The sequence below is a fragment of the Lissotriton vulgaris genome, chromosome 7 (assembly GCF_964263255.1).
Source record: "Lissotriton vulgaris chromosome 7, aLisVul1.2, whole genome shotgun sequence".
NCBI lineage: Eukaryota > Metazoa > Chordata > Amphibia > Caudata > Salamandridae > Lissotriton > Lissotriton vulgaris.
The window spans coordinates 1,363,252,150-1,363,324,238 of record NC_141695.1 but is presented as its reverse complement, the minus strand read 5'-3'; the positions used below and the strand labels follow the sequence as shown (position 1 = coordinate 1,363,324,238).

The window sequence follows — 72,089 nt, the reverse complement described above, 5'->3', positions numbered from 1 at the left end:
GATCGCTTCGTTGCTGTAGCATTTTGGTGCTATTGGAGCTGGTATATGTTCTTTGAGTGGCCCTTCCTGTGGTAGCTGGGCTGTCTACTAGGCCAGCTTGTCCCCGACCTCTGGGGCATTCTTGCGGCTGCGGTGGAGGATGGATTTTGGGCTGAGGGGGTCCTCTTCCTCCTGTTAATGGTCCTGAGTTGGCTCTTTGATTTGGGGGTGGGGGAAGTCATATTGGGCCGTTTTAATTTTTTTATTGTAATGTTTGCTTCCCCCTCTGCTGGGCAGTTGTGGGGCGATGTATTATTCAATAGTGGCTTGCTTGTGGGGGCATTCCAGGGACGTGAGAGCCATTGTCCCAGCAACTGCCCAGCTTTGGCAGGGATTACTTTTCTGGCACCATGCTAGTTGCAGTTTGTGTTGGCCTCATTGCTCCTCGCATTGGGAGTGTTGTTTGTTACTGAGTCACTGGGGTCCTAGAGGTTCTGGTCAGTCATGAGTTGGATTCCTGGTGTTTTCCATGGTGGGCCTTCTTCTACGTCATGGGTGATGCGTTGGTTCTTCCCCCATTGGCTGGGATGCTATGGATCTTATCGGCCATTTGTGCAGGGCACGGTTTTGTCCTTGTTTATGTTTTCTGTTGTTTTGTTTATGTTTTAGCTGCCTGCTCTTGCAGTGGCTTTCTTTCTGCCATTTGTTGTCTTTTGTCTTTTGCTGCCCCCTCCGTTGGGCATTTGTGGGGCTGGCTCTGTGGCATGGTGGCTTGCTCTTAGGGAACTCCTGGTGCTGGTGTTCCCACTACTCTGCTTAGCTGGGGATCTGGGATACCGGTCCGCGCTTTGCTTCGGCTTTGGGGAGGTCACATTGTGTCTCTTGTGTGCAGGGTGTCATTGCCACTTCATTTTTGTCGTTCCTGCTTGACAGTGAGACACATGGTGGGAGTAGTGTGGTGTGGAATCTCTACATGATGAGATCAGCCACGGAACTTAGAATGTTGTAAGCTGAGGTTGGTTACGGGGAGTTGGAGAAAGCGGCAGTTTGACTCCCCAGGTCGTTGGATGAGTTGTTCATTAATAAACTACAGTTTACCTGCTTGATGGGATGCCGTTATTTCTTCATTGGGGTTTCCTAAAGGGGAGTGATTCTGTTAAGGACTGGGGAGGCTGGAATAAATATAAAGTCCCTGCAATTAAGTACCTCCCAGACCACAAATTACCATAGGTTGTACAGCCAGGATCTACAGAAGCATCCCTACTCAGGTTCTAGCTCTGAACTCTTTTTACTTTGGTGCAGTTTTTTACAAAATGTATAGATCCCTGTATCCGAATTTTTGAGTGCAACCCAACTTATTCAATAAATACTCTTACACTAGCTCTTTGTGTGATTTTTAGGTCTCGCCTGTCGATGCGCATGCGCATCGAGCAAGCGAGAGTATTGCGACTTATCCACTCTTTATCTACACTGCAAGGAATCGTGGCGATTCCTTGCAGTGCCCGTGACTTTTAAGGTCAATGCGCATGCGCATTGAGCTTATGCGCATGCGCATTGACCTTAAAAGCGCGTGCGCGTGCACGTCCGTCTTTGTTTACCCGCTCCGCCCCCTCCCGCCGTGTCGCATTTCTCCTCCCCCTCCCCTCTCTTCCTTCCGTCTAACGCCGTCTAACTTCCACGCTGACGCTGCATTCCTAAAATAAGTAAGTTATGCGATTTTATTTTTTACGAGCAGTACTTTAACTTCACGTTTCTCAAAATCGGCCCAACACACTAATGAGTCACTCCGTTTTTCAACAGTTTATGATCACATCAGCCCAATGACGTCCGTCTTTGTTTACCCGCTCCGCCCCCTCCCCTTCCCGCCGTGTCGCATACCGTGTTTTTATTGACCATGTGCCCCGTGTTTACTATCATTAGGAGCCGAATCCAACCAACCGTGAATAACAAAACGTCCCCCAAACACGCTGACGCTGCATTCCTAAAATAAGTAAGTTATGCGATTTTATTTTTTACGAGCAGTAGTTTAACTTCACGTTTCTTAAAATCGGCCCAACACACTAATGAGTCACTCCGTTTTTCAACCGCTCCGCCCCCTTCCCTTCCCGCCGTGTCGCATACCGTGTTTTTATTGACCATGTGCCCCGTGTTTACTATCATTAGGAGCCGAATCCAACCAACCGTGAATAACAAAACGTCCCCCAAACACGCTGACGCTGCATTCCTAAAATAAGTAAGTTATGCGATTTTATTTTTTACGAGCAGTAGTTTAACTTCACGTTTCTTAAAATCGGCCCAACACACTAATGAGTCACTCCGTTTTTCAACAGTTTATGATCACATCAGCCCAATGAGGCAATCCTCCCCAGTCCTCACAAATTGAATGGCATCCCACTGACTATCTATGTGCTACAAGTAAGATTCCATTGCCAATCACTTTAACTAAACGTAAAAACTTGGCCACAGTCTAAGTTTGTTGGTACTCAAATAATGTGGGCCTATGTTATTTCCACTAGGTTTGCATACCAAAAACTCACTGCATCACTTGTTTATCTTTCTTATTGTTTATAAGATATTAATGAGGCTGTTTCCTTGGCTTCTTTCTACATGGTGTCCGCTGGGGACTTTTGCAGTAATCTTTCCCTCTTTCTTGTGGGTTGGCTTTCTGCTGGCAGGTATTGCTTCACTCATGTCCATTAGGCTGCCTTCCTTCCGCCTGGGTGGATTTTCCTTCGGGGGCTTATCCTTGTTTTTTCTGGCTCCAGTTGGCATCGGGTGTGTCCACTCTGTTCTGGAATTCAGGGGAATCCTTCGGTTTCTCCCTCCTTTTATTTTTGGCTGGAGTCTATCCAGCGGATCTGCCTCTCTTCTGGTAGGTGGCTCCCTGTTCTCTGTTGTTTTCATGGCTGCTTGAGCTGTGACCCTGGGTGTTTCCTTGGTCCAGGGCATTCTTATTTGTTTTTTGCCAATTATTCTTCTCACTTGAATAGTTCCCTTGGTGGTGTGGGCCTGGTGGTACTTTATGGCGCCATTGTTTCCCGTGGTTTTTCCGACTGTTGGTGCGACCATGTTGTGTGGTGCTGCTTCCTCCATCCCCGCGATTTCTGACGCTTCTTTCTCTGTCCTTGCTTCTCTGGTTGAGGTTTACGTTCTGGCTCTTGTGTGGCTGACCATCAGAGTACATGGGTGTTCTTTGGCTGTTACAGCCCTGCTCCTGTGGTCCCATCGACCGTCAACCCTTGCGGCTTCTGGTCATCATTGGGGAACGTTTTCTGACTGGTGTCTGCTTCTTCTAGTGCTCCTGCAGCCGTGTTGGAGTCCACTCAGAGCAATTTTCAGCTGCCTTAGGCTGAGTCTGCCCCAGTACTAGGAGGCAGCTGTTTGGGCTTTTCGGGGGCAGGAGTCCTGTGTGGGCTCCTCTGGCAGGTCTCTGCCTGCGGCCTTGCTTTTTCCGGCGTCCATTTGTTCCATCCCCTGTGCCTGGTAGAGTTTTCTCTAGTTTGGCTCGGTTGGCAGCATGCTTCAATCGAGGTTTTTGGGTCGACTGCCTTCTAGTTTCCTTCTGTCACAGTTATGTTTCTGTTGGCTGTCTCTTTGAGGTGATGGGTGGGGGTGCTTAGGGCTTTGGTGGCCTCCCCTCCATTCTTTCAGTTAGTTTTCAGCCAAGGTGGTTTCCTCTTTTCCTTTGGCATCTGCGTGGTCTTGCCTGCCTTTAGTCTTCCTCGGGTGTCTATCGCTGAAGGGTGTTTCTGTTTCTGAGTGTCACTGGTGCTCTTTCCTTTTCTTTTCTACACCCTTATTTGTTTTGCAGGTCAGAGGCTTTGTTGGCCCTTCATGGTTTTGCAGCAGGGGGATCTCACCCTCTCTCTTTTTCCTTGGTCCCAATGGTTTGGGTTGTTTTTTCCTTTCCTTTTCTGTCACTGACTTCCCTGCTCCGGCATTTTTGCAGGGGAGGACGGGATGCTGGCCTGGAGTGCTGCTGCCTTCTGGGCTGCATTTCCGGGTGCTTCTTTTTGGGGCTTTTGCTTTGTTGTTGTTTGGGCTTTTCCTCACCCTTTCATCTCCCATGGCCATTTGCCATCGGGATGCTTTGGTTTTCTGCTTTTGGGTCTGCTGTTGAGGATTTTGTGGGTCCTCTGGAAGTGTTATGTGTTTGGGTCATTGCCTTGGTTCCGCTTGTTTTATTTCTCTTGTGCTGGGTTTGTCGAAATCAGTTGCTGGCTTGGGCACATACTCATATGTAAGGACCGTGAGAGGAAGAAAGATGAGGAGGTAATGCCCAGCTACTTATCGGTAATATTCATTACGCTGAGTCCATGTTTTCCTCATAAGAGTCCTCAGTTCTTTCTCTGATGTTCGACTGCTTTCTTTCTAGGCTTTTGTATTTCAGGACGTCCTTCCCAGGAAGAGATGTATTTATACCCTTTGGTATGGAGGCCATCTTGGATTGGGGAAAAAAAGTCAAGCTTGGTAATTAGGTTCTGCATGAATGGAGATACACTCATACGTTAGGACTGTGATGAGGAAGTCATGGACTTCGAGAAATGAATGTTACCAGTAGGTAACCGGCCGCAGTGCCAGTTCCAAGGTCTGTGCTCCGAAACCCAAGGCCGGTGCAATTGAATGTAGGCATACCGAAAACCAAGGATTCATAGTCCTAAATCCACCTCATGCCTCTTTTAGGATCAATTTTATTTTATTAGGTTTTTGGTGAAAACTAGGATACAAAAGGGAAAAGATCAAGATCTGTGGAATCCCGTACACTGGCCTGACCAGATGGGCGCCCTTCCTACTCCGGTGACCCACACTCGAAATTTGAGCTTCATTCTGGACAATTCCCTATCCATGAACCAACAGGCCAGTAAAGTAACTGGCCTATGCCTCACCATAGTTAAATGGTTGAGGAAGATCCTCTGGATGCTGCCTTTGTCCACGCAAAAGACCGTAGTCAATGCCCTCATTACATCAAGGCTTGACTACGGCAACATTCTGTACCTGGGCGCAAACAAATCTGTAGTCGGCCGACTACAGGTGGTGCAAAACGCAGCAGTTCGGCTACTATGCAATATTCCCAAGAACTCCGGAGTCTCGAACCATCGTCGGAAACTCCATTGGCTCAGGATTGTAGACAGAATCCGCTTTAAAGCCCTGAACTATATGTTCAGAATTAAAGCAGGTACAGCACCTAAATATCTTCAAACCCTCGCCTACCTCTACACTCCCAAGCGAAACCTTCGGTCGCAGACGGCAGCCTTTTTCTGCGTACCGAGATTCAAACGGGCGAGAACAGGTGGCAGATCCTTTGCCCATCTGGGACCCTCCCTTTGGAACACGCTCCCTCCCTTCATCCGGAAGGAAGAAAATTACATCAGGTTCAGAAAGCTTGTTAAGACCTGGCTATTTGAACAATAATACTCAACAGCCATTTCCCCCCTTTTTCTGTCCTCAAACTAGCTGTGTCTAGGCGCCGGGAAACCCTTTTTGGGTAGCTGTTGCGCCCTATAAATTGAAAAAATAAATAAATAAATAACATACTCTGCCCACATCCCAGAGGCCTGAGGGTTAGATTCCATGTGCTGAAGGGTGAGAGAATGCATGCATCTGTGGAACAGTTTCAACAATATTCAAAACGACCCCCCTTCCACACCTCCTTCTGTACCCGTGCAGCAGCCTTGCCCCCTCCTACAATGTCCAGCTTGAGACACCTACCCTCCCTGGCTGCCTCTCGATGGAAGCCCTTTTGCCAGGTAGGCTTCTTCCATCCCCATCCTCAAATAGCTCGGTTAGCCTAAGGACTCTGTTTAAAAAAAAAAAAAAATTTAATAGTGCATGATTACAGTTTACAATATGGAATTTCGGATTTCATTTGGTTTACAAAAGAAAAAAGAAGAAGATACAAACATTAGATCAGCAAATGCGAATTACACATACCAACTACTCTAATGCACTATTTGTTAAAAGAAAATAAGAAGGGAAAAAAATGAAGGGAAAATCCTATTAGATTTAGCGCTTTTCATCATGTACTATTTTGCCCCCTCCCACCCCACCCTCCCCGGGGTTGGATGTAGAATTACATATAGTTAACATTGGCGGGTCTGACCCGATAAATAACCTCTCGAGCCATCTAGCCAACTGTTCCCAGATCTTTAAGTCTTTCATGCAGGAACGGGCCTCTCTATTCCTATAGATAACTTTTTCAAAATGATAATTCGCTACTAATCGTGTTAACCATTGATGGTATCCTGGCGGGGATGGATCTAACTAAGCTGAGGCTAGGCAGAGCTGGTATATCGCCATGCAAATGAAGACCAATTGCTCTCTCGGTTTCCCTCGGATCTCCTTATCCACCCCGAGACAGATCAAGGAAGGTGAGAGATTGAAGTCCCTCCCTAGCAATTTTTTAATAAAGTTTGTGATGTCAAGTTTCAGGCTACTTAATTTGTACAAGAGGCAAACATGTGACTAAGATCTGCCTGGTATGAAGAGCATCGTGCGCAGAGGGTCCCCCTCCCTGTCCCACATTTCTCAATCTTTTTCAGGGTGTGTTAGACCTGGCACCATTGGCGTGGTTCCCCTTCCATTTTTTTGCTGTTGCCTCATGTGTTTTTGCTGGTGTTAGATGCTGTGGGCACTGTGCCACTGCTGTCCAGTGCCACAGTGCAAGTGCTCCTTATTGTGAATTGATGTATTAATCAGTGGTTCCATGTTTGGCTATTTTGGTTTACTTGTCAGACCCTAGTCTAGTCCCTGAGTGTGCCAGGGCGTGTAATCAAAATGCTGCTGGTGGACCTGCAGCACTGGTTGTGCCATCCACAGAAGCAGCCTTGTTAAATGTGTCTAAGGTCTGCCATTGCAGAGTCTGCTTGCAGTCTGGTACTGTCATGCTGACTGGGCAAGTGCACCCACTTGCCAGTCCTTAAACCTTCCCTTTTCTTCATATTAGTCACCCCTATGATAGGCCTACGGGCAGGGTGCATTGTAAGTATAAGGTAGGACAAGCCCTAGTGTGTGTGGCATGTCCTAATAGTGAATTACAGCCATTTTCCGTTTTCACTATTGCAAGGCTTCCTGTTCTCCATAGGCCAGAATGGCTGTAAGAATTGTTACATTTTATAATCCTAACAGGTTCAGAGAACATGGTAGAAATTCGAGTTTGTATGCCTGAACTCAGAATAATAAAATACATCTTTTAGTGAAGTTTATTTTAATATTCTGTGTTTGCAAATACCACTTTTAGAAAGTAGCTCTTTGCTTGTCTAACCATTCAAACCTGCCTCTGCTAGGTTGTGTATTCCTATGTCTGGTTTCTGTGAGTGACAGGGCTGGGGAATTCCAGGAGACAGACTGAGTCACCCAGTGGTGAATAGAGAGATCTGCATCTAGATGGGAGGGAGGAGTACACCTGAACTCTAAATAGGGCGGTGTCTGCCTTCCACAATGCTGGCTCCACCCCCTGGGGGGCGGCTGATGTCTCTGCCTTGCACACTGAAAGAAGAGAAGGAGTCCTGTCAACAAAGTGCTCCAGGACTGTACTTGCCTTCCACAATGCTGGCTCCAGCTTCTCTGGGGCGTCTGATGTTTCTGCCCTGCACTGTGAAAGAAAAGGAGAAGTCTGGTAAACAAAGTGCTCAGGAACTGGTTTGGACTAGGCACAGGCCCCTCTACCCTCAGAGAACAAAGGATTTTGGGGTATAAATATCGGGCCATGCTCCCATGAAATTAGATCACTTTGGACTACAAGAAAAAACCTTTACTGAGGAGAGGAACCTGAAGAAGGAGAGACTATTCCCAAGCTGAAGTGCTGCTTGGGGGTTTGGCCTGCACTGGTTGCCTTACTGCCAAAGGAAGGAGAAAGGAACTTTGTGTACTTTACTTTCAACTTGTGAAGGATCTCCAAGGGCTTGGAAAAGAGCTGGCCTCCTGCTGAAGTCTCAGGGACAACAGATTTCACCCCCCAGCTCCCCAGAGTTCTTGTGGAAGTGCCTGCTGCTGTTTTGGGCCTTCTGAGGAACTGCGTGTCGCAAGGAGCTGGAAGCGCGACTCAACGAGAAGAAGCGTGTCACCGTCGCTATGCCTGCTGTCGCAACTCCGGAGAAAGGCGGGTGTCGCCGCTGGACCTATCGCACTGCACCACATCGGAGAGAAGCGTGCCGCAACGAAGAGGAAGCGTGTCCCCGTCGCTGCTACTGCAGTCGCAACACCGAAGGAGGGTGTCGCCGCTGGAGCTGTCACACGGCACCGCATCAAGAGAAGAATCTCGCAACGAGGTCGGAGCGTGTCGCCGTGCCTGCCATCGCAACTTCGGAGAAAGGAGGGTGGCGCCGCTGGAACTGTCGCACTGCACCGCATTGATCAAGAGCACCTCGCATCCCCGAGAAGCATGCCGCCGTCGCATCTTGGATGTCGCCGCTGTAGTTGTCAAATCGAGCGGAAGCATCACGCATCATGGAGAAGAGCGTTGCCGCAGGAGCTGTTGTCGTCGCATCGTAAGGCTGCAGTCCAGGCATCGAACCAAGAGCTTCGCGCATCCCCGAGAAGCGTGCCGCATCTGGAAGATCTTCACGTCTTTATATCTTTGCACCTGAACTTTGCCACATTTCCATCGCTGCAACATTGCTTGTCGTGGAAGCGCAACGCAACTTAAGGTACATTGACGCAGAGTGTCGCATCTAAGAACTGAACTGAACTAAGCTTAAACCTACCATCTTAAAGTAATCCTAGTGTGTATTTTCGTTGTTTATGGTCTTGTGGTAACCCTATATAAAGTCTACTATTTTTGATATAAAACATGTGTGGTGTCCATTTGTAGTGTTGTCACAGAGTTACTGTATGTGGTCACAACTGCTTAACTTACAATGCCTCTGAAATAAGCCTTGACTGCTCGTGCCACGCAACCTAGAGGGTGAGCAGGGGTTATTTTAGGAGTGTAATCCCCCTTTCCCTGACTAGAGGATATGGTCCCTACTTGTCACTGTAGAGTCCTAGCTGCAATAATGGGACACCAACTCACGGATTCTTTCAGGTGCTTTATTCTTACGACTGTTCCCTTAGTGTCCCTACACTATTCTGCCGCTTTCTTCTCCCCGCTCCTCCCTTTCATGTCCCTCCCACGTCTCCACCCCTCGGCCACTAGTGTGCTAACTTGCAGTATTACATCTCCCCTCTTCTTGAACAAATGCAAAGGTCAATCATGCTGGTAACTGCCTGTTACCTCAATAACGGTGTGAACATATTTACAGTTCTTCAATTATCCGTACAGGTCTTCGGATGGTTCGTCGCGGTCTAAGATGAGCTTCTGGTTTCTCACTTTCAGACTCAACGTGAGTCTCGGGCCTTGGCAAAGCGCTGCTGGCGGCTTAATTCTCATTAGCCATGATTCTCGACGAATTGGTGAGAGCATCTTTGACCGCAGAAGGGCACTTCTGAAAGTGTGACTCATTTCTTATGATCCTCTTATTTTCCGACTCTGCAGTTATCATAGTTCCTTTTTGCTGGGTGACCATTAATGGCTCAGCTCGATAGCAACTGTCCGTTTTCTTCTGTTGCTCTTGTTTGACTAACACCCAGTCCCCTTCATGGATGGACGGAGTTCTGCCTTTCCTCCGAGCATCCGCATATGATTTCATTTTCTCTTTGTTCTTTCGATCAGTTTCAGCAATGTCGTCATGGTCAAGTTCATTTGTGCCGGACTGTAAAGCATCATCCAAATTGGGGATCCTGGTCCTTATGGATCGACCCAACATTAGAGTAGCAGGGCACTTGCCAGTAGTCGCATGTGGGGTTGTTCGATATGATCGCAAGACTTCATTTAAGGCAACTTGGGGATCCTTCTTGTCTTGAGACGCTTGTTGGAGTGTCCTTTTCAGAGTGGCCATAAACCTTTCGACCATTCCATTGGCCTGCGGCCACAGAGGGGCAATCTTGCGATGCTTGAAATTAAGGTGCTTGGCAAATTCCCCAAACTTCTGACCATTGAATGGTGGTCCATTATCTGTTTTGATTGTTTTTGGTATGCCCCACGCAGCAAAGACTTCATCAAGGACAGCGATGGTAATGGCAGCTTTTGTTGACGAGACAAACTGGGTGATGGGAAACCTTGAGTATTCATCCATGATGACTAGGATGTATTTCCCTGATTGAAGAGGACCAAAGAAGTCCAGGGCAACGTCTTGCCAGACACCATTGGGTAGTGTGGACATCTGAAGAGGAGCGGGAGGTTCTCCCTGGCTCACCAGTTGACAGTGAGCGCAGTCTTTGGGAGTCAGTTCTACCACCTGATCCAATAGCGGGAACCACACTCTCTCTTTGAGGGCTCTCTTGGTCGCCACCACTCCGCAATGTCCTTCACGGGCCATGTTGATGACGCCTTAGCGAAGTTGCATGGGGATGATTATTCTCTGGTCTCGGAGCACAAGTCCATCCACCACAAAGACAGTTCATCCTTCACATGTTTGAACGCATTCAGTTCTTGCCTTTCACTCGGATCCTTTAGTTCATCCTCATCTGAATGCCGCCAACTGTTTGTTTGGAGGTGACGTTTCACTTGTTGCAAAATAGCGTCTTGATCGGTGGCATCACGGATGGCTTCCAGTGGGACAGCAGGTGGCCTGGCCTGGTCAACCACGAAATGGATGTATTCCTCAGCTAGGGAGGGCCTTGATGTGATTGTGACCTTGGGATGCCTCGACATATAATCAGCAGGATTGGCCGCCTTCCCGGGCTTCTGTTTGATGGTATATGTGTACTCCTGAAAACAGAGGCCCCATCGTTCTATCCTGGGAGGCATTTTAGCTCGTGGATTGCCAAAGATGGTGACCAAGGCTTGGTGGTCCATGACCAACGTGAAATGTTTGCCATACACAAAAATATTAAAATGTTCGCATGCCCATACAACGGCTTGGCTCTCCCTTTCGGGCTGAGAATAAGCTCTTTCCGTGTCTGTAAGACTCCTGCTGGCACACGCAACGATGTGTCGTTGGTCAGTGTCATGATCAAACTGGGCTAGGATGGCTCCTAAGCCAACGGGGCTGGCATCAACCGTAATTTCTGTTTTGCTCTTAGGATTAAAGTATGCCAAGTTGTTGGCGGATTCAACTGCCTTTTTGATTTCCTGGAAGGTTTGTTCGCATTGTGTTGTCCATTTGAATGGCTGCCCTTGTTTGGTGAGATTGCGCAATGGATAGCTGATGGTGGCATAGTCTCTTATGTATCTAGCACAGTAGCTCGCATTCCTAGAAAGGATCTCACATCTCCTCCATCCTGAGAGCTCATTGTGTGGTTCAACGCTGCTACTTTTTCAGGGTCTGGCTTCATCCCTGCCCCTGAGAATATATGTTCAAAGAATTTCAACATGCACTTATGAAATTCACATTTTTCCTTATTCAAAGTGAGATTAGCGTCCAACAGGGCATGACAAACTCTATCTAGTGCTGTGTCATGCTCCTGCACTGTTGCACCGTAAACCAGGATGTCATCACTGTGATTTACGGCATTTGGAATGTGGTGGATTGTCTTTCTTATGGCTTCTTGAAATGTCTACGCTGCAGAGGGGACTCAAAAACTCAGCCTCTTATATCTGAAAAGTCCAAGGTGAGTAGTAGCAAATGTGGTGATGTACCGTGATTTCTCATGTAACTCAAGTTGATGGTATCCCTTATTAAGGTCCAGCTTGGAGAAGACTTGAGCTCCATTGAGGGACGCAATCATGTCGCTCAGATGCGGCCCGGGATGTCGCTCTCACTCAATGGCGGTATTGGGTACCCTCATGTCAACGCAGAGGCGTACTTTGTCTGGGGTACCCTTTTTTGGCACAATCACTACAGGCGAAACCCATGGAGTGGGTCTGTCTGTTCTCTCGATGATGTCAGCTTGTAGTAGCTCTTGTAATTCCTCTTCAACGGCCCTTTGGAGATGAAATGGGACCCTTCTGTGATGCTGAGCTATGGGAGTCACCTGCTCGTTGATGTGTAGGCGCACTTGAAAGCGAGCCATTTTCCTGAGCCTGGTGAACAGTTTGGGAAACTTGTGGATGATGTCCAGGTCGTCACTCACACGGTAGAGGATCTCTACCAGCCGGAGTCGTTCAGCGGTGGGAAGGCTGAGAAGGCAATCCGCTTCTGGTCCTTCGATCACGTGTATATGAGCAGGCACAGTGTGGTCCTTGTAGGTGAGAGTGGTTGCAAATTTTCCTAGTCAAGGAAGTGGTTTTTTAGACATCCACGTGTAGGTTGGGTTCATTCTACGATATTCTGTCACTGGAATGTAGTTCAGGGATGCGCCACTGTTGAGCACAAATTTGGTCGCATGATCACCTACACGCATATCGAGTTGGGGTATTTCTTGAGTTGTTCAGGGTCGGCCACCATGTATTCATCACTGTCCTGTGACGCAGGTGATGGTGACCTCGATTCTTGCAAATATGATTTGTGTGATGTCCCACTCGATTGTGAAGATCCGGTGGATGATCTTCGGTGATCTCGAACCGCTTTGGCGTGATGGCGCATGTTCGTTGGACGAGATGACCTACCATGGTCTCTCTGCTTGTCTCTTCAATATTCTCCGCAGACATTTTCAAAATGATTATCTCTCCCGCATTTCCGGCACTGTTGTCCAAGGGCGGGACACGCATCACTGTGAGGGAAATCATATCCACATCGGTAGCACTTGAATGGACGTTCCCGTCTCTTGTCCATTTTGCTTGAGTTGCGAGGTCTGCGACCTATGTGTTGATGATGAGTTTTTGGTCTAGACGTTCTTTGTCTATCACGAGAGGACCTGCGGGTGGTGCATGATTGAAGTTGGAAGGCTTGCTCACGCTTCTCCGTACGTCCTGCCTCCGTCTTCTTGGCGTGTTCCTCCGCATGGTCGTGAACTCTAGTCATCTCCTCAATTTCATCTACGGTGTAGCTTTTCTTCAGAAGTTGGCGTCTTAGGGACTCTGATTGACAACCCTCTATGATGCATAATCTGAGAGCATCTTCCGTGGAGAATGTGTCAAATTCCCAATATCGAGCCAACCGTCGAAGCAGTGTGATGAACGTGCTCACGGGCTCTTCCTTCTCCTGCAATGCTAGATTGAAAGTGTACCTTTCTTAGTCAACATTATTTTTGCGTAGAAACTTCCTATTTAGTGCGTCACGCACTTTGGTGTATGATCCGGCATCTCCAGTGGGCAGTTCTTTTATGAGTTGACCAACCTCCTTTCCTACGAGGTTACTTTCTGATCTTCTTCCGTCACATGAGACCCTTGCATGAAGTCTTCAAAGTCTTCAAGCCATTCTTGCGATCGAAGGCCCATTCCTCCTCCAGCCACGAGTGCGAGCGGTTCTGGTGGGCGTAGGAAGGAAACATCCATCATGCCTGGTCTGCCGGTGCCAGCTGAGGCTTGGGCTCTACGTGATGGTGATCCTGACATCCTTGTGACTAGTTTTGTCACGTGTTCGTATTTTCATACAGTCACTTTGCTGGTTTTGCGGAATGCTTGTTGAATGCCTGTCTTCTTTCTCTTTGTTATACTCCAACACTCTCTGCACAAGCTCGTGGAACTAAATTGTGGGTTTCAGGCTTGTATTTGCTTGTGCTTAGTGAGGAAACCACTGCTGCCTGACTTAAAGATGGTCACCGGCTATCCCTGATAGGTGTAGGGGCCTGACCTCAAGATGGCCGTCATCATCGAAATCTCGCTTCCCGCGAGATTTGGCTTTAATTCCACACACCCCGGGGCCTCAGCATACACGGATAGGCACTCACCAGACGGGCGATCACGGCGATGCACGGGGCACAGTACAGGAAACCAGGGTGGCCTCCCGGCATCAAGCAGCGAACTCCTGGGCAGCAGGTAAGACCGGAGTGGGCTCCCGGCATTGGCAGCTACTTTATGGGCAGCACACGTGGCTGGGGTGGACACCCGGCTTTCAGCGCACGTCCACGCTTGCAGACACCACTCCCCACAGCTTACAGGCTGGGAAGCTTGGGAAGAGTCAGGCGACACTGTCGGCTTCGGCTCTGCTGGGGGTGGGCACCCAGATGACCGCGCCCGTCGCGACGGCGACAACACACACACGGCGTCACGGGAACAGATCTATCAGTCTCAGGGAGCAACGCATTCAGGCCTTCCGATGCATCCCACCCTCATCGCCAGTTGTAGTGTCCTAGCTGCAATAATGGGACACGGACTCACGGACTCTTTCGGGTGCTTTATTCTTACGACTGTTTCCTTATTGTCCCTACTCTATTCTGCCGCTTTTCTCTCCCCGCTCCTCCCTTTCCTGTCCCTCCCACGTCTCCACCCCTCGGCCACTAGTGTGCTAACTTGCAGTATTACATCCAGAAGTACCTACCTGTGCCAACTAGGGACCCCCAAATCTAACAGGGTGCAATAAAGCAAAAACCAGGATTTATAATACTGGGCTTGAAGCCGCGCCGGGATTAACAAACTTTGTGCTAACTCGGTTGAGTGGAGAAATAGGTCTTCAGAAATATCAATTTCCTCTTCCCATTTCCTAGCCCACAATGCCAAATCATCCGGCAGTAATAAGTTGAGAGAATTCATACGAATCCAATAGTTAAATGTTTCTTTATCAAGTTATCAATTAAGGGATTACTTATAAATCCTGCTGGACCGCCGCATTTTTTCCTTAAAAAATTGCGTACTTGCAAGTACTTATAGAAATCTCTCCAATCCAATGTGTATCTTTCTTTGAGATTTTCAAATGAAGCTATCTCGGATTATTGCATTTCGATTTAGATTCCGTATGCATTTCCCGATTCATGAACTTATATAGATACAATTTGCATTGCCCTTATATAGGCATAGAAATCCAGTCCTTATTTAGGCATAGTCCATGCTACCCAAATACAGGCATGGCTACTTACATCCATTCATCTACGTCACAAGGAATTCTTGGAAAACCAGACTTAAGTCGTTGGAACATTTCCCCCTGCCTGAATATTGATTTCTCCAAGAACTCATTTATTATACATGAACATCTATTCCTTAGGGGTTCATTCATGACATTCATATGCCCGACTTTTACGTCAATACTGGCATTCCTAAACACCGTCAAAGTATAAATATACCTTCGCTTGCTATGGCAAGGCACAGTGCGGTTCGACTACCTACTTGCTAGCGGCTCGCCACAGCAAGTCCCGAAGGAAGTCATCTCCCCAACTGATGTACTGACCAGATGCTGTCATCCTCCTCGCAGAGAATCCAGCTCCAGTGTTTCTGACTCCCCTTGCGGGGTGTTAGAGAATCGAGTCTTGGGAAAGAGATACCAACCTCTCTCATTCTCTCCCCAACTGACGCACTGACCAGACGCTGTCATCCTCCTCACAGAGAATCCAGCTCAAGTGTTTCTGACTCCCCTTGCGGGCTGTTAGATAATCGAGTCCTGGGAAAGAGATACCAACCTCTCTCATTCTAAGGTACGGAGCTGATTAGAACCTAGAGAAACTTTTGGCAACTCTTGGCATAACTAAAACCAGACTAAGACAGCACCTACTTCTTAACTCATACTAGACTTAGGTTAGGTACACTGAGGTGGGATTATTTAAAAGCACAAGATGAGTATTTTAGCCTGTGCTATTTATGTATGTATTTTATGAACATATGTCATAGCTACAGAACATGCTATTACAGTATTATTTTATATTATTGCTAAGCTGTACATTGTATACTTCGCATTCTGTCTTACGATTGTAGCAGTTCATATCTCTTGCATGAGAAATAAGACTGTTCAATAAAGCCTTTTTATTGAGACGCCCGTTTCTCTATTTCTGTGCAAAACTCTGTAGAAACAAAGCATGCACAATTGTCTGAGTGAAATGGTCATATATTGTTTCCACGACGAAGATATTGTTCAGACTCTAAGGGAAACAAAGTTGTCATGCTTATGCAGTTGTCAGAGACTAATCCCTTCTTGTTTATTCGAGACGTTTCTGGTGACCTCTGAGTTAGCTGGCACACACAAGTAATTAAGTTTAATGTACTCGCTAGAGCCTTTCTTACCTCAGTCCTATGCCAAAACTATAGTATATATTATTCCGATGTGCAGAGCATATTAGGGATATAGGAACTACACTATAGGATAGGAAATAAAAATCACCAAGTTTTGTCAGGTCTTTATTTTGCCATTTTTTGATTATTAAATCTTTAAAAATTTCTGGCAGGTTAGGGTTGTCATAGAATCTGTATAATGATTCCAACGACCCAGTCCTAGCATTTTGTGTGCCGATTTCATGATTTTGAACCCAGCTATCAGCGTCTTGAAAAGGACCTTCTTATAATAGAAATCATTCAGAAATCTCCAGATCCATCCCCATGCATCTCTGCCCATTATGAGTTCTATTGGAGTAGGTATGTCTCCCATGGTGTTATCTGTAGGCTTATCGGAAAAAAGAGTATATTATACAGAGGAATGGCTGCCCAATAATAAAGTTTTATATTTGGAAGTGCCAGCCCCATAGTCTAAGGACTCTGAGATAACAGGGAAAAGTGAGTTCTCTGAACTCCGACATGAGGAAGTCTAGACAGCGTTGCTATAAATGTGCGTATTCCTCTCCTTTTTGGCAACAGTCACTGAGGTTTTCTCCATACCAAGCAGTTACCATATCTTATACAGCCATTGTGGTTGTCTGGGGCATGAACTCAGTATCACCGGCTTGGGCTGCACCCAGGAGCAATGTCATCTGTTAGCCTTTATTAAAGAGTAGAGAGTAAGTAATGCATTGTGATTCTGAAAAGGAAGAAGTTAAATCTCTAGGATTTAGATTAAATGCTGCTGGCTTCTTTGTGGATACTAATAATTTATCTGCCATTTTGAATTAACCATGTCTTGCAAGCTTTAAAGTTTCTGTGAATTCCTAATTGCTTATGTAAACAGTCTCTCAAAGACTTTGCAGAGTTTGTTGGTCATATTACTCAAGTCCTTAAAAAGGAGAGCTTGAAAAGGGGTTTTGTTTAGATGAGTGACTGACAGCACTGTCACTGAATTTCTTTTTTTTGTTTTTTGTTTTTGGAATAGAAATATTTTAACACAATTATAAACTCTTTAACAAATGGTGGTCGGGCACACAGCTTCCCATAGGGCATCTGTGGTAGAGATGGAGGCCTTTCTAGGGCAAGGATTTATAACGTGATTTCACGGAAGGCTCGCTTCTCCACATATTTCACCTTATGTTTCCGCTTGAACTTGGCGCGCTCCCTGGGTACAATCAGGTTTCTCTTCTTCAGGCTCTTGAATCGGTCCTTCAGGATGCTGCCCTCGGGCTTAAGCGCCCTGAGGGATCCAGCCAGTTCTTCATTCAACTGCACGTCTGTGTCCGGGTCATCGTACTTAAGTCTTCCGAGCCTCCTCGGTTGCGTGGTCTCCGCTTTGTGCTTGGCGGCCCGCTTCTTTTTGCGCTTGGCGAGCATGTCCTCTTGCGGCTTCATCTCGGAGCGAATCGAGCGTAACTTGAAGACCTCCTGCTTCTTCAGCCGCAAGGCTTTCTCCGCCTGCCTCCTGGCAACCAAAACGTTCTCTTGTTTTTCTCGTTTCCTCTGCCTTTCAGTTTTTTTCTTTCCAATGGCAGCTTTTGATGTTGGATTGCCTTTATTCACATCGTCATCTTCTTGGTCCTCATTGTCCTCCATGGCCTTGACAGGGTTGGCTTTCGATTCTTCATCATCTGAATCTTCCAACAAACCTTGACATAGTTCTCGTAATACGGTTACACTGGTCGGGGCTTGGTCGATAGTGGGATAGCTCAGCTGCCTCTTCAGCTTCACATCCACCCATTTCAGCTCTACCTCATGAGCATGCAAAATCAATGCCTGATGAGACTCGAAGGTTGGGTTGTATGATCCCCCCAGAATAGATCTCTTCAACAGCGGGCAACTGAGAAGGCTTTGCATTCATGCGATCAGGTCCCTCCACTGGAAACTTCGATGTCTGTTCCAAGTAAAAGCTGTCCTTGTCTGCTAGAGCATCATCCAAGGGATTGGATTCTGCCCAGATGTCATAGAACTCTCTGTCAAGCTGGTTACAAGCTGCTGCTGGCTTGGGCTCCCGAGTCGGCTTCAACAGTTTTGCCTGGAGTAACAGCTGCTTCCTGGGGATGATGCCCCGTCTTTCGAGTTTCTCTCGCACCTGCTTTTTTCGCTTCAACTTCCGCCAGTTGGGCATCTGGTGTGAAAGAATTTTTTGGGGAGGTGCGATTTTAGAGTCTGGCTGCAAGTCAGACAGTGAATTAAAACAGATGTTTGTGCAGACTCCTTTTCAGCATCATTCAGGCTCCACAAAGAATTTCATTGTGGATATGGATGCTTCTGCAAGAGCTGTGGCAGCAGTTTTATTTCCGACACAGGAAGATGGCAAGGAAGATCCAGGATTTTGCCTATCATATTAGAATCTGAACAAAAGTATTCAGTGCCTGAGAGAGAAGAGATCTCCTGGTTGTGATGATGGCTCATAAGTGAAGGATTTAATTTTGATGGGATCTAAAGAAACTTTTGAGATTCATACTTACGATCAGAATTTACAGTATTTGAGAAACATTGAATTCAGAAACAGTCTTTAAGGGAGGTGGGCATTTGTCTTTGTACAAGAAAATTTTGGTATCACCTACATTTCACATTCAAAAAAATGTGTTGGTGTATGACTTGTCCTGCCAGTATCTGAAATCTGCTCTCACAAATCAACTGTCTGTAAGTCCTCAACACACTTTCTTGCAGCAGTTCAGTCATTTAGAAATAGGTAAGGTAGCGCAAGAAAGTTAAGTCCAAAAGACAAGGAATATCTTTATACGAAGACTCCTTTAGTTCAATGAAATGAACACATTTCAGTCAACAATCTATTGTTATTCCTACTAAGGAGTTACAGGTCAAAATAATGAAAATGTGTCATCATGAGTCTGCAATTTCTGCATGCATGGGTGAGCCTTGGCATCCACTCATTTTTGGCTGCTACGTGGTGGACACAGGCTCTTCTAAAAATAATGCAAGGCGTTTTCCACCAAAATTGAGAGACGACTGGGCACAAACAGGGACAGTGCATCCTTATTTCAAATATAACGCTGCTCCCAAAGCAGTGGGCAGCTGCTCTTTCTTTCTCTGTGCAGGTGACAACCTACCTGCACTTTAAAGAGGAGACAAAGACCCACTGTAGAAGGATGCAGTGAGTGACTGTACCATCCAGCAGGAGGATGTCTGGGGGATCAATGGGACCCCTTTTAATCTCTCCAGCAGGCTGCCCTCAGGGAGCGCCCTGGTTGGGTGCCAACTCTTTGTGACACACAATCAGGACACAATATGGAGGCGTCTTCGCCTCTGCATCCACATCCATAGTACGGTGCGAGAGCACACACAAGTGATTCCCTCATTTGCATGGGGCCACATCCCTATGCAATTGAGGGCATGCCATCTCAAGATAGCACTTTTAATATATGTGCATCAGCACTATCAGTATTACAGAATGGATGCACAAGCATTTGTGGCCTCTTCTTTATTACAAAATTTTCCGGAAGCACAGCAAAAGGGCACACACGCCCGTTGTGCAACTCAGGGCACGGTATGTAATACAGCCCCTGATAGTGAGCTACACTAAAACTAAAGTTATCTCTTTCGCAAGAAAAAAAATGGAAGTAGCAGGGGCACTTTGGTGATCATCCTGTTGAACAAGTTTGGGATATAATTATTTCGGCATTTGGGTAGAAAATATAAGGGGAACTAAAGGGAGCAACCTAACATTGAAATGTAATGCATTATATTGTGCTTTAAATACAATGCACACCAGTTTGCATTCCCCTTCTATTAAACCTAAGATTGCGGTTAACGGAGTTACGTTTATTTCAGTACTCACCTATGGGGCATTAGGTCACTTTTGAGATTCAACCTTTCTCTGGTCTGATTTGTTATATCTTGAAACTTCTTGCTTAACTCCCCACTGAATGATTTGTTTAGAATCTGGCCCAATTTGTCCATCGTGGACTTAATAGAGAGCCCCAGTAATTATTTTGAAGAGTTTAATCTGGCATTAATTATTTGCTGTCCTAATCAAGATTCAGATTGCTGGTATGGTCACCCAGTTGGTTTCACTTTATTACCTAAATCTGAGTACTGCCAGGGCTTTACACAAGCAATGAAGGCTATCCTGAAAGAGATCTTATAACTGTGTCATTTAACTCAGATATCTACAATCTTACTAAAAAAAGTCATATATATATATATATATATATATATATATATATATATATATATATATATATATATATATATATATATATATATATATATATATACTTTAATTTTAAGCTTCTAGTGCTGTCTATTAAGAAGTGTTCCATGTCATAGCCAATGTTAATTTTCACTTGTGTATACTGCAGATGTGCTAATAGACAAGTGGGTTTAGGTAATTTAAGGCGTATCAGTCAAGTTCTGAATATAGAACTAAAAAAAGTTTGTTATCGTACCTTAGGTATATGCGCATTTGTGTTACTGCTGACATATTAGAATGTACAAACTATCCCAATTCTTATTTTTTGGGGAAGCCTTTGAGCGAATGTCATTATTTAAAGGTTGTGAAATCAGATTTTGAGTTGGTCTTCGTGTTCATCCTAATTTAGGGCCCGATTACGATGTGGGCAGGAAGGGCTCTGTCCGTTGGTCAGAGCCCTCTTACCCGCATCGTAATCACCGATCACCATGGGTGCAAGGCAGCAGAATTGTGGCCTAGGGGCACCGTTGATCCCTGCATGCAGTGGCAGGCACCTTGAGGTGCCTGCTATGGTGTGCAGGGATCAACTGCACCTCTTCTCTTTACTATGAGAGAAGGCATTTGATTCAGAATGCATGCTCTCATAGCAAAGTATAGGATTGCGACCGAACATTGATTCGGATCCGTCCGGCATCGTAAATGGCCCCTGTACATAAAGAAAGTGTGATGGGAAAGTGCCCAATAGGCATTTTAGTTTTCTAAAACCAGCTTCTTTCAAATAACCAACATTTTACTTTTTTGTTTTATGAACTGATCTTGTTGCCTGTATTCTTAACAAATGTTTCTCTCATTTTATGAAGTTTAATACTGTATTTGTTTTTATCTTTTTTTTTTGCTCTGACGTCTATGGCTCAGTAGCGCCGAATAAAGTATTTGATGGTGATGATAATCTTATTGCCATCGTTTTAAATAACTTGAAAATAAATTTAAGCAGAACTGAAAAAGAAATGTTCCTTCTAGCCAGAGATGTAAGGGCTATACTTGAAGTAATCAGGGTTCCCAAGGCCTACATGCTCCGAAGATAACCCACTTACACTCAAGAACTGTTGGCACGGAAACTGTAAAAGGCAAAGAACAAGTTTATTAAGACCCCATGGGGTGGTGGTACACTCAAACAGCACCCTTCGGTAATGCAAGAGGTATCACACCGAACACCGGTGTGACCCCAATTTATATACAGTTAGGGGCAATAAAAGATAGGCGGCACAAGTCAGAACACATTTATGTACATATATGGTCATGTTTTGGAACACTGCCAGCTCATTGGAGGGGGCACAACTCCGCTGGTCAGTTTGGCGCACATTCCTAAAGGCTTACTGGTCAGTTGGGACTGCGCATGTGCAAGCTTGACCAGTACTAAAAATAGCCTGTTGCTGGGCAGACTGAAGTGGTCATTGGAACGGACAACGGACTAAAGGGCACGCCGGCCACGAGGCCGCTTATGATCTAAGATGGCCGCCACAGTATTCAAAATGGCGTTTTCGTATATAGCCAAGTTAAGGAGGACAACGTGTAGGTTCAGCTAATCGCTAACGCGGCCAGGCCAATTACGACAGACGACCCTTTTAGCGTTTAGCTGAATCTACCTCATAATGAACATAATCAGGATGTTCGTCCTCAATATCTATTAACATAATTTGTGTTACTTCTTTATGAAGCATCATTTTGTCATGAGCAAGAGCTCGTCTCGATGGTATGCAAGCTGATAGGCACATGGAACATAGGGCTGGGCCACATTGAATACACAGACATATGAAAAACATTGCTCCCACAAGTATACATAGAATCGTCAACAGTTTCCAGCCCCAAGTAGCAAGCATGGACCAGAACCATCCCGAAAGTGTCCAAGTTCCATTGTCTGGGTGTATTTCAGCTGCAATCTTGTGAAGCTTGGAGATGGCATCATAAACAGATGGAGAATTGTCCGGGACATATACACAACAGCTGCTTCCGATAATTCTACATGCCCCCCCACGATCAGCCAAAACGACATCCAACACCATCCTGTTTTGGAGCGTAACAATCCTGGAAATCTGTAGTTCCTCGGTAATGTTCCCCAGGGCAATGGCAGTGTCATTTGCTACAGCCTCGACAACACGTGTCAGTCGTCTAATTTTCCGGCTGTTCAGTGCGGCCCCCACAAAGGAGAATAGTCCCAAATTAAAGTCCACATACTGTTGCAAGGCAGTATTAGTCTGGTCAATGTCATCCAGAACAACAGTTCGCTTAACCCTATTCAGGACGAAGTCATGATATAACGTGTAATCATTGTGATACATTGGTGGGGCAATAAATACAGGTGGTAGTACAAACGATACATAGCATGTGCCCAACCACCCCAATGGAAGCTGATGGTAACCCTTCGTTCCACAAATAAAATACGTATTCCGTGATGCAACAAATGAGATGCCATTCGGGCTATCAAAAGTGAGAGTGGTATTACATTCGCTTTTCCCCACTGCAATTGAACCCTTATTTCTGATACATAAATCGGCTTTTGTGGAAATGACATTAATAACATGTGCGCTTGATACATTAATATTCCTCTGGTTGCTGTACACACGTGGGGCAGACACGTTATCGGGCCTGTACTCTTCCCATTCAAATCGAGTACCCTCAGCCCGTGGAAACCCATCCTTGTCATGGGAACATACTTTATTCAAACGGAAAAGCACCCCCCCTTTGGTTGGCCATCTCAGAGTAAAAAGGAGGGTGTACCAAGCTTTGCATGATCCATTATGTGAAAACGGGAGTGGAATAAGTGGGGTGCCCCCTCTCTTTTGGTGCCCTGGCAACATCCCACACACCCAACAATTTGAAGTATTGGTCATGTTATGTGTGTGGTGAAGAATCTGAATAAAGCTGTTATTTAAATACGTTTGCCTATGACGTTCTTCGTGAAAAGGTAATGTAAAATGAAAATGTTCAGACGGAGCCGGGGTAGTCGGCAGCAAATGTTCACGTACAGGCACCACAAGTTCAACTACCCAGGCTATAACAGCTATCACCACAATAGTCAGAACGAAAAGAAAGGCACCCAATACTTTTTTATCACGTGAAGCCATTGTTGCCATAGTTCAGAAATGTTCGTGCAAAGTCTTAAATAGCACAAATTGTTCGCAAAGTCTCAGATACACGTGCGTGTATACCTAAAAAAGGAAAAATACGGTGCTGAACTCCGAGGTAGCCGTTGTTTTCTTCTCCGGGCCAAGACGGGTGTCGCTACACTGGCAGAACTGATCCCCCCCCCTTGGAATTCCCGGTTTCCGTTTCACAAACCTGGAGCGGTAACCAACCAGTCTTAAAAAACAAAAATCTTCTTATCGAGGGTGCAAGTTGTAGCGCTCTCGTCCGGCAGCAGCGTGGTCCGGGAAGGCTCCCTCAACTTCGGCCGACGTCACAGCTGGGCTCTTTTCTTTCTCCAAGATCTCTTTGTAGTCGGTCAATACAGCAGGAGTCACCAGATCCGGGGAGACACGGCGACAATGTGTCGAATGCACCCACCGCTTCCTGTTGGTCACTCTTACAGCGGTGCGGGTTGCCAGAAGGACCTGTTCGGGGCCCTTCCACCTGGGCTCCAGACTGCTTGCTCTCTCAAACGAGCGAACCATCACGTGGTCACCAGGGCGGAGATCATGGCCCTCTCCAGTAGAGTTGTCAGGGAGCGCTTCTCGAACCTGTTGATGAATAGAGAGCAAATCATTTGTTAATCGTGCCAGATAGTCATTCATCATAACACAAGGCACATCATGTATTAATCGAGGCTTAGGCACCCCCCAGATATTCATCGGGCGCCCAAACACCACCTCATAGGGCGTAAGGCCAGTTCGTGAATGGGGTACTGATCTAAGAGAGAGTAGTGCTAGCGGCAAAGCATCAGGCCACTTCAACGATGTAGACGCCACAATTTTGGCCAGTTTAAGCTTCAATGTCGCATTATACCGCTCGACCAGACCTGCTGACTGAGGGTGGAATACAGCGTGGAACTTCTGCTGAATCCCTAACCCCTTCAGTACATATTCCACAATCTTTCCAACAAAATGGGGCCCATTATCGCTCCACAGAAATTTACAGACTCCAAAGCGAGGAAAGAATTCCTTAAGCAACACCTTGGCTGTTGTCAGAGCCGTATTGTCTTTCGTGGGGTAGGCCTCAACCCATTTGCTAAAAGCACATACCACCACTAGGACGTACTTCAGGTTATTGCAGCGCTCGAGTTGGATGTAATCCATTTGGAGAACCTCAAATGGTGCAGAAGGTGGAACGAAGCCTCCTTTCGGAGTATGGGTCCCCTTTCCAGGATTGTGCTGTAAACAAACCAGGCAGGTCTGCACTACTCTCTTCGCAGTGTTAGCAATCTCAGGATGTTCCCAAACTCGTGTTAAAAGCCGAGTGATTGCAAGAGCTCCGACATGCGCCAGTCCATGTGACATCTGGACCATCGCCTGCAAGTAAGCCGCAGGCAATTTCCACTTCTCCATGTCTTTGCTTCTCCAACAACCCTCGTCATCTAGTACCCCATCTACTGCCCATGCCGCAAGTTCAGATTCAGTAGCTGATTTTTGAATATCCAGTATTTCTGCCCTAGCATCACTCCATCGTTCAGCCTGTGACTGTATCACGTACATGGGGGAGCTAGTTCGAGACATAGCCGTTTGTCTTGCTATGCTGTCTGCAAAGGCATTTCCTTGGCCCACTTTATCCGTGATCTTTTTATGGGCACTGCACTTCACTATCGCTACTTTCTTTGGGCCAAGCAGCGCATTTAGGAGATCACGCACTAGCTCTCCGTGCATAATGTGCTCTCCGTGTGATGTCAAAAACCCACGTTCTCTCCAGAGTAGCCCGAAGTCGTGTGCCACTCCGAAGGCATACCGACTATCCGTGTATATATTCACACATAGACCAGTACTCAATTCGCAGGCTCTTGTTAAAGCTATCAGCTCTGCTGCCTGAGCCGATTTTTGTGGTATCCTAGCTGTTTCTACCACTGTCTTAAGTGTCGTGATCGCATAGGCTGCGGAAGTCGTACCATCTGGCAGCCTTACACATGATCCATCAACCCACAGTTCCCCATCCACATCTGGAAGTGGGACATCCTGTAAATCGACACGACCCTTTGTCTGTTCCTCGGTCAGGAAAACACAATCATGATGTTTTTCTTCCTGACCCTCCTCGACTGGATAGGGCAATAAAGTGGCAGGGTTCAAAGTAGCGCATCTTTTCAGTGTAATATGTGGCGCCAAGAGTGTCAGCTCATATCCTGTTAGCCGTGCACTCGTAAGGTATTGGGTCTTTGTTTGGTTTAGCAGAGCATCTACTGCGTGAGGAACTAACACCAGCAGTTTGTGTGATAACACTATTCCCTCACTCTGTCGTATGGCCACTGCTGTTGCTGCCACCGCTCGAAAACACCCAGGCAACCCTCGCGCTACAGGATCCAGAATGGCAGAGAAGTATGCACATGGTCTCTGCTTATCCCCGTGTAGTTGCACTAACACTGACAACGCGCACCCATCATTCTCGTGCACGTACAATGTGAAAAGTTTCGTGTAATCTGGTGTGCCTAACACGGGTGCGGAACAAAGGGCCTGTCTCAGCTGTTCAAAGGCCTTCTGACATTCATCTGTCCATGCTAAGGGCATTGGTGTAGCTTTAGACAATAACGCTAGCAAGGGCTTTATAATGTGTGAAAAACCCATAATCCATTGTCTACAAAAGGACGTCAACCCTATGAAGGCACGTACATCTCTCTGCGTGCAGGGGACTGGTGTGTCTAGAATTGCTTGAATTCGATCAGATGTTAATGCACGCCCCTCCTTAGACAACAGATGACCAAGGTAAGTCACCTGGGGTCTACAATATTGGAGCTTCTTTTTCGAAACCTTATGATTGTTCTGTGCCAAAAAGGAAAGCAACGCAATTGTACTTTCTTCACATTGTGCATAAGTGTCAGCAGCCAGCAGAAGGTCATCCACGTACTGGATGAGAGCAACGCCCGACTGCAATTTAAACAAATCAAGCTGCCTTTTCAAAGCCTGGCTGTAGATGCTAGGGCTTTCAGTATAACCTTGGGGAACACGACAAAATCTATATGATTTATTATTGAGCGTAAAGCCAAACAGGTATCTGCTATCTGGATGAACAGGGATGGAAAAGAACGCATTCTTTAAATCAATGACACTAAGCGTGGTGGCCGTTGGTGGAACCAAGGTAAGCAGGGTCGTAATATGGGACACCACCGGGTATTGGGGAATGACAATTTTGTTGATCTCTCGCAAATCAATAATAAAGCGATAGATTTTGCCGTCAGTGTCTCTCTTGAGAATCGGAAGAATAGGACTATTGCAAACATTATAACGGACCTCCTCTACAACCCCTGCAGAAATCAAATCCTGAACAATACGTGTCAATGCAATTTCACCCTCTCTCGAAATCTTATATTGTGGTACTCGTGGTAGAGGGGCCCCCTCTTTAACAGTAATGTGTATTGGTGGAATACGCATCTCTCCCACATCCGTATCTGAGGTCGCCCATAACGTATGTGGTAAAGAGGCCAAAGCTGGAACATCTGAGATGGCGTAAAACCTATCGGGGTCAGGATAATTGTCATTCAAGATAACTCGCACTCCCTCAGGGGCGCAACGTATCGTTGCTCGAAAATATTTAAGCAAGTCAATACCCAGGATATTGTCTGGTGTATGGGGTGATAACAAGAACTGACCAAAACTAAAGTATTTGTCAAGACATAGTGCAAGGGGCTTGGACAATGGGCTGGGGGAGGGTGTGCCATCAAACCCTACACATGTAATCATTTCGCCAGACAGGGGAGCCCTCGGAACCAAGTTTTTCGACAAAGCGCTACGTGTAGCCCCAGTGTCGACAAGAAATTGATCAGTAGAACCCAGAATACCCGCTGTTACATATGGACCCTGCTGATCTACCGGCACTTCAACTGATTCCTTACCCCATCCTACGCAGTCCTATGCATGCACATAATCCTGGTGTTCCACATTTTCTCCCTCCGAGATCTGATATTGATTCCGCCTATCAAACGTATTTCGTTCATCCTGGCCACGGCCCCTCTCCTCAACCCTTCCACGATCACTTCCGCTACCTCTCGCTCCCGTATAACCTCCCCTCGACCTTCCACCTCCTCGACCACGCTGACTACGCTGCTCACGAAGTACCGGACAATCTTCAGCCCAATGCCCAAACTCCTTACAATAAGCGCACTGATCCTCCGCAATGTCTGTACGACCATACGACGTATTTCCTCCACCCCGTCTACCTCTATCATTCCCTCTACCCTGTGTTCCCCGAACCTGCGCCAACATCACCTTCGTTTTCAATTCCTTCGCCTTTTTCTCAACACTTTCTTTAGCCTCCAATTCCTGCCGCTCATAATACTGAGCCATAGTTAACAAGGACGCAGGGGTCGCCGTGGCCCAGGAACTTTCACTCGACTTCAATCGTTTTGCAATCTCCGGTAGGAGATTAGCCACATACTTATCTACAAACAAATGCCGGCCCGTATCGTCTGTTAAAGATTGACCACTGTAATCATGGAATGCCTCCTCGAAGCGTGTAAAGAAGTCTGAGACCGTTTCATCGGGTTTCTGTTTGCACGACGTTAGCATAGTCCAATCAATCTTTTTAGAGGGAACAAGCGTCTTCAATTTATTCAAAATAGCCGCCGGAAGGTCTAGAATCAACTGACAAGGCTTACATGCTGGTTCCCTATCTAAATCGGCAGCATTTATTTCTTTCCATGTGCCCCCCAGTATCGTTTCATCATTATTTTTACGAATTTGTCTCCACATATCAGGTGGCAGAATTAGCCCAAAGAACAAATCTATATCCACAAGAGTCATCACACAAGACGAAATAGCCCCTTCCACCCCTTCATAAAATGCCGCCGGATTTTTCCGAAGATCAGGTAAAGAATTTTTCAATGCCATAACATCTGCTCTATTCCAAGGCGTGTATACCCAGTTATATACAAAATACCCTTTCGCATCTTTCGATAATTTATCATCATCTGTACCGTCCCCTTTTGGTGGAACATACAAAGGCGCGGCTTCACGCATAGGCATAACATGCAACGCAGAACTCTTATCTGAACCACGGAGAGAACACTCCTTAGCCTGCCCGCTATTCTCCAATTCGGACTCCTTTTGCCTCCTTTTCCGCTCCTCCCGTAATTTCGTCGTTTCATCTCGCAGCTGGATCAGTTGCGTGAATAGGTCATCGACATCTGAAAGATCAAAGATACCTTGAAGCAAATTCTCACGATACACTGATACCGATTTAGGTTCTAACGTGTCAGAAAGTTCACGATACGCAGCAACAACTTCATCTGCCAAACTAGATAAAAAATACATCAATTCAAGATCCGACCACGCCTTTTTCTCCGTAAGCAACTGATCCTGAGAAACACACTTCTTATTCACTTTACGAGCCCAACTACGCAAATGTGCGGACCTGTCCGCAGTAAACCTGAGAGCAGATACCCCCTTCTGTTCCGACTTATCCTGTCCATCGTCCTCCGAATCTGCAGCTGGTGCCGTCGGCGAAACGTACGGAGGCGGTGACCGATCTAGCAATGAAAAATCATCAGATTCATTATTAAGGACAGGATAAAGCGGTCGACGGATAGGAAATTGACCAGTCGTTTGCAATTTACGTTCCTGTTCCTCCCTCTCTTTCTTCTCCTGAGCCTCCTTTTCTCCTCAAGCTGTAAAGCCTTATCCCGAGCAGCCTTGCGCTGCTCTTTGTCCGCCAAGGCAACTTCACGCTTCATTCGCTCACGCACCGCTTTCTCCCACATTCGCACACAATCAAACATATTTTGTCTAGACCTGCGTTGAAACAAACATTGTTCCACAAACTGTACTTTACGTAAATCGAACGACCCATGTAGAGGCCATTGCAATTCAGGATCCGACTTTGTATACTTATGCCATAATTTGCTGTACATTATAGGGGGGAGGCCAAATTTTATATACATCTCACGATTTGGTGTTCCCTCTGGGGGAGCCGGCTGTGCTTCTGCTAACCTAATTGAGGTACCCTCTCCAAGACAGCACATCCCTCGGAGTGTGCTGAAAACAGGCATGTTCGAAAAGTATCACGAAAACGTGACACCGCACAAAATGGCACTTACAGTACTTCACACGATTGTGCCGCTCAGAGGAAAAAAGGAACAAAGTTCAGAGAAACATCTCTACATGCCTGCCTATGTGAAGTGCACTACACATATACGTTCAAAGATCTCAAATCACAACGTTAGCTAACTCAAATCAAAAACATAGATCGTAGGACTTCGGCAAGCGTCCGAGGACTACCTTACCGATCACAAATCATAGAACTTCAGTAAGCGTCCGAAGACTACCTTACCGAACACAAAGCTTACCCAACTTCTCAAACGTCCAGATTCCAACTGCCAAGGTCTTGTAAGCCAAATCAGCCAAACGGCACTATCTCAGCGATGCAGACACTCGAAAACTCAGTCGGAGACCGGCGCCACCTGGAAGGTCAGATCGGAAGGAAGGGAAAAAACACCGTGGCAGCCAAGACTCGGGTCACTCGTGGCAGCGCGCGTCCATGGCGAGTTTCCAAGCCTTCGTCACGACCTCTCCTTCGGGCATCCGAGTCGCCGATGAGTCCCTTCGTGGTCGCCAATTTGAAGTAATCAGGGTTCCCAAGGCCTACATGCTCCGAAGATAACCCACTTACACTCAAGAACTGTTGGCAAGGAAACTGTAAAAGGCAAAGAACAAGTTTATTAAGACCCCATGGGGTGGTGGTACACTCAAACAGCACCCTTCGGTAATGCAAGAGGTATCACACCGAACACCGGTGTGACCCCAATTTATATACAGTTAGGGGCAATAAAAGATAGGCGGCACAAGTCAGAACACATTTATGTACATATATGGTCATGTTTTGGAACACTGCCAGCTCATTGGAGGGGGCACAACTCCGCTGGTCAGTTTGGCGCACATTCCTAAAGGCTTACTGGTCAGTTGGGACTGCGCATGTGCAAGCTTGACCAGTACTAAAAATAGCCTGTTGCTGGGCAGACTGAAGTGGTCATTGGAACGGACAACGGACTAAAGGGCATGCCGGCCACGAGGCCGCTTATGATCTAAGATGGCCGCCACAGTATTCAAAATGGCGTTTTCGTATATAGCCAAGTTAAGGAGGACAACGTGTAGGTTCAGCTAATCGCTAACGCGGCCAGGCCAATTACGACATACTTATTCAATCAATCTTCATTGAAAATGTAAGAACATTGAAAATAGAAAAATCACATGGTATTGATCCGACAGGTACACCATATGGGACACCGTGCAATAGGTGGGCTTTGGTGTGGGGGCCCTTGTCTTGCTTCACCTATCAGATAATTCAAAATCTCCCTCACGGTGGCTAAATCCAACAAAACAGGACACATTAACACAAAACAAATAACACCCTTAGGAAAAGGTTTTATTTTACTAAATTCAAAGACTCCCTCTCTTAGAAGAAGGCTAGGGGGTTTATTTTACACAATGCTCTCTAACAGAAAGGCTTTCCAAGATGCCAAATGCACAACATTAAACTGCACACAGATATATATATATGTATATATATATATATATATATATATATATATATATATATATTCACCGAAAAAACCATAGGTTTCACACCAGTTATAGTTAGGTTGAAATTTTACTCGCATAAAACCATTGAAATTCCCACGTTATAGTTAGTTGGACTCACTATAACTTGCGTGTGCAATGCACTGCTGATGACGTCACATATTACATCACTCATGACATGGTCAGTGACATCACTCATGACATCACTGATGACATCTCAAATGACATCACTGATGACAACATCCTTGTGACAAAGTGGCAGACCTCCTATCAGCATAAAATAACCTTTGACACACACATTCAAAAATAGAAACTAACATTTTCTTAACCACATCGCTTCTGTGGTTATTTTTCCCCTGTGCTGGATCTTCTCATTTTCCATTGTTCATGACGAGCTCAGCTCGTCATCAGCACAGCTCAACTGTGCCTCATGACGAGCTCAGCTCGTCATGAGCATGGAAGGGGTTAAAAAAGGAGAAACCAATACCAATTACAACAACTTTTTTTTTTGAAAATCTGTTTATTAGCATAGTAGGTAAAGCAGTCACAGAAATTTCCAGTCCGGGAGGGAAACAGGGTAATACATACATAAGGTTGCTTAGAACATATAATTGCATAGTTGTCTTGATTTTTCATTTTGTTGGTGACAGGAACCGTCACAGTATATACAAACCCCGGTCAAAACTATCCCTCCCCCCACCCTCAACAAACCCACCCGACACTCTCACAAAAACATATGATTGAGCAATCATTAGACTGGGGCACTTACGGAATTACAACATATGGCTACATCCGACTGTACACATAGGTGGAACGAGACTAGTACAGAGATTGTGAATTGTGAATTGGGGGCCCCACGCACCTCACCACAGCGCACCACGGTCAGTGGCAGTGCATGTCAGTCCGGCCAAGGACACATTTACTGTGCATTCGAAGAGGCACCTGTATCCTCGTCCTCCCCGTCGCCCCCAGTTTCAAACATACCTAATATGGTAAACCAGTCCAGTGAAATTGGCGTTTTCCTCAGACCTCTGTATTCCTCCCTCTGCAGTGCAACTCCCTCTGCCTTGCCCCACCGCACAACTTCTGCCCTCCACAGATCAGGGTTGGGAGGTCTGGGTGACTTCCACCTCATCGTGATGGCACGCTTCGCCAGCAACAGGGCCAGGTCCGAGAAACGTGCCGCCACGGTTCTAGTGCGTTGTGAGGGTCCCAACCCCAGCAACGTGCCTTCCAGTGTAGGAGATCGGGACAAAGCACCCGCTTTCTGGAGCGACTCATGGACCGTGGTCCAGTAGTATCCTAGTTTGGGGCATTGCCAAAGCATGTGTATTAGTGTTGCGTCCTCGGTGTCACATCGGGGGCAATTACTTTTCGCTTCAGGAAACATCATGTGTATGCGGCGTGGGGTCAGGTAGGCTCTGTGTAGGAGCATCGATTGAATGAACTTAAACTTGGGGTTCCTAGCTACTTTTTTGGGAAACTGAAGGATATGTTCCCACTCTTTATCCCTCAGGGGCCTACCAATGTCCCTCTCCCATGCTGCCCGGAGTGGTGACAGATCGAAAGCCCTCCCCCTCTTAATACTAGCAGTGAGCCACCTTGTCAGGTGGGCGCCCATGCCCATCAGGTAGTGCATTGTGATGAGAGGATTTGTAGCTGGCTCTAGGCCCCTAGGGGACCACTTATGTGTGATATAGTGGCGAAGGCCAGAGTGTAGGAGGAAGGTGCCTCCAGGGACTCCATGTGTAGTTCTAAAGTCTGCAAAGGACAATAGGTGCTCTTCCGCGAACAGGTCACCTACGTGTGATACTCCCGCATCATGCCATTGTTCCAGCGAGTCCGCCGATAGAGTCCCCGTGGCCAGCGGGATACCCAAGAGCGGGATCGTGGGTGCATAGGACGACCCCGGGGACGTATACTTTAATGCCTTTCGCCAGTAAGTTATCGCCAGTTTGAGGAGAGGTGGGACATCCCTCGGTATAACCGAGTTGGGCAAGAGTAACGTGTGTATTCTCCCCAGTGCATGCTCCCTATCCGTCATGTTGATCTCTTGAAAATTGCGGCCCGCTACCCAGAAGGCCAGCCATTGTAGTTGACACGCATAGTTGTAGGCCCTAAAATCAGGCAAACCCATGCCACCGGCGTCAGAGGGGAGCTGCAGCTTGGACAGACCTATACGCCTGCGGCCGTGCCCCCACACAAGTTCGATGAGTAGAGTGTCTAGGGTCTTAAAGGTTGCTGCCGGGATCAGGTATGGCAAGTTAGTGAAGTGGTAGAGAAGGCGGGGGAGCATCACCATTTTGGATATCGCCACTCTGCCGGGTATAGAGAGTGGTAGTGTGAGCCAAAATTGTATCTGCGACTTCAGTGCTCTGATGGCCCTCCCAAGGTTACCGTCGAGCATCTGGTCTGCTTCCCTGTAAATCTGCATCCCCAGATATCTGAAGGTGGTTTCAGCTATCCGGAACTCGTGGGGGGCGAAGGGTAGCGAAGTAGCCAGACCAGTTGCTGCAAATGTAAATCCATATGATTTGGATTCGCTTATGGTCAGGCCTGAGATCGACCTAAAGTCCTCAAAGACCTGGGCAACAGGGCTCAAGTCGCCCCTCAAGTCCCGGAAATATAAGATAATATCATCCGCATAAGCGGACACTATATGTGCCGTCCCATGACGTAGAACGCCATATCGGGGGGCCATTTGGCGGAGCCTACAGAGCATCGGCTCAAGGGCAAGGACGAATAGGAGGGGGGAAAGTGGGCAGCCTTGTCTGGTGCCCCGTGCAATAGCTATAGGAGCTGATATATGACCTGAGGTGCGCACTCTAGCTGTGGGGGCTGTATACAGCAATCTGACCCAAGCGAGGAATTTGGGGGGAATCCCAAATTTCGACAGTGTGTCGAACATGTAATCCCATCTAAGGGAATCAAATGCTTGTTTCAAGTCCAGGGAGATGCAGCCTTCGGAGCTCGTGTCCTCACGGTCACCGAGCATGAGCTGAGCTAGTCGCCTGAGGTTCACGGCTGTATTGCGGCCAGGGACAAAACCACATTGGTCCGAATGGACCAGCTGAGGTACATATTGCACGAGCCTCGATGCCAGCACCTTGCTCAATATCTTGGAGTCAGTATTGAGAAGGGACAGGGGTCTATAGTCAGCCATCTGAAGCCCTTCTTTATTAGGCTTCAAAAGGGACGTGATTAACGCCTGCATAGACGATTGTGGTAGGGTGGCTGTCCGCAGAGCTTCCAAATACATAGCGTGTAATCGTGGGGCTAGTAGGTCTATGTATGTTGTATAAAAGTCGGCTGGTAGGCCATCTGTCCCAGGGGTCTTGCCCTTAGGAAGGGCGCGTATGGCCTGTCTGATCTCAGCTATAGTAATGGTGCGCTTAAGGTCTTTGATTTGCCCGTCATTAAGTCGAGGCAGGGCCAAGTCCCTCGTGAAGGCCTCGAATGCAACCTCGGGAAGGGGCTGTGGGGGACTGTATAGCGTTGTGTAGTATTCCCTGAATGCAGTGTTGATCCTGACCTGGGTGGTGGTTGGGTTTCCTGCTTGGTCCAAGATCCTCAGAATGGGGTGGCTCACTGGGGAGTCCCGTAAGAGGCGGGCAAGGAGGGGGCCAGCTCTATCCGCCTGTGCATGCTGCCTGTTCGTATATTCTCTATAGCCTAGGAGCCTCAGGTCTTCCAGTAGCTCTGCGTGTCGAATGTGAGCCTCCTGTAATGGCGTGAAGGGTGCATGTGTGCCGGCAGCCTCATTCTCTAGGGAAGCTAGGGAGCCCGCCACCTCCTTCAGTTGATTAATTATCTCCCGTTTCCTGCCCATTCCAGAGGGGATGGCTGCCCCCCTAAGACAGACCTTAAATGCGTCCCATTCCACTTGACGGGTGCTGGCCGTGTTCATGTTTGTGGAGTAATATGTCACTATAGCATCGGACAGGGAAGCCCGGAATACCGAGTCTTCAAGGAGATCTGGAGACAGTCTCCAAGTGGGGATGGGGGCTAGTCGCCTGCCCCACTGCCATGTGATCTCTACAGAGCTGTGATCGGACAGAGTTTTCCCCATGTGTTGGGCCTGAACAATTGTATCTGCTACGGAGCGGGAACAGAATATGTGGTCAATTCTGGTATGAAGCTGGTGTGGTGGGGAAAAAAAGGTATATTCCCTCTCTTGTGAATGTGTACTGCGCCATGCATCAGTCAGGTCCCAGCCCTCAGCCCACCTAGTAAGAGCATCCGCTTGTTTCCTACTCTCAGTCGCCTGTAAAGGGGGATGTGACCTATCCAGCGTAACATCAAGCACAGTATTGAAATCACCCCCAATAAACCAACGATGATCAGCCCACTCCGTCAGCACCCCGTTCACCGTTAACAGGAACTCCGATTGATTAGAGTTCGGCGAGTAAACACATCCAAATACAACAGCATCCCCGTCTAACAGCCCCCGTACAAATACATATCGGCCCTCTTTATCGATTCTATGCTCTAACATCTGAAAGGGGACAGAGCCACGGAACCAAATCGCTGCCCCCTTTGAAAACGCAGAATAGGAGGTAGCAAATAGTTGTCCCCTCCATTTCTTGCGCAGCTTCACAGCTTCAGAAGCGTTCAAATGTGTCTCTTGCAGGCATGCAATCTGGGTCCCCCTGCGATTAAGCTGGGCCAAAATTCTATGACGTTTCTGGACTGCTCCCATGCCACGCACGTTCCAGGTGCACAGTTGGTAATTATTAAGTGGCCCCATAACCATCTATGTGGTGCGACCCAGTGAAACACCCTGGGCCCCATGTCAGTTCTGCGTTGAGATAAGGTGAGCGTGTCGTGAAAGCAAATAACCCCTGAACAAAAAGGTCCCCAAGCCAACGTGCCTGGGATCCAAACTGTGGTGCCCAATGTGGGCACAAGTCAATGGAGTCCGCGTGCATACCGGGGGGTGATAGGCCTCTCTCGACTGTCATTGAACGGTCTGCATGGGCTCGTTAGTCCTCAACAAAGTGGGTTCCCCATGCAACCCACCACATGCGAAAGGAGGGGGGGGGGGAGAGTTTAAGTATACGTTACCACCTGGAGGGGATCATGTTCTCAGCAAATCAGAACTCCTCTGCCATTTGGGCTGTGATTTTCGGGAACAGCGGCAAGCTGTCCATTGAGCCAGACACCTCTGTATGAGTGTCAGTGGTGGCGGAGTGCCTGTCACTAAGCGCTTGGGCGTCGTGAGCTGCCAATGCCTCCTCCGTGAACTGCTGCCGATGAGTTGACGATGGGTGGCTCGCCACCCGAGTACCAGGAGGGTGCGTCTTCGCAGAGGGTCCATGGGAAGAGTGGTGTCCCGGACTGGAAGTGTTGGGTCGTCTGTCCGTTGTGTCTCCGTGTTCGTTGCGGCCGCCTTCCTGGTGCTCCCCGAATGGGTCCTGCGAGGTCGGCGGCGTCAGAGTGACCTCCATCCATTCCTCAGCCTCTTCTGGTGAGTCGAAGAAGTGGGATTTGTTGTCGTGCAGGACTTTGAGCCGAGCAGGGAACAGCAGCGCATATTTCATATTTCTGTCTCTTAATTTGCGTTTGACACCCATGAATGTGGATCTGGCGCGCTGTACAGTGGGCGTGAAATCAGGATAGACTGAAATGTTTTTATCTTCAAATCGTATCGGTGCTTTCTCCCTGGCCGCACGCAACACAGTGTCCCGGTCCCTGAAATGAAGGAGGCGCGCGATCAGGGGACGAGGGGGCGCCCCCGGTTTGGGGGGCCGAGGAGGCATCCGATGTGCCCTCTCCACGCTGTACAGGGCAGTGAGATCTTCTTGGCCCACCAGTTTTCGTAACCAGTCCTCCACGAATTGGGTGGGGTTCCTCCCCTCACTTCTCTCCGGAATGCCTAAAATGCGGACGTTGTTGCGGCGCGCACGTCCTTCGGCCTCATCCACCCTATCCCAGAGATGTTTAAGCTGTTTCTCCACTCCCTCCAACCTCGTGGAATGCTCTGTCTGCTGTGGCACTAGGTCATTCAATGCTATCTTCTTCTCCGCCACTCGTTCCGCCAATTTGTTATGTTCCGCCCTTAGTAGCGATAAGCCAGTCGCCATATTGTCTATACGCGATTCCAGGGCTTCGCGAGTCGCTCGTATCTCATTAAGGATAAGGTCCAACTTTGCGTCCTGGGACCTTTTCCCAGTCGGCGGAATTATGTCCATGTTGGAGGAGGCCAGTGGGTCCTCGGAGCCCGTGGACTGCAGGTCCGCCGCAGCGCCCTGTCCATGTGTCTTGCCCCTTTGTTTGCCCATGGCTCTTGTTAGCAGGGTGACGCTGGAAAGGGCACAGCAGATCGCCGCCGCCCACTCTCGTGTCTACTCTGGACGCCGGACTGCGTCCGCCGCAGGATCAGGGTGTGGCGGTCAAGGGTGGGAGTAGCGCAGGCCCAGGGATGGCAGGGAGTGCGTAGAATCTCTGTCCTTGGCGTCGGTGTCGGTATAGGCGGCTTCCTCAGGGAGGCCCCGTGTGCAGAATTGACCTTAACTCCCTATAGGACAGATGAAGGGAGTAAGACGGCCTGCTGCAAGTGTCCAGTGAATCGGCCTCACGCAGGAGCACTCGAGAAGTCCGGGCCAGTGCATGGTGGCAGGTCCGCAGCGCACGTGTCTCACCCCCTTACCGCTGTCTGGGGCCGGCTGTCCGGATATCCAGGGTCTGCTGTCCACCGCCCTCTGCTCACCGCCGGGCACACTGCCCTCCGCAGTGCGTCACTCCGCGTGGAATCCCAGTCGCGGTTCCGCCAATCGGCCAGTGTGTGGGCCAGAGAAATGTCTCAGCGCATGGCCGGGGACTCTCCCTGTCCGGGCCCCAGTGACAAGATGGCGCCGATAATACTGCTTATGAGGCCTGCAGTGCCCAGGGGGGTCCGGAGCAGGCGGTGCTGGTGTCAGATGCCTGTCGCCGTCCGTCCCACAGTCCCGGTCAGCGCAGCAGGTAACGGGCGGCTCGCCCACCGTGTAGACTGGTATCAAGCCGGGCAGCCGGTCAGAGGAAGCCTCCGCTCGCTCCGCAGGTCACCCAGCAGGGTGGCCGGGCAGGGCTCCGCAGCGAAGAGGGGGGCCGCAGGGTCGCCGCAGGATCAGAGCGCCTCTTCAGTGGTGAGGTCAGCCGCTGGTGTCCGCCCCTGTGGTCCGGCGCGGAGTCCCGCTCGGACCGCGCCAGAGGCTATGGGGAGGCCGGGGAGAATGCCCACTCGAGCCCGGGGCTTCACCACGAGCAGCAGGCCGTGGCCGAAGCAGCCATGTCAGAGCGTCAGCAGAGCGGGCAGGGTGGAGAAGCACCGCTCCGCTTCCAGTAGGACACCTCCGGAGACCTCCGGTACAGTAATCAGGTGGGTCGCAGGTGGGGGAATCAGGATAATTGGCTTGTGTAGAGGATTACGGACGGAGCTCTAGGGCTACACGTCCACCATCTTCGGCTCCAGGCCACGCCCCCATCACCAATTACAACAACTTATTAGGTAATTCCAACATCTACATACACATCCACTCATTCACCAACAGTTCTATATAGTCACTCATGCATGTACTTACTCATCATATGTACTCATACAGCTATACATCCTGTTACACACTAATACTCATCCATATAGTTACACACACACAAATTCACACATGCAAATAAACTATCAAAAAAACATTTACTTGATTATACTGCTATATACACACCACTACACATACTTCTACAGAAACGGAAACATATTTACTCTCTTAAACAATCGATTATAAAAACACATACTCACTAACCCACCCATACACACAATCATCCACCCATATAGTCTTGCACACATGCTGTCTTCAAAATACATACAAATAGTGAGTCACTCATTCATGCATCAGTGCTCTAAGTAATATCCCCCACCGAACCATACAGACACTGATACTGATACTCAAAAAAACAACTAATAACCCATATACACACTCATGTAGCTACTCAACAACCCATGCAGCCACTTATACACAAAGTGAGACACAGATACAGATATTTAAATATTTAAACATTACTCACTAATATATGTATTCACTAAGATCCATTTAATAAGTCAGTTAACCAATCAATTTTACACAAAAAAACATCCATTTAGACATGTATTTACCCATTTATTCTTCCATCAACCTTTAGATATACATATATAAAAAATATTTATTTTTCAGAAAGATACCATTCACTGGATGATGCCATGACATTTGGGCTCTTTTGTCTCTGGTGGCCATCTTGGGAGACTGCATATCAGAATTTATTTAATGAAATATAAGAGGATTTGAGAAATCACTCAAAATGTGCCCTAATTTTTCTTTCTTCAGCACTAATCATAATTTCTATGGCAAAATGAACCCCCTCATTGTGTTCCTTTGCAAATTAAATGTTTTAAGTGTTAACACTTTATTCCAATCAAGATGACTTCAGGTTTGCCATACTTTTGTCATAAGTAAGACTGTTAGCGCTCTAGTTGTTCTTTAGAACACTCTGGGACATTTTGTCATTGGGCTATAGTTGGGCTACATCTGGCTGATGTTTGGGCTACATTTGGTTTTTTTTTTGTCTCTGGTGGCCATCTTTGGGCTACATTGGGCTACATTGGCCTACATTGGGCTACATTGGGCTACATTTGGGCTCTAACATATATATAGCCCAATGTAGCCCAATATATATTTTTTCAAAGTTAATTTTCGTAAAAACCACTGGAGCACATATCTTGAGACATAGGAAAGGCACATCGGGCTACCAGTCCCTACAATTTTGCCAAGTTGGTGGAAATCCATTCAGCCGTTCGGGCTAAAAGTGAGGTCGACCGCCCTATGGAAATTAACATGGGGAAAACACGTTTTAGGACCCCCCTTTTATCTCGGCCCCCGCTTGACAAATCCCCCCGAAACTTTCAGGGAAGGACCGGAGCTCCGGGAGGCAAATATGAGGAAATTTTCAGGCATATTCGTCAACCGGCGCCAAAGTTACTCACAATAGAATTTTGAGATTTTGCATTGAAAAAAATCCTAACTATAACTACCTACTGGCGACCGCCAGTAGGTTATATATATATATATATATATATATATATATATATATATATATATATATATATATATATATATATATATATATATATATATATATATATATATATATATATATATATATATATATATATATATATATCCTGGAAACTCGAACCACTTCCTGATTCCATACACAGCGGCAGGCGAGGAAAGAGACACAGACCTCCGTAGTTTATCTTTGGGCAAAGATGTTATTTATTTAAGAGAGACCCAACACAACGCGTTTCAAGCCCGTAAGCCCTTGTTCACGTGTCAAGCAAAAATAACACACTTGGTGAATGCAACAGTTAAATGCATGAATAATACCATGAATAAACAAGCAGCAAATAATACTCAAGAAAATATAATGTGCTGGACGTCCTGCAAGAGATCAGAAAGATATATACACACTAGATACATCAAATGATTACCTCACCTCACTCACACATCACAAAGAAAACACCTCAAATGATCAAAGCCACTGGCCAAACATCACAATGGCAGTAATCAAAATTCAACACTTCACCTGGTACAAACACTGCATCTAAGCCCACTCCTGACCGGGGGATTTAAACAGATAAGAGCCTCAGCAACCAGAGTTCTGCACCGCAATAGATGCGTCCGTCCCCGTTCTAATTTCAAAATCCCAGTTTCTAAGTCAACAACCCTCAGTTTTATAATCTCAAAACACACTAGAAGGTTCTAGAGAAACCTCCCCCCATGCCAGAGGAATCTTACCAGAACTGGCCAGCTTCCAAGCAAGCATTCCAATGGCAGGAAGGGGTTCCCACGTCTCCTTCTCCAATTTCACATGTTCCAGCCTTTTTCTTGACGAAGCTCATGAAATCCTTCCAGGGTACATTAAAAAATATCTGACAAAACAATCCTTGAACGTGATTAACACAAACAACTTGCAAGCGTTGCTGTGCGCGCATATAAAGCTCGAGCAAGGCAGAGTCAGAATTCAGGATGACATGAGGCCATGTCAAAGCCAATAGTAAGAGCTTCATAATACTTCCAGTGTACAACACAATGCACATTTGTGAACACATTGCTTATAGCATCACATACTTCATCTCTCAATGTACACCACAGTGTACATTTGTGCATCCCTGCTCATAACACTGCACTTCGAGACCAAAATGTACATTTCACACCTCTCTCTCTGTCTCAGGCTTTCAAATGCACATCCCACATGTTCTGTTCTTGGCAAGGCTGTCCTACTCTGTGACAGCTCCCACTGAAAGACTGCAAGATTACAAGAAAGAAACAAGGCATATGCAGGACGTTGTACATTCAGGCTAAAGTCGATTAAAATAATGGTAGTCAAAGGTAATCACAGGGTGTCAGACCACAACAGTGCCTCTAGCACTACAGCCCTCCAGTCTGTGTTGCTTTCTAATTTGTCAATGTCAACAGGATATTCCTTCTCTTTACACCCATTTCTCGAGCCGAGGCCAAAACAGGGTTTTCAATTGCACCTTTTAATGTAGAAAATCTACAATTTAATCATCAAATTTCATATTGAAGTGAGTATTGTTAGTGACCACTTCACCAGATTGTTACGATGCATACTTCATGCAAGAGAAGTAAACAAGTTAAAACTCTGGATGGTTTGGTGGAAATCAGACAAGGGAGACAAGGTTTTTGTGTATAAATCTTCGCATAGCGCTAAAACAATGGTGTTTTAATACATTAACTTTTAGAGCTGGCATACATCTAGAAATTAGGTTAATAGTCCCAACCACTGTGTAATTTCGGAAGTTTTGGTAGAGCAATTTTGGAAATATTTATATTAAAATGGCCAATCACAATTAAAGCAGCAGTCGGATTTCATAATCAAAACTCTTGTTCGCTGTTTGCCACAAACTGCACAGTGCTACGTAGTAGTAATGTTAGGGCCAGCAGCAGAACAGTGCAATATAAGGATAACAAACCACATTCCCTTAAATGTGTATAAATGTGTATTAGGGAAGTGCATAGCTTAAGCTAACATTAAATGCAGAGGAAAGCTTTGGGATCAGATGATTCGATCAGTGAAGTCCAAGAATAGGACTTTTGGGTCACTCATCTCGCATGGTATGAGAAGCACAAGATCAGAGCTGGACTGCACTGTTTCTGGTGAGCAATGGATTGAACATGTTGTCCATCTATGGCACTCATGATGAGGTCTGGCAAGGGGAAAACTCAGCTTCTACAATTACTGGCACTGTGCATTAACCCCTTCGCTGTGTGGCAAATTCCGCCACGGTGCGAGGGGGGCGGCTGTGCATGGGGCTCGGGTACTCAGGACGGCTCCCGGCCGTCATGAGTCACAGTGGGTGTGTTCTCATGACTACCGGGAGCTGTCCAAACTCCGCCTACTGATTCATTCTCCCACACAGGCGGGGAATTAATCACGGGAGGGTGGAGCGGCAACGTTCGGACGACTCCCGGCAGTCATGAGCACAAGTCTACTGCGACTCATGACTGCCGGGAGCCGTCCTGCGCATGGAAGGAGTTAACACCCCAGCAGTTACAGTACTTTGCAAACCCTGTTTCCCCGGCCATAAAACCAAACAGAATTCTGAATCCCTTGGGTTTAATATTCCCATTTACCACTTGCCGAGGTTGGAGTTTGGTCTAGCTGCCATCTTAGCTGCTTAAGTGCAGCTAAGATGTCAGCACTTTATTGTGTAAAAGTGAAGTGGCTAAGTAGGTGTTTGTTCCATGCAATAGTGGTGCATTATCCCTTATCTGGAAATTACAAGCACTATTAAGTTATTATTTTAGGAAATGATTGTCTTCCCCCATAAATTAATTCTTGCAAAAAAGTTGAAGGAATATATTTTAGAACTAACTATGGCAAAGGCTCGAAGTTCTTTTGGAGCTTAAGTTTTTTACCCAATCTCACTGATATTCAAATTTAAAACCCCCAAAATATATTACTGTACCTTTAGCATATTGTGTTAAGGGGGAATTCATGACAGTTTGTCTATGTGAACTACTTAATTTATCTTTTAAACCCTAGTTTCTCAAGGAACAGTCAAGCAAGCTCTGTAGGACTGTGGAGAAGAAGCGGCCCTTACCTCCCCGGGGTGACGTCCGAGCATGGGGGCCCTATCCCCAGCGCCCGGTCAGACAACTTCCCTATCACACAGGACTCCTTCTCTCTCTCCTCCCCTACAGGAACCGGCATCAACAGCCAAACCCGGAGGACCGGAAACAATCTCCCTCGACCCCGGAAGTGGGACACCCTTTGAGGAACCGGAAACGGGCACCTCTGACCCCGGAAGTGCTTGTCCGGAAACCTACCAGGAACATAGAAAAGCCGTCGGGAAAGAAGGAGAGGGGTTCCAAGCAGCGGACTCGTGGCAGGAGGCAGCAGCAAGCGAAGAACCACCAACAGTGAGTGGAGCGGAGCAGCAAACCCGAAGTGAGGACGAGGAGGAGGACGTCTGGACCGAAGACTGGTGGCGTCCTCAGGAGGTGGCTGGAGAGCGGCCGCAACTCGCAGGAGAGTTGCGGTGGGGCACGTGAGTACACTCCATCCTTTCTCGGTGTCCCCCTCCCTTTGAGGAACCGGAAACGGCCGCCTCTGACCCCGGAAGTGCTTGTTTGGAAACCTACCAGTAACATACAAAAGCCGTCGGGAAAGAAGGAGAGGGGTTCCAAGCAGCGGACTCGTGACAGGAGGCAGCGGCAAGCAAAGAACCACCAAAAGTGAGCGGAGCAGAGCAGCAAACCCGAAGTGAGGACGAGGAGGAGGACGCCTGGACCGAAGACTGGTGGCGTCCTCAGGAGGTGGCTGGAGAGCGGCCGCAACTCTCAGGAGAGTTGCGGCGGGGCACGTGAGTATACTCCATCCTTTCTCAGTGTCCCCCTCCCTGTAATTAGTTGTACATATTGTGGTTATAGCTTCACGAGTACGAAGGCACTGGATATTTACTCCTATCACGTGCACTGTAAAGAAGCCCGAACACCTTTCCCACCACACGCCACCCCCCCTTCCCCTTCCCTCTCTTGCTTGCCTTTTCCATCCCGCCTTGCCGTCCCTTCCTCACGGTCAGTTTCCGATCCCCTCACTCCCCGGTGTAGGTGGAGGTGCTCAGACGTCCTTTTGCCCGGACTAAAGCCCTATACTCTTCTCTCTCATTTGCATGCCTCCGAGGAGTGCCAGTACCCTGAGGCGGAGAAGTCGACATCAGCCAGGAGAAGAAGACCCCATCCAAACAACCCCACCGTGCCAGACCGACATCCCAGCAAGCCTGCCCTGCACATCCAGCCGGAACCCATCCGCCAAACCTTCCCTCCAACCAGACTTTGTCCAGAACTTCTAATAAAAACCGTTGACCATAGCACATTATATCCGGCCTCCCCGCCTGTTATTCCGGTCCGCCCAACCCCCAACTCCACAAGGACATGCGGTACTTTTGAGGAAAATTGATTGTGTATCCTATGTATTTTTCCAGGATCAATGGACGTACAGCTGAAAAGAGAGTTGATCAAGGCCATTACAACAAACAGCGTGCCTAGAATTTTTTTCTCCATTGGAAATAGCTTTGATGCTCCAAGTACCAGTTAGTTAATCAAACAGAAATAGTAGTTAATTTTACTGGAAGCACTCATGCAATACCGGTGGGGATATGGTGCATTGAATAGAATCTGAATATCTAGTATGGTGGGAAAGTTCCATATCATAAAATGTATATTTTTTTACTTCATTTTTTACTCATTTATTTGTTTTTTAATCAATTTTTCCTTATGTGTTGGCGACTAACGCTCTTCAGTTCTGTTACATGAGCCCAACACATGCAATAAGTCATTTTAATACATGTTTATAGATGTATGTGGATATGTAATGATGGATAATAAGCATATAAATGCGGTATTACAATTTTAACTTAAAATGCAATAAAGTCTATTGAAATTGTACTCAATTCTTAAAAGATGTCATGACTCGCTGTCCAGATTCATAAGAACGTCCTTCCCAGTATATATTAGAAATCATCGATAGGACTAGGCCAACGGCCAAAATGACAGTCAAAGAGGATTGGGTCAATCAAGAGGCAGCAAGAAGGCTATGACAGTTGACACACATGTCAAAGGTACTGTGTGGGGCCTCAGTGGCTCAGACTAAAGCAGGAGTGGCCCATGGAGGTAAGAGCGGTGGGGTGGGGCAGGGGATTCAACAGACGATGACCAGGGAAAATGTATTATTACATTTTCCCGCTGTGTCATCAGTCGAATCCCCCCGCCCCAACGCTCTTACCTGCACAGGCCTCTCCTGGACTAGGGCACTTCTGAGGAAGAGTAGGACAGAAAACCTTCTGTGGCATCTGGAGAAGATTCAGTATAAGAAGCCAAGTCTGTAGAACACAACAAGGGTTGGAGGGTTTCTCTTATGCCACTCAGTTTGCACCCATCTTCTGTCCTTATAAATTTTTTGTTGTACCCTGGGTTGGTTTTGTGGGTAGGGCTTTATTATTATTTTTTTGGCTGCTACATGTTAGTTTCCCTAGCCTGTATCTCTTAAGGACTTCGTCCTTCCTTAACTCCTCACTGGTGGAGTGGGCCACGCTGCACCAGCTGTGCCTGTATCAATCATGTGAAGTCCCTTTACAATTCCCTGGAGGTCTGCAGGTAGCAGACCAGTTACAGCAACGCCCACTGCTCTTGGAGGTAAAACTATATGTCTTTAAGTTGTGTATTTCTTTCCTTTCTTGTATCCTTATCACTAATTTTCCTCTTTCCCCATCAGATAACATGGTGTTAATGAGGCCTGTGTGACCTGGCTGATCCACCATTGCTATTCCTGAAGGTGCCGGACGCAGCTACCTGTCTCTCTCTATCTCTCCTTTATCCCTTTTTCTGCCTACAAGTCCTCTTTCAGCCCTGATGCAGGCAGGCTTTGGAAACCACCTCAAAGGGAGAGAGTGCAACAAATTTCAATCTGCACCAGGATTTCACAGATCTGATGTAATCAGACGCAGCTGCTGCAGGTAAGAGCAGTGGGGACGGGTGGGGGGATTTCTAGTAATGACCACAAGAGAAAATTAAATAAGTAATTCATTTTTCCTCATGGTTGTCACTTCAAATCCTGGCCCCATCACCCCACCGTTCGTACCTGCACCTGCCGCGGCTGGATGTGTTATCCGTTTCTCCCAACCAAAGCTCACACTGCAAATAACACTATTACAGTATGCACTATTTAAACTCCTGGGGTAAATGAAATTGGGAAAAAAGAAAAAGAAGCTGGTGAGATGCAGCCTTCTAACAGTGATTAGAACCTAATGCTTTTCTGTTCCATGCACTGGTCTGTCACAAGACCTATTATAGTAGAAGAGCGTTGCCCCACTGAAATGCCCCAGAAACAAAAAATGGTAATTAATTACCATTTTATTATTTGTCACCCTGTCCCTAACAGATTGTTAGGACAGGAGGAGGCATACTGAATGGTAGTAGCAGCAGCAGGGAGGAGGGTGGGCTGACTTTGCACTTGTTTAAAGTGCACATGTCACTTTGGTCAGCCGTCTTGTCCGGCCAGCTACACATGCACACTTTAATTCTCTCTAACACAGCTATTATGAGACAGCTGGGTTAGAGAAAGCAAAAGCCTCCAGTGCTCTTGTGAGGGCTGATAGAGGCCGCTTCCTCGAATCCCGGTGCTGCTCTCATGCTGGTTGACAGTATGAGAGCAGCCAGGATTGGTTAGGGGAGTTGGATGAGGCCCAGGACGTCAAGAACGGGACCAGAGTGAGGAGGATGCAGAAAGCACAATAAGTAATGTTTTATTTGGTTAATTTTAAAATGTTATGCATTTTATGTACTCTCCGGCGCACCCATTTGCCCACCCCTCCATTTGGCACAGTTGCCTACCTCCACTAGCTATAAGGTAGTTGCATTCACAATATTTACATCATCTTGGCTTGCAAAGACTTGTACAGGAATACCTGGCAAGAACTAGCCTCACTCTGCAGTCCTCAATTCTCCTATAAGTAAATTTCCTGAGCCATGCTGCAATGCAGAAAAACATTAAATATTTCCTAATAATGTCTGTTGATCCTGGCATCCTTGGCGTGGTTTCCCCTGACATTTTGCCTCTACCTCCTGTATTTTTGATGCTGTTCTAGATTTCGTTTTTGCTAGCTTAGATGTTTTGGGCACTTTGCCACTGCTGATCAATGTCAAAGTGCAAGTGCTCCCTGTGTAAATTGTTATTATGATTGGTTCTCCCTGATTGGTATATATGATTTACTAAGTAGGTCCCTAGTGAAGTGCACTAAGTGTGCCAGGGCTGGTAAATCAAATGCTACTAGTGGGCCTGCAGCACTGATTGTGCCACCAACATGAGTAGCCCTGAAAAGATGTCTCAGGCCTGCCACTGCAGCGCCTGTGCGTGGCTTTTTAACTGCCATGTCTACCTGGCAAGTGCACCCACTTGCCAAGCCCTAACCTTCACTTCTCTTACATGTTAGTCACCCCTAAGGTATGCCCAAGGTACCACTGTGGTACGTATATAATGGTCAGGTTCTATGGATTCTAGTCAAGAGTTAATCATGAATAAATTTTCAAAAGAATTATTTAGCAAATATTACCAATATGTAGTACACAAAAGCATTTATTTCAACATTACTGTGACATTGTGATTCACACTAATGAAATGGAAACCACAAACATTGAAGAAAGAAAAGGACCAATTACTTCATTGGATTAAATGAGGACTAAAGGACATAAGTCTCAGATGTTTTCTTATATAGCAACGTTCTTGTGGAGACAATTCTTAAGAATACGATACATGTTAAGTATTTACAGAATGCGCTCGAAGTGACAAGGAAAAGGAGACAGTTAAAGTGGGTTGGGTGTGAATGGGTAGAGGTGAGGACTGGGTAAAGGGTGTTGTGACCTTATTACAATCACAGTGGTTTGAAATGCAACCTTTACAGACTAATTTAGTTCATTAGTTCCGTTCTATTCTTTAACATAGGATCCGTATTAATCAATGGGTTGCTTCCTATGTTAAGAAAGTAAGATGCAATCCGGTCTACGTTTCGACCCCTGGATTAAGGGTTGATTGGAGCCTCAAGCTGGGATCTTCTTCAGGACAAAGAGGTGCAGGAGCGCTTCGTGTAGGGCCGTCCAGTGGCCTATTGGGGATGGACCTGCGTCGGTTCCATAGTGTTGTAAGGAAGCTAGGGTATCCGTGGTTTTCCAATCAAATGGTTCATAGTCTCAGGTCAGGTTGCGTCTGGATAATATGGATCAATCTTGTTTGCAAGTTAAGCACAGCGTGTCCTCAGGACTCAATCGGAATGGGTGCTTGTGTCAGCGCTGCCCGGTCGCGATAGTGAACTACTGCCAATTTCGTTTTTCACTATTGCAAGGCTACCTCTTCCTATAGTATAGAATGGGGAGTTTGCTTATAACATCTTATAAGCATAACTACCCCTGGGAACAAGGTAGGAAAATAGAGTGTAGAATGCCTGAACATCTTTTAGTGGGGGTGATTTTCACATTCTGTGTTTGAAAAAAACATTTTTAGAAAGTAGTTATTTTCTTGCTTAGCCATCCAGCATGCCTCCGCTGGGATGTGTATTGACTGTCTGGCTTTGGAGTGACAGGGGCTTGGGATGTGGAGTGGCTCCAGAGAGTCTGATGAGTCAGGGCTGGGCTGAATAGACCTGGGCTGCATTTAGAGTAGGGGGAGGAGATTTCCTTTCACCTGAATGGGCCTGATCTGCCTTCCACAATGATGTCTCCTCCTCCTGCCCGGAAGCTGCACCAGAGAGGACAGAACTGTTTTAGATTGAGCACAGGGCTTTCTTTGCCACTAGAGAACAACTGATTTTTTAGTATATATATTGGGGCCCAGACCCCAGAACTTTAGATCATTCCTGGAATTCATGAGGACTCTTTGCCAAGGGGAAAATCTGTAGAGACTGAGGAGCAGTTCTGCCCCTTTGCTGTGTGCTGTGTGGGGTTGGCCTGCAGTTGCTGTTTCTGCCAAGAAGATCTCCAAGGGCCTATGTGTGCTGGCCTCCTGTTCTGAAGTCTCAAGGACACAAAGACTTCACCTCAAGCTCCTGTGAACTCTGCTGCTATGAGTTCTGTGCTTCCAAGAGGTGCCTGTGCCAGTTGGAAGTGGGTGTTGCTGTTTGGGAGCTGGAAGAAAGAAGAAACTTGAAGAACTGCAAAAATCAACGCATCGCTCTTCTTGCAGCTGTTTTTACGACGCATCTCCATGGTGCGAGAAGAATTACCACTCATCGCTGTGCTGCTGCGAAAACGGATGCAGCACCTGTTGCCGCTGTAAGAATCAACGCATCGAGGAATTGCGGTTGAAGAGGACCTATGCAGCGCCACTCGACACCGCTGCATCGACCACCGACGCATCCCGGATTTCCACGCATCGCACCTGTGCGGACAGCTTTCCCGACACATCGCCGGCAGACCGGAACCGTTACAAAGAATCGAAACATCACTCTCCATACAGACCAGATTCGAAGCATCTCTTCCTCTGCGTGCAGCAGAACTGTCGCATCGTCTCCCCAAGGACTCAGAAGTTGACTCATCTCTTTGTTTCTGACTCTGCGGCTGTTTAGCCTAGTGAATTATTGTGACGCAACCTCAGGTACTTTGTGTAAAAGTCACACATCCATAGTTTTCTATTGTGCAACTTCTTGAAACTTTTTGAAAGTCATATTTTTAATGGTGTATATTGGATTTTGTTGTTTTGGTCTTGTTTAGTTTAAATAAAGATAGTTTATTTTTGTAAACTGGTGTGGTGTCCTTTTGGGGTGTTTTCACTGTGTTGCTGTGTGTGTTGGTACAAATACTTTACACATTGCCTTTGGGATAAACCTGTCTGCTTGTGCCAAGCTACCAAGGGGGTGAGCAGGGGTTAACTAAATTGTGTTTTCCCCCTTACCCTGACTAGAAGCGAGGGTCCCTATTTGGACAAAGGTACCTACCTCTGCCAATGAGAGCCGCCATTTCTAACAATGTCTGTTAAATATAATTGTTTTATTTCACTATTACGCTCCCCAGCTATGTACGTTGAAATCATAAAATCATTCTATTTACAATGAAGAGCTACTTAATCATTGTGACATTAATCACTAAATTCCTTCTTTCTCCCAGGAGTATCCTGAATACAGAATGGATATTTGCAAGTAAAGTTGATCAATTCTCTGACAAAATCATCAGTTTGCCATTCTCAGTTTTCAATGAATCACATTGTTCAAGGTAATCTTCCCTCAATCATGAGTTTTTCACAAACCAAGATCGTAGTTGAGTTAATTTATCCGTGATCTCAGTGTGAGTAGAGTTGCACCTTCAGATTAACATCTTTAAAAATACCAAGAATGTCCAAGCAAGTAACCATACAATTGCCAGTACTTACGCCAACAAAATCTGAGAATATCCAACAATGAAACAGAAATAGATAGCAAACCCTTCACCTGCCCTAACGCTGTTGGATAATTTTCTATGCTCCTTCTGTCCAGATTACTCTATGTATCTTTATTGGGGCAGTAACTTCTGTAAGGAGCGTCACAACAGAGAGTGGGATCCTCATCTGCTGGTGGGTCACCTTCGATCTACCCTCGAGCCTCACACTAATACAAGCGCCAAAGTTCACGTTTCTGCTTCCAGGGTTGTGGGGGCCTCGAGAATTAGGGGTACATCGAAGAATGAGAAGTTATCATGACCTCCATGGCTGCGAGGGAAATTGAGGTTGGCAAGCATGCATTCAAATATAGGCATCTTAACTACTCCAAAGGCAGAGATTCACAGGGTAGTAAATAGGAGTTACACATATCCAAGATGGCGGCCGGGTTCCCCTTTTGGGCCACTGTAAGCAGAGCAGTGTAACAATGTTGCACTTCCAAATGGACTTTTCATGCCAAATGTGTGTTAGTGGGTTCCCTCGCTCTTTGTTTTACTTTGCAGAGGGCTTCCCCCCTGTTTAAACCTTTTTGTTTACTTATGCTATTTAGGCGGAATTTTCTTTTTGCTGTTATGTACTTACCTCTTGCTTTTCTGCTCTCAACTGCAGTCATGAATGAATTATTGGATTCGCACTGTCGGCGGAACTGTCCAATAGCGTCCAGGATGTGTGTTGCATCACACATGCTCTGTGTTTACATTTTCAGACATAACTAGGTTGCTCATACCTGGAGAACCACTTCAAATATGATTGTTTGATGCCTTTCGATTACAGGTGGTGAACGAGGCTCAGAAAATCAGTGCTGCAGTGTTTCTCCAGTTGCATTCTATGCTCCTTTGTTTCCCCAGGGCCTGATTCCCAGTGCTTGAGTCACTAATATAAGTAGCAGGAATCCTCGGGCACAGGGAGGTCTGGGCACATGAGCCTGGGTACCAATCCTACCCAAGGCTGTTACAGAAGTGGCACTCTATATGCAAACGCTGCTAACATATGTCACTGACATACATCTTGATCACTGATAGCTTTCGTTTTTAGGTCACTTACTAATGTTCTTGGAGGTGTGTATTTTTTTTTAGCATTTTGTTTATTTGGAATAGGTGTGTGGTTTCATGTAGGCCATGGGGTGTGGTGCATTTATTTTCCATTGTTATTAACATCGATATTTGAGGATGAATTAACTTTGCAAGGTAGTACTTGTAATTGTTTATATACCAGACTTTATTTTGCTGTACATTTGTATTCAGTTTACTGAAAGCATACATTTTTTGCAATTATTTTTCTCTTTTTTATAAAGTAAGTTATAGATTTTAAAGATGTCTCAAGTAGTCTGTGTAACTTCAATGTACTATATTGCTTTACTTTCATGCATATAATTTAAAAATATCACAATGCAAGCATCTTCCAAACAAAGGCTAGAAATACCTATTTGTTTTTTGTAGATCGCTGTTTGATATTTTCCAAAGATTACTGTTGACAATTATGTTGCATAATATATTTTTTATGAGCGATTAAGTTTCGTTTTTTTTCTCATTCTATCCTACGTCATTACAAGCATTTATAGCTCATAACCACACACGAGAACACCACAGTAATAATAAACCAGAGCGCACAACGGTGTGTTTGTAACTTCTAAAAACAAACAACATAACGTTCCTAACTACAGCACCAAACTATCTAGGCGTGACTGCCTTGCTGTGTTTATTGTTTAAGGAATGATCTGTGGTAGGTGACATTATGGAAACATGCTTTTGAGGATGATGGTGTTGCTACAGTCACAATTGGAAATGTTATTTTGTCATTTGGTATTACACACAATGCAACGATGGTCTGTGCTGCAGGTATCTTCGTAATAAACACTGTGCTGTCGTTCTCTTTGCCATTGAGATCTCTGTCTGTGAATTGTAATATGCCTGAGAAAATCTACTATGTGTGTATATATATATGTATATAGAGATAACTCTAATCACTAGTATATGCAGTAGACCTTTGTACTCACTACCATTCCTATGTGACCCTTAGAGTATATCCATTTGTATCCCTTCATTATGTATATAGAGATAACTCTAATCCACAGTATATGCAGTAGACCTTTGTACTCACTACCATTCCTATGTGACCCTTAGAGTATATCCATTTGTATCCCTTCATTATGTATATAGAGATAACTCTAATCACTAGTATATGCAGTAGACCTTTGTACTCTCTACCATTCCCACGTGACTCTTAGAGTATATCCATTTGTATCCCTTCCTTATGTATATAGAGATAACTTTAATCACTAGAATATGCAGTAGACCTATATACTCTCTACCATTCCTATGTGACTCTTAGAGTATATCCATTTGTATCCCTTCATTATGTATATAGAGATAACTCTAATCACTAGTATATGCAGTAGACCATTGTACTGACTACCATTCCCACGTGACTCTTAGAGTATATCCATTTGTATCCCTTCCTTATGTATATAGAGATAACTTTAATCACTAGAATATGCAGTAGACCGCTGTGCTCTCTACCATTCCTATGTGACCCTTAGAGTATATCCAGTCAAATCCCTTCCCTATGTATATAGAGATAACTCTAATCACTAGTATATGCAGTAGACCTTTGTACTCACTACCATTCCTATGTGACCCTTAGAGTATATCCATTTGTATCCCTTCATTATGTATATAGAGATAACTCTAATCACTAGTATATGCAATAGACCTTTGTACTCACTACCATTCCTATGTGACCCTTAGAGTATATCCATTTGTATACCTTCATTATGTATATAGAGATAACTCTAATCACTAGTATATGCAATAGACCTTTGTACTCACTACCATTCCTATGTGACCCTTAGAGTATATCCATTTGTATCCCTTCATTATGTATATAGAGATAACTCTAATCACTAGTATATGCAGTAGACCTTTGTACTCTACCATTCCCACGTGACTCTTAGAGTATATCCATTTGTATCCCTTCCTTATGTATATAGAGATAACTCTAATCACTAGAATATGCAGTAGACCGCTGTGCTCTCTACCATTCCTATGTGACCCTTAGAGTATATCCAGTCAAATCCCTTCCCTGTGTATATAGAGATAACTCTAATCACTAGCATATGCAGTAGACCGTTGTGCTCTCTACCATTCCTATGTGACCCATAGAGTATATCCACTTGTATCCCTTCCCCATGTATATAGAGATGACTCTAATCACTAGTATATGCGGTTGACCTTTGTACTACCTACCATTCCTATGTGACTCTTAGAGTATATCCATTTGTATCTCCTCCTTGTGTGACTTTATATCTTGTACATTTGCAATTTTTTCTGTTTGTATCCTTTATGTAACGCATGTAATCCTAAGTCCTTATGTTTCTCAACTGGTTCTTAAGTAAAGTGCTCTGACACCTTCGGGTAAAGTTCGTGCTATATAAAATCGCATAAATAAATAAATAAATAAATCTGAATAGAATTCCCCTGCGGCCCGTGCAGGTAAGACTGGGAACCAAAACCGGCCCTGGCAAAGTGCTCGGCCGGCCCCCCTCCCCACTCGGGGGGTTGGAGGTGCCGCCGAGCGCTTTGCTAGGGCCGGTTTTCTGCCGATTTTGTTGCATGGCCGATTTTGCAGCTATGCTGCTAAAACGGCCCTTTAACAAAATCTGCCCCCAGGGGCTCAAAACCGGCCCCCACCCTTGCGGCACACCGGGGGATTGCCCGGTGCCCGCTATGGCCAGTCCAGGCCTGGGTAAGAGCAGTTGGGCAGTAGGGCACAGGATGGGGGGGAGTTTCGATAGATGACGATGAGAGAAAATTAAATACATAATTATTTTTACCTCTCACCTGCACAGGCCGCGGCTGCAAATACTTGTTTGTAGGGTTGGTCTGTGTGAAATGTGTGACTTGCTAGGGAGTAGTATATACTGGTTCTGCTTGTTACAGCTCATTGGTGTTGTTTTGGGTATCAGGGGGGCTTTCAGTTTTATTACCTCCTCATCTCCTTCCTTGTCCCATTCCTTACGAATGAGTGAATTTGTGCATTCCCCCTAGCTAGTTCATCCCTTTAGCACTTCCTGTTTTTTATTTGTGCGTTCACCTGCTGTGCGCTGGTTGTCTCATTATGAAGGCTGCAGTTGCTGGATGCAACGCGTTTCTACCTGCAGTTCATTGAACATTGCAAATCTTTATATTTAGACACTGTGGTTGCTGAGAACTGCTTTTTTCCAGTCTCCTGCACTGTTTTAGTACGTTTTTCTCAGTAGCTGGGCACTGTGGGCACAATATTTGCGACTACTTTAGCGTCCTATGACGTTGGATTTGTTTCCATATTTTTCATGCCCTCTTACTTGGTGCTGATTTTATGCATCAGCTTTCTTCAATTAGAAAGGTAGGGTGGGGGAGCAAAGAAGGGTTAAATGATAAGACTACTTCTGGGGTTGTATTTCTGCGTCTTACCTTTCGCTGCCAGTGTCTTTTTCTGGTTCTCTGCAGGTTACAGACCTCTCCTCTTCACTTCCTTTATAGTAATATTGGTGTTTCTCTGCTAGAAGTTTTCACTGTTTCAGGTTCTTGGGAAAACACAAAAGCTTAAGGACTGAGGGATACAATATAAACAACAAATGATTACTAGTAATTCTCTGATCAATAATCCATAGCGTCTAAGTGACTGGTAAGATTGTGATTACAGTCCAATGCACGTGTGAAGAATCGAAAAATATAAGGGCAGATATACTCACAAAGGTAGTGCACAGTTGTATCCAAAAATTGTGGCGGATTTGGGAGAAATTCAACAATTATTGATTAGTGCATTACTAGTAATCATATGTTGCCTGGGCACAAGATAGCATTTTGCCCTTGTCCCACTCTTCATGCAAGATTGTTTTTTGGTCCTTTGCTTCCACTACTTAAAGAGAAATTTTCGCAGTGCGCATCTCTCTAGCTGCATGGCCCTAATATACATATCTTTAAAAAAATGATTTCTGCACTCTCCTAATTCTTATTCCCTATCCTTCCTTTTCTCCTTGTTTATTTTAGGTGCTTCATCTTCATATGGTACTCATGAAAAGGCACTAATTGTGTTGAAAAAGTCTGTTGTTTGTTTAGTTATGAACAAGCACTAATTGTGTTGAAAAGCCTCTGCTTGATTACAGATTGCTGAAAAATCAGTTGCTTCATGTAATATATCAATTGATACTATGCCAGACAACTGACCATCAGTCCTGAAGATGATGCCATATTTTTACGAGATCGAAACGTCGTCAACTTACACTCTGACCCATTACACTTGCTTTGTAGTATTTTTGTTTTAGGTGCAGTAGTGTTTTGCTTTTAATAAGAAGTGACCTACGGGTGTTATATTGATGTTGGTCACTGTTTGCTTGCCTGTATATGTCTATGTTTTTTGTTGTAACATTTTAACACTTGGTTTTCTGTGCATTATTGTTTTTTTGCTCATTGTTTGTTTTAGTTCATTGTTTTTTTGCTCTCTTGATCTTTGGTTTTGAAATGATTCCAGCTGAGGTAATTACAATTTTTGTTCGAATTGTAGTAATCAAATTGAAAACACTGATCATTGAATCTGTTTATATAACTGATTTTTGTATCCAGAATGACTATATTTCATTTTTGTTAAGGGGCCATTGTCTCAAGAATTACAGAGAAGAAACTGCACTTCCCCATTTCTTGGTTGTAAACCCTTTACTGGCAAACTTAATTTGTACACCTTTGCCACTCAGCGAGGACATTGTTCTATCCGATCCAAATGATAAATAGGTAGAGGGTTCCTTCAAAATTTAACATGCTGCCCTCAGTCTGTTATAAGATCAGAGATTTATAGGGTCTCAACCTCTCAATCCCTTGTCCAGGGGGACCAAATAGTCCTCTGCCTTGATTCAAAGTTTCGTCCAAAGTTTAGCCTTTAAAGTTCACAAAAGCCAGGAAATTATTCCCCCTGCTTAATGTTCTGAGGCAGACAAGATTTATTTTCTAGACCATCTTCTGGGTGTGGCATGAACAGTTACAATATATCACAAATGAACAGCAGAGTACAGAAATTCTGACTCAATATTTATCAACTTGTGTTCAGTCATGAGGGGTGTAAAGCTTTCTTATTCTTTTTCCTTGGCTAAGTGAATCAATTCAATCATTTTGTTCTCTTACCATGAGGCGGGAAGGGAGATTCCTAGTAAAGTTACGGCCCACTTTACCAGAGGAATGGCTGCTTCATAGACCTCGCAGGTCACACACTCGACCCTATCTTCACCTCCAGCAAACACATCTCCTTCAGTCACACCACAGCTCTCCATTGGACGGACCACAGCTGCGTTCACTTTAATTACAAGAAGACCACAAACCACAACCATCCCCAACCCACTCTGCGAAGAAATTGGAACAAAATCACCATCGACCAGATCTCCTCATCGCTTCTTCAAAACCCCCCTGCCCACTCATCGAACGCCAACCAAGCAGCCATTAACCTCACACAATGGCTCACCAACAGCGCCGACAACCTAGCACCCCTGAAAAAACGTCAAATCAAACAAAACAAAAACGCCCCCTGGTTCAACGATGATCTTAAGAAATCCAAGAAACTCTGTCGCTCACTCGAGAAGGCCTGGAAAAAAGACCCAAACACCAGCACCAGAGACGCCTTCAAAAACGCCACCCGCATACACCACCAACTGATCCGAACTGCCAAGAAAGCCGCTTTCAAAGACCGACTTGACAACAACGCCCACAACAGCAAGGAATTATTCAACATCGTCAAAGAATTCACCAACCCCACTGCCAACACCAACGACATCACTCCCTCTCAAGACCTCTGCGACTCCCTAGCTTCGTTCTTCCACAACAAAATCGCAGACATCCACAACAGCTTCGACAACCAACCCGGAGACCAACCCACCCACCTTCTGCCACTCCTCCACCCCCCTTAAACATCCTTAGTGACTGGAACCCAATCTCCACGGATGATACCATCCGCCTGATGAACTCCATCCACTCAGTATCCCCCACAGACCCATTTCCTCACCACATCTTCAACAAAGCGAATTCCATCATCGCACCCCACCTCCAAGATGTCATCAACTGCTCCCTCACCTCCGCCACCTTCCCTGATAGCTGGAAACACGCCGAACTCAGTGCCCTTCTGAAAAAACCTACAGCTGACCCCACCGAACTCAAAAACTACCGCCCCATATCACTTCTTCCATGCCCGGCCAAAGTCATCGAGAAAGCCGTCAACAACCAGCTCGCCGCCTTCCTCGAAACCAACAAATCCCTCGACTCCTCACAGTCCGGCTTCCGAGCCAAACACAGCACTGAGACCGCACTCATCGCAGCAACAGATGACATTCGAACTCTACTGGACAATGGTGACACCGTCGCCCTCATCCTCCTCGACCTCTCCGCAGCCTTCGACACAGTCTGTCATAGCACCCTGTTACAACGCCTCAGAAACATCGGAATCCAAGGAAAAGCACTGGAGTGGATCACCTCGTTCCTTGCCGGAAGAACTTAGAGAGTCCGCCTCCCGCCATTCAAGTCAGAGGCCACTGAAGTCATTTGCGGCGTGCCACAAGGATCTTCACTCAGCCCCACCCTCTTCAACGTTTACATGAGCCCCCTCACGACCATCGCACGCCAACACAACCTCAACATCATCTCCTACGCTGATGACACTCAACTGATCCTCTCACTCACCAAAGACCCGAACACCGCCAAAACAAACCTACACAAAGGAATGAGAGAAGTAGCCGAGTGGATGAAGCACAGCCGCCTGAAACTGAATTCCGACAAAACATAAGTCCTTATCTCAGGTACCTCGCCCTCCGCCTGGGACGACTCGTGGTGGCCAGAATCCCTTGGAAAAGCACCCATCCCAACAGACCACGCACGAAACTTGGGCGTCATTCTGGACTCCTCACTCTCGATGACCAGACAAGTCAACGCAGTTTCATCATCTTGCTTCAACATTCTTCGCATGCTAAAAAAAACATTTCGCTGGATCCCCACTGAAACTAGAAAGACGGTCACCCACGCACTGGTTACAAGCCGCCTGGACTACGGAAACACCCTATACGCCGGTACCACCGCAAAACTTCAGAAAAAACTCCAACGCATCCAGAATGCATCAGCCAGACTCATTCTAGACATTCCGCGTAAAGATCACATTTCTGGTCACCTGAAAAACCTCCACTGGCTCCCCATCAATAAGAGGATAACATTCCGCCTTCTAACCCACGCACACAAAGCACTTTACGAACTTGGACCCGAATGCCTCAACTCTCGACTTTCCTTCTACACCCCCTACCGCCAGCTACGCTCCTCCCACCAAGCCCTAGCTGCTGTTCCTCGCATCAACAAAACCACCATGGGAGGAAGATCCTTCTCCTACCTGGCAGCTAAAACCTGGAACTCACTTCCTACTCACCTTCGCCTCACTCAGAACCACCTAGCATTCAGAAAGCAACTTAAAACCTGGTTATTCGACAAGAAACTCCCCACCCTTCTCCAAGCGCCTTGAGACCCTCTGGGTATGTAGCGCGCTATATAAATCACTGAATTGAATTGAATTGAATTGAAGATATTTGTATGGCTGCCCCCTGGGCTCATGCTTTACATTCATTACATTTAACGGGTTACACATGGCTCTGGGTATTGAATTGGTTTTTGGTTCTTAGACCCTCTTGGGCCCTATGTGTAAGAAGAAGACCTCTACTTTTTATTTTTGCTTTTTTAGAAAAATGTGCATTAAGAGGCTTGTAAGAATGACAATAACATTCTTTCCACCTCTGTCATAGTCTCTTTGTTTATTCTTGGCTGCTGGAGATACATTTTCGCTTGGGCAGTTCTCGATTCGTAAGGAATGGGACGGGAAAAGAGATGAGAAAGTAATGGCTGGATTATATACCAATAACCTTCATTATTCTGATTCTTCCCTGCTTCTCACAGTGCTTACAACATTGCCTCCCTCCCTACTTCCTTCCTCAACCTCTGCTTTGGGTAGGGTGAAAACAGGAAGTGCTAACAGGGGGAGTGAAGTATCTAACAGGTAGATCATATTGAGCAAATTGAAAGAGAAGACCGCTTAGAGAAGGGTGAGTGGGCAAATTCTCTCGATTTGTAGGTACTGGGACAAGTAAAGAAGAGTCGGAGTAATGAAAATGAAAGGTAAGTACCGGTAAGTAATCCATCAATTTTGTGGCAGTGGCATATAAAAAGCTGTCAGGTTGGAACATTTCATCAAGACTGCATGAGTTAAGTTAGTCACTGTTAATTAAAGATGTTAAAAGTGGTATCAGGGCCCAAAGGCGAGCGATGAGTGAGTGGTGGCCAGATGTATTACCCGGAACAAGCTTGATAATCCATGACCAAGGGTCTGGTAGGAAGAGAATCCAAACAAAGGTGGGACGTGGGAGGGCAATGTTTAAAGCACATAGGTTTGTTTTACTTATACCATAACTTCTGTGCATTAATATTAGACTATGTTACCTGCCCATCGCTCAAGATCCAAGAGTTCTCATTGCTGTTGACAACTAACTGTATCTGCGGTCACAAAGCATTGAAAGAATACCTTGTCAGTAGGTAAACGTGCAGAGTAGAAGCAGTCCAAGTGAGCAGCTGCTACTGTGCATATATTGACTGTGGATATGTAGAAACGTGTGCCACTTTTTTGGTCATTATATCAGCATGGGTTGAAAAACCCACATTTCGCAAACACAACTTCAGGAATGTAGTTCTACTCCTTGCAGGCCTCCATCTCTCCAATTTCAGCTGGGCACAAAGAATTGCAGAACAAATCCTGCTCATAAATTTTGATAAAGTATCAAAAAATGATGCTGGAATGAGTGAATTAATTTCAGACATTACTAAGTACTCGGGTAGCATGTCAGTCCATCATTATTTTGTGCACCAAACCACCTCAATTTGAAGCCAGCCATATGTAAATCAGTCGTGGAGAAGTGCGGCTCAATGGTTAGAGCGGCAGACCCTGATGCAGAGTTCTGGTCCGGGACCAGGGTTCAATTTCCGCCTCGGCGGGTCTTGGGCTCAATTTCCTCAGACCTGATAATTCTCACCTCAGTGCCTATTCTAATCATGGGTCCCACTCTGCAACTCTGGGCAATAGCTTGCTCAATCTCCACAACGGCCCCAACAGCGCTGAGATGCCTGGCTTCACCTTGGGGTTGCCCAGGAGTGGACATTTCACAGGGAAAAGCCAAGAAGGGTTCCACAGCGGTATGCATACAGTGACAGGAAACCCCGGTTGGGGTACAAGTGCGCTTTACAAGTACAAATTCATTTCATTTCATTTCTTGACCATGCTCCATTAGGAACAGTGCAGCCCGGACTCCCAGGCCAGGTTGTCCCTGAACAGGAACACAAGCAGCTCAAAATTGGTTTCACTTTTAGGGGTCATTAGTCGGGTATTGCTTGGTTCCAGTTGCTCAGTGCACAAGGGACCCACGCCTGTGCATATCCGTCCCACTAAGGGTGTCACATTCAAGTATGGAAAAAAAGGGATGGATAGAATGCTTGAACTAATCTCAGCCACTGGTAATTACTAGTGGCCGACTCCCAGTCCTTCTTTAGTTTGCTCACCTTGCCACCTCAGTTTGTAACCCAGCTATTTGCAAACCAGTCTTGACCTTGCTTCCATAGGACCAGGCCAGCCTGAACTGCTAGGCCAGATCCTCCCTGAACTGAAACACAAGCAATTCGAGACCAGTTGCCAACTGAGATGGCTTGGAGGGTAAACTAACAATGGGTGAGAGTGCTACCCAGAGCAAATTCCAGTGTTTAGACTTGTTGCAAACATTCCTCACATTCCCTTTTGTGTGTTTTGTGTACTGCCCTAAGTGGCAAGGTTATGCTCATAGGTGAATCCCATGCTCACTGTGCCACTAGAACCAAGCTACTCCTGACGGATGTATGTCAGTACAACATGATCTTTTAGATCGCGGTACTTGACAACGCGGGCATTACAACGCAAGTTGTTACAACGACTTGCGTTGGAGGGCGCGGATTTTGGAATATTATAATTTTATATTCCAACGCCAGTCCACGTAACAGTAGGGAAGATGTTGGAATATAAAATGACAACATTCCTTGTCCAACAGCGCCATCCCGCGCAAGTCGTAGTAACGACTTGTGTTGTAATGGCATTGTTGTAAAGGCACTGCGGTGTAAACACCAAGTTGTAAACAATGTTTACCCTCCTGACTGATAAGCCTCAATCAGGACAAAACCCATCTTGGGTTTCCAGTGTTCCGGTTCAAGGAGAACTTGGCCAGGCAATTTGGGATGGGCTGTTCCTATTGAAGCAGGGTCAAGGCTAATTTTCATATAGCTGGGTCGAAACTAAGGTAGCTTAGTGTGCAAAAGAGCGATGAGTTGAAATGCTACCCAAGCAATTGCCAGTGGTTAGGACTTATTGCAAGCATTGCTCCCATCACCTTTTGTGTGTTTGACATAAACTTTGATGGGGCATGATGTCAACAAATGCTGACAGCTAGCCTCTGTGTGCTGGACCAGATAGATAAGGCGTTCACCACATAAGCTATGTCATATTACAGATGATATGCAAATATAGTGCTGCACAGTGACTGTGTGTCATCAGAGACATAGCTCCAGTGAGAAACGTGAAGCACAGAGGCATAGACTGTGAATCGAAATCCCTATCTGGCCTGGGAGTGGCCTGGAAGCAGTTCTGTCTGATTCAAGCTCCTACATGAGCCCGAAGAGAGAGCACTGTGGGCCTGCTGCTGACGGCACGCAGCTTGGGTGTGTGGAAGCTCAGCGGAAATTGCTGGGTGCTCATGTCCCATCCCTGACTTATTCTTTGGCATGTTGCCTATATGCTATAAGCTGATTTCTGCCCCTAAGTTTTTTTTCACATTCTGAGTGATTAATTGAAAAAGCCCAGCCCCTGCTTCCCTCCTAGGTCTTAGTTTCGCCTGAGTGGTAATCGGATGTGGCCTTGTAATGTAATGTAATGTAATGTAATGTAAAAATTTCTTCTAAAGCACAGCTAACACCTGGCGGTTTCTTGGCGCTCGAGCAACAGGGGGGAGACAGTCCGCAGGACGAAAAGGAGCTGTGAGTGGGTGCCTGAAGTCAGTAGACTAAAGGTAATGGACAGTTTTGGGGTAGGTGTTGAGATTTGGTGCTGGAAGCTCAGAAGGGAGTACATTGCAGAGCATTCTTTGCCTTGGGGTTTGGCGGCTCACTGCGCCACGCTGGTCAGTGGCTGTTATGTGGAATGGATCCTATATGTTTCTCTGTAATCATCGGTGCTGCTAGAGGTTCATCTCTTAGTATCTGACCTTCGAAAACTATTTTGTTTTTAATTTGGCTGCAGTTGGTGATCATCGGGCAGATGTTTTTGAAGTCTTCTGGGACATTGCTGAAAATTGGTGAAATTGCAGAAATCAGGATTGAAGATTGGGTGTTTGGATGGGGTGTAGAGGAGGAGATCCAGTAATGAAGAGGTCTTTAGAGGATGAAAGATTTAGGTGAATCTAACAATTTCTGAGCTTATTTTAAAGCTACAATGATTGGAGGCTTCAGTGATTGAGAACTTGCAGTAGAATACCCCTGTGAATAGTTTGATTAAATGTATTGACTGTATTAAAGATACAAAGGATTATAGGATAAAGAACTAGAAACACTAATAGCAAGCCTACACTATTAGACGACTGTGTGGGGTCAATTCGGCGCCTAGAGCACAATAGTGCAATAAGTGTCTAACATTCAGTCGCTGTTCGCTCCAGGTGACTGTTGGGCTGGGAAGAGTGTGCAATAAATACAAATTTACTAGAGAAAGACAAGACAAGACACAGGGTTGCTTGGCTATAAGAGTCGTAACACTCACTGACCCAATAATATATTCAGCATGGAAATCATTAAGGAAACGCTATGTAAAAATATGATATACCCTTCAAAATTCAAAAAAGTGTTTATCGTACACTTTCAGGAGCATTTCACTTTAGTACATTAGCGACCAGATTTACCAATTTCTCAGACACTGCAGCAGCCGCAAAGGTGGGTGAGAAGGAGAGTGCCATCTTACTGAAACATGGCACTTTCCTCCCCACTCCCTAGCGCAGGTGCTGAAATTAGCTGCAGCGTGCCACAGAGACACCTATGCGCCATAGTGCAAGGATGTCTCTGTGAGTCTAACATAGGTTTTGTACTGGAATAAGACACTTCCAGTACAAAATAATATGCTTAGACTCACTTTAAACATTTGCCCACTTTGTACGTGGGGGTACAGTGCAGCACACATGCAAAGTCGGAAAATAAAGGAGAAAAAAACATTTCTACTTCATAGTCCCTAGTTGAAGGGTGCACTATTTTCTGAAGCTAAACCAGCGCAAGTGCTGAAATTAGCTGCAGGAAAATAAAGGAGAAAAAAACATTTCTACTTCATAGTCCCTAGTTGAAGGGTGCACTATTTTCTGAAGCTAAACCAGCGCAGGTGCTGAAATTAGCTGCAGCGTGCCACAGAGACACCTATGCGCCATAGTGCAAGGATGTCTCTGTGAGTCTAACATAGGTTTTGTACTGGAATAAGACACTTCCATGTCTACTTTGTTTAGAAAATTGAATTTAGCGTCAGAAACCTTGGGTGGTTGCATGGGAATGCCCATGGGCCACCCGTGGTACACCTCCTTGGTGGTAAGTAATGCAAAAAAGCGCTATGAGCTGCTTCGCTTTACTTTCATATTATTTCCAGTACCAAACAAGTTAAGTGCTGTAAAGAAAATCAGACACAAAGATTTTGCACCGATTTGTGTCAGTTTTGTGATGTAAACACGGAGTAAAATCTTAGTAAATGTGCACCTAGATTGTATTGCTTTATTGAGTGGCGTTGATTCTAAGTGATAGTTTCAGACATCCTCCTCCACCACTCTGAAGCAGAGGTCAAAGTGGGCGGGATCGGAGAGGCAGGACACTCCCATACTTTTTTACCTTGACAAAACCAGTTCCCAAAAGTTATGTTAAAAGGACGGTTAATTCTAACATTTGAGATGCCTCAGCTAAAGTGGAAGGCTAGAGAGTCTCCTGTGCTGGGAAGCTGAGGGAGGTGCAGACAGTTGAACAAGAAACAAGCCTTCTTGCCATGGTGCCTGCTACCTGAAAGAAATGTAAATGTGTACAGCTGGTCAATTTGCAAATTTAAAAGCTGCTTGGGAGCTGGTATTGGCATTAATTGATGGAATCACTTGAAGTGAAGAGTGCTCGTTTTGAGAGGTATGGTAAAGTAAGCGGTGGAGTGCATGTTTTTAAGGGACTGTTAGAAAAAAATGTTGCACTAGGAAGAGTCTGCATATTCCTCAGATCTACATTTTGGAAGCCCCTTTTTATCTTAAACCCAAATCTTTTTGTGCACTTTGTGGAAGCCTATCTTCTACTGAGGTTAATTGCCAAATATATTCAAGGTACTTTCTCTCACAGGCTCGGACCTCGTAAAAATAAAAACTTACAACCCACTTTCCCCCATTGCACCAACCTGAATTCAATTTTGTGGCTTTCTGGTTACAGGCACATATATCTGCAGTGATCACATTCACCAATAGAGGTTTCAAAACGTAAAAAGTGCTTCTCTCGCCGATTAGTTTAACGTGCATTTATTTTTCATTTAGGGTGTTATTTTACATGCACTTACTTGAAGGTGAAAACCAACAGAATATTTCAGAATATTTTTGACCATTTTAGACACACGTTTGATCCCTCCCCACGCTCACTGACCCCACGCCCATTGGACTCAGGATCACACTTTCCATGCTTTTTTTATGCACTCCAACCACTGTTCTGAAGACAATCCATTAGTGATCCCAGCAGTAAGTCCATTGTTATGTGTACCCTGTCTTTTAGGCCTAGGGTGTATTATAGATGCAACAACATTAATAATAAATCCAAAATCTACAACATGTCTTTGTACAGCGCACATCTGGGATCCATGTATCTCAAATTGCTCTCAAACGTGAAGATGAAACACAAAATAGACACAGTGAATAAGCCTATTGCCTAGGATCACACAATTTAGCCAAGTGGGAAGCCGGGTTAATCCCAGGATACCTGGTTTCATGTTGTGCAGCTTAGCCACACGATGCATAGCTCTTCCACCCCCATTTTACAGGGTGGGGTTGAATTTGGCAGAAGCCACATGAAGACTTGTTTTGGCTCAAGGATCCAAGAGGACATCAAGCTGTGCAAAAGGCAGGTATCTGGCTCAAGTCTTGAGTGTCTCGCTCACCTACGGCCTCGTGGATTGTGGGAGTTCCACGCTTCATGGCCTGTGACAGATGTGACAGCTGTTAGCACAATGGAGGAGGCAAGGGAAAGACGAGGGGAGACCTAGGCTCTCCCATGGCCAGACTGAGTTTATAACCCACCCTTAGACAATTTAACTAAGAATGCGATGTCAGGCTCAACCAGGATTCGCAAAGGTGTGGCTGGAAGGGGAAGATCTTGGCTTCTTATCCAATCAGAAGACAACATTATCAGCCAGGGAGGTGAAAGGAGACATACCACAATTAGGAAGGCCTAGGGAAAAGGGCGGGCATACCATTCTGAAAGTAGGACAGTACCAAACAGCAAAGTAATAGAGAAGATGGTAATTATGAGCCTCATACCCTGTTCTGTAAGGGGACAACAAACCCACGAGTAGAAAAAATAGTGTATTTTCAACGGTGCCGGACTGGACATAGCGGGCACCGGGCATGTTCCAAGTGGGCCAGATGGGTGGGGGCCGGTTTTGGACCAATGCAGGACGTTTTTATTACTGGTGGAGGCTTTTCAGATTTCTAGTAACACAAGCCCACCAGTAGTGTTTTCCGCCAGCCTTGTCCACCCCACCCTCCCATCCTCCCCCGACAGGTCTGACATAATTTCCAGGGCTGGTTGGAGTTCTTAGTCTGGTCCTGATTATCAACCAAAGTTCAATTTCCAGGACTTGGGGACATTGAGTGTACCAGGGAGAGAAAAGGAAGTGTAAATAGGACTCATGTGCCTTATCCTTTATCTAGAGGAGGTGGTGTGCCAGAGACCTTGAACTTGAGTTATTTGATGCAAACATGCCAACCCTGCGATTTAGAAGGGAGACTACCGATTTCAAGGCTTGTCTCCAGCCTCCTGGTTCTCGCATTCAAAAACCCGATTCCTCAGCTGGCTACAGCTGGGATTTGTCTAGTGAGACTCGTAGTATTCACTGCCAGTATCCTGCTCCTGCGGGTCAGTCCGCAAAATTCTTGTCATGGACTCTCTGCTTGTGCTTTCTCCTTGCTCCTTCTAGGTAAGGGATAAAAACGTGCATCTGCATTTCTGATATCCGATCCTGCAGCAGCACACTAAGGTCCATACATGACGGGAGACCCGATTCAGGTCTCAATAAAAGTCAATGGGAGAAAAACAATTTCCCGATTATTTTTCTAAAATATCCCACTTTCCTCTTCAAAAATGTTGGCATTTATGTAGATGACCCAGCTTTAGAGCACAGCAAGGCAAAAACAGCCAGGTATGATGTAAAACATTGACTGTAGAAGTAAGTTTGAGCGCCCGAGACTGGTCATCTCTTCCTCTTTAGTGTCCACACCAGTACGCTGAGCAGTTTTTTGAATGAAGTGTGGGATAACTTAATCCATGCCAGGACAATCTGGTAAACCGCAGCTCATGGTATCAACAGGTTAAAGGAAATCGCAGGATGAATCAAAGACCTATGTCGAGGGTACATTGTGAGAAGCAGGTCGGTATTTTGGCCCCTATTAGGTCCAATCAAATTCCTGAAGACTATCTGTTATTCTGGGCTTAGAACAATAAGGGAGAAAATCCTTTTGCACGTGCAGAAATCCGTTCACAACTCAAGTTGGTATTCACAAACATTTTCAGAGAGTACCCCTTAAAAACTGACTGCTGCAGGGTTCCCCGGACATCTTTGTGAATTGTAAATATTGCATATCCGCGTCTATGTGCAGTAGTAAACCTCTGTGTGCAGAATACAGTTTGTCTTAAATTGGACCTAGATGTCTATAGATTAGTGGCAGATAGGTATTGCTGTGGTCAGACCTGCTCCTTCAAAGTTGCCTTTGGTATTAGTTAATTAACACTTCACCGTTTTGGTTTCATACACTATGCTACTGATTATTATGGTTTGTAAATGCCAAACGTGTGCTGAATATTTATGTTTTATTTTTTTTCATTTGAACAAGCTGACATTACATACTCAAATAGAGGATTAATGAATGGGTAATGCCCGGTTATTCACCGGTAATATTCATTACTCCGAGTTCTGGTCTTCCCTTCCCATTCCTTAACAGTGAGCAGCTAGTCTGCTCCACAGAAACCTACTACCTAGATGAGCTTTTCGCACCTCCCCCAATATGGCGCCACCATCAGGTGACCATAAAGGGGGAAGCGGGTCATAGGAACATCCTGAAAATACCAAAGAAAACCCAGAAAGAAAAACAATCACCCAAAAACCCAAAACAGGGAGGGAGGGAAGGGATCAGGAATGGGACTGGAAGACCAGGACTCGGAGTAATAAATATTAGCGGTGAGTAACCGGGCATTACCTCCTCGTCCTGTCTTCCCGTCCCATTCCTTAACAGTGAGCCCATACCCAAGCACATGGTGATTGCAATAAAAACAGACCACAAAGTGCGAGAAAACAGGTCCATTTAATCAACAGAAAACAGAACACTTCATAAATCATGTACAGCAGACAAAACCATCCCCAATTGCAGATGATAATTGGAAACAAACGTATGGGGAGAAGCCCAAGGGCAGCATTACAAATGTCTCGCAAGGAGGCCCCCTTGTACATGGCCCAGGAGGAGGATACGCCCATGGTCGATCGACTCTGAACTGAAGAAGGGAGAGTGGGCCGCCTCCTAGACCGAAACCACAGTCAAGTTGGACAAGGACGGACGAAGACCCCACCCAGAGATGCCATAGTTGACAAACAAGGAATCAACCTTACGGAAACCAGAGGTCCTATCCAAGTAAATGCGGAGAGCCCTCAGCACATCCAAAGAATAGAGGACCAACTCCTCCGGCGAGACAGGAACCGAAAAGAAAACCGGGAGAACAATATCCTCCTGACAGTGGAAAGAGGACAATACCTTGTGGAGAAAAAACTGACTGGGACGGAGAAGGACTTTGTCAGTGCAAAAACACAAAAAAGGGGGAGAAGCCATCAAGGCACCAATTTCACTAACCTTCCACCCAGAAGTAATGGCAACCAGGAAAAGAACCTTAGCAGAAAGGAACTTTAGGTCCACCGAGACCAAAGGTATGAAGGGGGGACCTGTCAAGGCCTGGAGAACGAGGGGAAGACCCCAGGCAGGCACAGGAGAGTGAGACACAGGACGCTGAATCACAAAGCTCCGTAAAAGGCGAGCCACCAACGGTGAGACAGAGGACAGAGAGGAACCCCGAAAGGCAAGAATGGGAGCCCATTGCGCATGCAGGGAAGAGACAGTGAGACCCAAGACAAACACATCCCGCAAGAAGTCCAATACCCTCACAACCTCACAGGAGAAAGAGAGAGACCCTTCCCAAGACACCAGGAGGAGAAGTTCTTCCAACGACAATCATAGGACTTCAAGGTGGAAGGGCGCCAAGACAACTGGAGGCACTGAGCAACCTCAACCAAGCAACCCTGACCCAACAAACTCAACCTCTCAAGTGCCAAACCCCCAGCCAGAGGCAGCGCAGGGAGGCAACCCTGAGAAGAGGAGCCCGCAGAGGGGAGGAACACAGGGGAAACCTCCAATGGGGGCACACAGACCAGGTCAGAAGCAGGGGAAACCAAGACTGATGAGACCACTCTGGCACAACCAGAAGAACCTCTGCCCGGTCCAACCGAATCTTCCGGAGGACCTGCGGAATCGAAACAAACAGAGGGAAGGCAAACAGGAGACTCAGTGACCACAGAACAGAGAAAGCGTTGATTACCCATGCCAACCGGGAGGGAACAAGGCTGCAAACCCAAGGCAGAAGGGCAGAATCATTCGAGGCAAAAAGATCCAGCCAAAGAAGGCGGAACTGGAGGACAATCTGATGAAACAGATCCGGGGACAGACACATAGTCACCGAGGAGGGGAACACCCTGCTCAAAGAGTCCACAGGCCCATTTTCCTTCCCCGGAAAATTGACCACCGTCAGAGACTAGAGACTCTGCTCGGCCCAAAGCCCGATCGTCCTGGAGAGGAGAAACAGAAACCAACACATGCCCACTTGACGATTGATATAAGCCCGAACAACCTGGTTGTCGGTCTACACCGAGACGCACAGCCTAGAAGGAGAGGGGCAAACTACTGAAGAGCCAACCAAACCGCCCTCAACTCCTTCCTGTTTGAGGACTGGAGAGACTCGAAACGGGACCACTCACCCGGAGCCTTGGAGGCACCCATCACAGCACCCCAATCCACGGCACTGGCATCCGTGGATAACACAACCACATGCAGAGGAGGAAGAAGATTGAACCCCTGGGAAAAAGACTGAGGGGACAACCACCACTGGAGATCCACCCGAATCCCAGGAGGGACGGGAATCATGGCCTCGTAGTCCAGGGAGGCAGGATCCCAGTGTGACAGGATATGATGTAAGAGTGGATACAAATGCAGCCTGGCCCAAGAGAGGAGATGCAAAGTGGACTCCATCTTCCCCTGACTTCTCAACCAGAGACGGGCGGACACCTGGTACTCGGAGAGAACCCAAGAAAGGTGACGAAACAAAGTCAACTGGCACTCCTGGGAGAGGAACACCATCCCGAGATCCATGCGGAAGAGAGCCCCCAGGAACCTCAGGTTCTGGGAGGGCACCAGGGAGGAACCCAAAGGACCCCAGCAGATGACACACCTGGTTCACATCTGACAGAGCCTGAGAAAAAAAAGGAGAAACAATCAACCAATCATCGAGATAGGGAAAAACTTGCAGAACACGGGAATGAAGAATACCCACCAGAGGGGCCAAGAGCTTTATGAAAACTCTTGGCGCCGATGAAAGGCCTAAGGGAACTGGAAGTGCCGGGAACCCACAGCAAACCGGAGAAACTTCTGATACGCCCGCTGGATGGATTGGGACATGCAGATAGGCATCCATCAGATCCAGGGATGCCAAGAAGCTCCCAGGAAGCACCAGATGCAGGATGGACAAAAGAGTCACCATTTTGAATGGACGACGTGGGATGAAGCGATTGACACATTTCAGATCTAAGACAGGACGCAGATCTGAAGTATCTTTCTTGGAGACCAGAAAGAGGATCGAATAACAACCCTCGCCCCTTTTCAGAGGAGGAACTTCCACAATAGCCACCTTCTCCAACAGAAGGTGCACGCCGTCCAGCAAGGCCTCACGTCGCAGAGGAAGACGGGGCAGGGGTGTCACAAGGAAGTTCGGAGGGGGAGGAGAGGAGAACTCGATCCAACAACCCTCTGACGTGGTCTGAATCACACAGGCATCCGGAACCGACAACCATCTGTGCTAGAAAGATTGAAGACAACCTCCAACCTGCAAAGGCAGACAGTCATTGCGAAGAGGAAGAAGAGGTGGCAGCAACACTGGCAGGGGCCAGGGTCTTGGCACCTCCAGGGGCCCCCCGGTCACAACCCCTGCCACAAAAGGGCTGTGACGCAGAATGCCCAAATCCACAATGATAGCCAAAACCACGCCCCAGAGACGGAGGGCGGACCAGAGCCACCAGCTTGCGGTTCTCTGCCGACTATTTCACCATCTCCTCCAGCTGAGGTCCGAACACCTTGGAACCTACCAAAGGCAGCTTAAGCAGGACCGACTTCTGAGAAGACTCAGCTTTACAGGAACGCATCCAGATATGACGCCTCACAGCAATCGAAGCATCAGAGACAGCCGCAGGGGTGCTCAAATTGTCAAAGGAAATATACGACAAGCGCCCCTCTTGCAACTCCATGAGGGCCAAAAGAGAGGATGCATCCTCCCCATCCTGTAAAAGAAGAGACAGGGCCTGAAAATTCTTGAGGAGGGACTGGACTATGTAATTAAAATATGCCGTCACCATGAAGCAGCATAGGAACGCTTCATAGCCCCTCAACACGCTTATCCACAGCGCCCGAAGGAAGGGCGTCATCCGACAGGACCAGACCTTGGGAGGAAAGCCCCGTCATCAAATTGTCAACCTTGACAGCCTGTGGAAATTCCATAGCAAAACCCTCCAAAGGATAACGCTTGGACAAAAAGCGAGGAAAGGCAGATTTATCCACCTCCTTCCACTCATGATCCTGCACCTTGCTCACAGCACCATGCAATGGTAAGGACTCAGGTGATAGCTGGTGATATTTTTTAAAGAAATCATCCTCCAGGACATCCGACACAGGAGAAGTGAATCCCAAATTATCATGAACATGGGCGAAGGAGTCAGAGAGTTCCGCACCCTGAACAAAGTGCCCCTGGACCCAAATCGCCATCAGGAGCGTCCTGCGGATCTACAGACCCACGAGGCACCTCAGCAGGAGGTCCAGCAGCCACCCGAGCCCGGAAGGCAGCAGCCACCGCCTCATTGATCAAGGGGTGCAGGGCATCCAGAGGAGGAGCAGAGAAAGAGGCACCCAAATCCATCACAGACCCGAGAAACACACAGGTAACAGACAACGCCAAAAACAGCAACAACCAAGTTGTTGCTGTTTTTGGCGTTGTCTGTTACCTGTGTGTTTCTCGGGTCTGTGATGGATTTGGGTGCC

General features: G+C 46.3%; 1 pseudogene; it reads right to left on the bottom strand.

Annotated features, from left to right (window-relative positions):
• Nucleotides 1-17,055: 17,055 nt before the first annotated feature.
• Nucleotides 17,056-71,302, bottom strand: LOC147703703 (ribosome biogenesis protein NOP53 pseudogene; annotated as a pseudogene).
• Between the last annotated feature and the right edge of the window lie 787 nt (nt 71,303-72,089).